The sequence below is a fragment of the Engystomops pustulosus genome, chromosome 5, assembly GCF_040894005.1.
Source record: "Engystomops pustulosus chromosome 5, aEngPut4.maternal, whole genome shotgun sequence".
In the NCBI taxonomy this organism is placed as follows: Eukaryota; Metazoa; Chordata; class Amphibia; order Anura; family Leptodactylidae; genus Engystomops; species Engystomops pustulosus.
In genome coordinates this window covers 101541740-101613828 of record NC_092415.1, presented here as the reverse complement: position 1 = coordinate 101613828, position 72089 = coordinate 101541740, and the positions used below count along the sequence as shown (strand labels likewise).

Genomic DNA, 72089 nt, shown 5'->3' with positions numbered 1-72089 from the left:
CGTATTTTCTTGAAGAGGTGTGCCCATGAATTTTAATCCCCTAGTGATGTTTACACAATCATTTAAACCCTTACAGAACTTTTTTCGTTTATAAGATTATAATTTTTTACTCCCCTCATTCCAAAAGTGTTCACTTTTTTATTTTTATGTTTACAGAGATGTACGGGGGCTTGTTATCTGTGAGCAAATTGTACTTTTTAGTGGAACCATTTAATATTCCATACTATGCACTGGAAAGCTGAAAAAAATCCAAATGCGGTGAAACTTTGGGTTGATACGACCACAGCAATACCAAATTTATATAGGTATGAATAGATTTATATTTAGTAGAAATATTTGCCATTCTGCCAAATTCTGAGGCCAATAACTTTTTCATACATTGGTGTACAGACCTATGCAAGGTGTCATTTTTTGCCGTACAAGCTGGCGTATTAACTTATAATAATTTGGAACATATATGACAGTTTCAGCACTTTTTATTCAAATATTCATGGATGGAAAAAAGGGAGAAAAGGGAAAAAAACTGACGATTTGGACATTTGGGGCACTGTTTTCTGTTACGGTGTTCATGGCCGGAAATAATCTTTCTCAGATTCAGAAATTTATATATTCTCTAGGGAAAGGGGGGCTGTATTGCAGTATATAGAGCAATTTTACTTATGATCATAATAGTATGTAATAGTACATCCTGATGAGAGATGGATTAAGCCCTTACTTTACACTTTTACTCAGTTTTTTTGATGTTTTAGCTCCTATAACTCAGTGTAAAATTCCAGAGTGTCGGGCTGGGACGCTAGAAACAGACACTTCATGATCCCTCTGTGCTGTGAGATGCCGTGTGCTGACAATTTGCTTAGATCATCAGGGTACAGGCTTATATACACATTCATTTAGCTTTTGAACATTCACTAGTGTCTGCCACATAGATAAATAGAGATGAAAAAAATCAGAGATGAGAGATGATAATATCCATGAGATGGATATAACACACAATGACACACTCCAGCTCTGCAACATCTCTGCCAAACACAGAGAATCAGCTCTGCTTAACCTCCTTCTTATCTTATCTGTAGCTTGTAGAGTAAGTAAGTGTACATGGGTGTCTGTGTGTGAGCTTGTCTTGTAATGCTGAGGGGAGGAGCAGAGAACACTTTGCATCCTCCAGACAGGAGAAGCCTCTGACCGGCTCTGCACCAAAAGCCACTGTGTTTGTGCCATGGTTTTTGTAACTAGGACAAGTCTAGCAAGAACGATGGTATCCTCCAGTGCCGAATATATACACTGCTGGAGCAGAAGTACAATGGTGAATATCACTGCGACAGATGAGCCCATATTTTTCATTTGGAAGCTTGTCTTGCAGCAAATGCAAGGAAGATGTTGCAAGGCTACAAGCTATCAAAAACCTTGAGAGAAATATGCTGCTTACCAAGCACGCAATAAGCAGGGTAGAAGTGGAGGTTGGAGAAGAAAGCCAGGAAGACCAAGTATGTAGCTGGGTTACTATAGCTAGAGGAGATAGAAAGGGGTCCAAGAAAAGAAAGGCCACTCTTGCTTTTAAACACCCAAGCAAATCTGCAAATTTTTGTGAGGATGCAAGGAAGTCAGTGTCAGAAATTGTAGCCTTATTGGATATTGCTCTCCCTAACAGCAGGGCAGCTACCGGTAGTAGTAGGGGGATGGTAATACAGATAAGTAGAGATGAGCGAGTATACTCGTCCGAGCTTGATGCTCGTTCGAGTATTAAGGTACTAGAAACGGCTCGTTGCTCAGACGAGTATTTCCCCTGCTCGAGATCGAGCATTTAATTAAAAAAAACACAGTGAAGAACAATGAAGAATAGAATAAAAACAGTGAACACAGTGAACACAGTATCATTTAAGTGAAAAACACAGTGAAGAATAGATTACAGATGTTCGGCACATCTGCTTATTTGTCGGAAGATACGTGCGAAACAGTGCGAACAAAATAGTATGTGAAGAACACATTGAAGAACACATTGAAGAACGCGGTGAGCAGGACAGAGGCATGGGGGAACAGGACAGAGACATGGGGGAACAGGACAGAGAACCAGGGAGCAGGACAGAGACACCGGGGAGCAGGACAGAGACATTGGGGAGCAGGACAGAGACACCGGGGAGCAGGACAGAGACATCGGGGAGCAGAACAGAGACATCGGGGAGCAGCGCAGAAACATTGGGGAGCAGCGCAGAAACATCGGGGAGCAGCGCAGAAGCATCGGGGAGCAGCGTAGAGGCATCGGCGAGCAGCGCAGAGGCATCGGGGAGCAGCGCAGAGAGATCGGGGAGACTTCAGTGGAAGAAGAGGAACGGATCCCGGGAAAGTGTATCTCCCGACAAGTAAGCAGATGTGCCGAACATCTGCAATCTATTCTTCACTGTGTTTTTCACTGCGCTTTTCACTTAAATAATCCTGTGTTCACTGTTTTTATTCTATTCTTCACTGTTCTACACATCTGCTAACTTGTCGGGAGATAATATACGCGCGGAACAGTGAAGAATAGATTGCAGATGTTTGCATACATCTGCTAACTTATCAGAAGACATTCTTTTTCAATTAAAGGAAACCTACCACTTGAAGTGGCAGGTTTCAGAAGAAAACACCGAGCACCAGCTCAGGCTGAGCTGGTGCCGGTGCTTATTTTTGTCAGTGTTTTAAACCGCGGTATCGCGGTTTAAAACACTTTTTAAACTGTATAGCCGGCGCAGGGAGGTACGCGCTCGGCGCTTACTGTGCGCGCGGCTACATAGGAAGTGAAGGAGAGCCGCGCGCATGGTATACGCCGAGCGCGTACCTCCCTGCACCGGCTATACAGTTTAAAAAGTGTTTTAAACCGCGATACCGTGGTTTAAAACACTAACAAAAGTAAGCACCGGCACCAGCTCAGCCTGAGCTGGTGCTCGGTGTTTTCTTCTGAAACCTGCCACTTCAAGTGGTAGGTTTCCTTTAAATAACACATTTTATTCCCGAACCATGGTCCCTTTGAAAAATGCTTGAGTCTCCCATTGACTTCAATGGGGCTCGTTATTCGAGACGAGCACTCGAGCATCTGGAAAAGTTCAACTCGAATAACGAGCACTCGAGCATTTTAGTGCTCGCTCATCTCTTCAGATAAGCCAAGACAGTTATTGGTTATACGATGAGACCCCAACATTAGTGGAACATATATCTGTAGTTGGTGTAGCTGAGACATTTCTCAATGCATCACATGAATGGGATTTTAGTCTTCAAGGTATTATACTTTCTCAGAAAAACAGGGTAATAGGTTGTGTGAGTTTGCACCAGTATTTACTAAGAGGCTAAACCCCCCCCCCCCCCCCAATGTCTGTTTAATGCATCGTGACCAGGAGCCATAGATCGGTCGGATCACATGCCCCCATATGGTCATGTGCATGAGGCCTGAATGAGACTGTAGTCTTTGAAGAGTGTTAGGAGGCTGATATTTTATGGGTATGAAAGCTGTGAAGGTTGTACACCCTCCCTATATCTTTGAGTAAATAAAGGGTCTGCTATATAAAGAGATGGAGCAGGCTGCTCAGGAGGGGTCTGTAGAGAAATCCAAGACTTTACCTTCGCAAATATTTGTTGGGGTGATGATTGTAATTAATCTGTGCTTTGTTGGATCTCGTGATTTCTAACAATTTGGAAATTGTCCAGAATGTCAGTGTCTAGGAATCCCTTGAGAACAGTGATCATAACATAATTATTTCTCTCCTAAACTATAAAATGCAAATACAGACTGCAAAAGAAAAAACATCAGATGACAATGGTCTGTGCTCAACACAGATCCCATAGGTGCCCCTGAATTTTCAATCCCCCCCTTTGTTATCTTATAGGAAATCTAACAATTTTAGAGACAGATTATTTAGGGCTGAGGTGGGACCTTTAAAGCCTGTGACTCAGACTGGATTATGGGGCAACAAACACACTAGGAGTTATCTGTGCCGTACGTTTGTGAATTGTTCACACATGACTAAGGGAGAAACCTTTACTAATAATGGATAGTCTAGGACAGTGATGGCGAACCTTTTAGAGATCGAGTGCCCAAAATGAGACCCAAAAACCATTAGCTTTTCCAAAGTGCCAACACGGCAATTAAGGCAGTAACAACCTTATTGCTACCAGAATCTTTGAGCTCCAATCCGACACCTTTTCACTCTTCGGACAGGACCAAGCAGTACAGGATGGTTCATTTTAAAATAGCAGGGCACTACCTGGACTGCCTGAGACTGCAGGAAGATGCCATGTCTGGCAAACTCTGTGCCTGGGCAACAGCCCGTGTGCCCACAGAGATGCCTCCGAGTGCCACCTCTGGCACCAGTGCCATAGGTTCGCCACCACTGGTCTAGGAGAATAAAACACTATTTAGACTGTAACAGTGAATTTGTTAATTATTTGAGATGCCCGTGTGGGTTGACCTATGTTGGTGAAACGACTCTTGATTTTAAGGCTTGCTTCACACAACATAGGTACACCATACGCAAAAAGGAAAGAGGAAAGATCTGTCAAGACATTTTTCTGAAATGGGGCACACAGAAGCCCAACTGAAATTCACCTTGATTGACCATATTCCTCCACCACGACGAGGTGGAATTCTAGAAAATAAGTTTCATAAGAGACAGTTAAAATGGATTTATGAACTTAACACGTTGAGACCAAATAGTTTCAACGTAGAATACAACCTTAGCAGTGTCTTCTATTGGGTCACTTCAACCATACCATAGATTACATGGTCTTCTGCAGTTTTGACATTTCATTTATTCATGAAATTATTCTTATAAGAAAACATCTTCAAGATTGATTAATTATCTTCTTCTTGTTTTATAGATTTCACTTATACTCACCACAGAAACACCCAGTACCCTGATTTAATTGATTTACCAGCTGTTTTTGTCTATGTCACTAGTCATATGACTTATGGGCAACACAATGATGCATTTTGTTGATATAGTTAATATATGAATTTGACATGGACATATATGTACTTGCACTTTACAATCACTCTTGAATCATGTAAGATTCTTAGGGATTATTTGAAGCACTTTATTATGATATGATGATAACTTTTTTGATGGGTATATAAATGGATATATAAATGTGTATGTTAACATTGACTCATTGATTGAGAAAGGTGCACATCACATGAAACGTTGCCTGTTTGTGAATAAACCTCACCCTTTTTCTATTTGGATTTGGAGTGCTGCTTCGTTGTTTTACCATGTGGATATCTATCAAGCCCATTTTACCTGGACTATGAAGTTGGTTTCACCCCCCTATTTTTTAGGGTGTCTGACACTGTGCTGCTTTGGTTCTTTGCTTTTTATTTCTCTCCTAAACTATAAAATACAAATACAGACTGAAAAAGAAAAAGATGAAAGGTAATCTATCATCAAACTCAAGCTTGATAAACAAGAGACAGTTACTCATAGACCCAGGAACTGTGAATCTTCTTGTATATGTTATCCATGGCCTTCTTCCTTCTAAAAATGAACTGGAGAGGGTAGAACGAAGAGCCACAAAAATGATAAGGGGTATAGAGGGTCTCAGTTATGAGGAAAGATTAAAAGTATTAATTAGTCTTGAAAAGAGGCGACGAAAGGGGGTCGTGATTAATTTACATAAATATAGAAATGGTCCATAAAAAAATTATGGTGGAAAGCTGTTTTAATCAAATCAAAAGACAAGGGGATACTTGTCTCTGGAGAAAACAAGGTTTAATTTCCAGAGGAGACAATGGGGCACATTCACTAAGAACAGTGCAGTCTGTACTATGTGCAGTTTATCTGCGTAGGGTGCAATGTGCACCAGATTCATGATTTGTGTCTCACATTCTTCTTGAATCTGCTCTGCACTGCTCCAACAATGTGCACCATTTTTTGGGGGGTGCAACACATTTCTGTCAGACTTTGCATGATAAATGTGGTGCAAGGTCCAACTGCATACTAGAACGCCCCCTTCACTGCAGAAATTGTGCCGCAGTGGGTATAGTGCAGCGTGCTCTACAATTGTGTTGAGTGCACTGGGACTGTGTCTCAGACACTTCTTAAATACCTGTGCAAGCAGTTTTCACTGAAAAGAACATGCAAAGTCCGACAAAAACTGGTGCACAGCCCTTGTGGGCTTTTTTTTTAATGTATGTAAATGTTAATATGTTGAATAACTTGCCTCAGGCGCTGGTCATAGTAGGGGGAGTAGCTTCAAGAATAGTCTACATGCCTTTTTACATCAAAATAGCATTGGTGGTTATGTTATTGCATAGAATTCTTTTAGTTTTCATCCCTTCCTCATCCAATTCCTTGCCTTTCCTTCCTTGGTAGAACTGGAAGGACACATGTCTTTTTTCAACCGTGCTATCTATGTAGCTATGTAAAAGAAGTAAAATCCAAGTCAGCACAATCTTATAGACTCCTAATAAGGAGGGGTGCAGCGCCCCCAAAGGTTCTGGCTTGATCCTCTTGTAGATAAATAAAGTAAAAAGCAGGCAGCACTCCATGGTTCAAATTTCAAAATTAAAGGTGAACTTTATTGAACAAGTGGCGACGTTTCGGTGTGTGACACCTTCATCAAGGCTTGATGAAGGTGTCACACACCGAAACGTCGCCACTTGTTCAATAAAGTTCACCTTTTATTTTGAAATTTGAACCATGGAGTGCTGCCCGCTTTTTACTTTATTTATGTAGCTATGTAACCTTGGATATGGCTTACATTACTTCCACTGTGTTTTAGCAGGAAAAGGGTTTCAGTCTCTGCAGTGATCCTGTGGATAGGAATTCCTATAGGATCATCCAAATGTACCTGAATATCCATACACTACAATTATGCCATTTGCAGGAGGGGATTCATATTTGTATTATATAAATTATTAGACAATTGGTTCTAATGAGACGACTATTTTGTCTGCATTAGGGCAACTTCAATGGGGCTCATTTACTAAGCTGCGTATTGCACTTTAGTTGGGCTGTTCGTCTTTTTTGGGTATTGCATGGGCTTGACAGGTATTTAACAGGTGTCTGTGTTGCGATGGCTTGCATGCGACACAAATTGGGGGCCGTGTGGTCAGACGATCCAACTGATTCGCACTGAGCGCGGGATTTAAGTTTCAAATTGTGTCGCAATCCAATGCACTTACATAGTAGTATATAGACAAACCAAAATATCAAGTAAAACATACAATAGCTGGCTTAACTGTCTGTTGTTCATAAATGCAGCCAGGTCATATGCTACAACCCTATCTGTTCAGACAAGACAGATCTGGAAAAACACCTCCTCATGAGCTCATGTCTGAATTTCTCTAGTTGGGCTACAGACCAAAAGTGACTAATAACCAAATAAGAAAAGCAGCAGCCATCAACAGAGACCGTTTACTCACATATAAGGAAACCCAACCGGAGTCCCCTAGTAGTCACTTAAAGCCTACAACTGGAGATTCTACATCATATTGCCAAGGAACTCCAACCGATTCTGCATAAAGATACAACACTAAAAGAAATATCCTTAGTCCCCCTCTCCTGTCCTTCCGGCAACCACCAAACCTGAAACAACTGGTTGTCTGGAGTGCCCTGAGGCCTCCATCAGAAAATGGTACCTCACCCTGCCTGCAAAGCAGGTGTGAAATGTGCAAGCAGGTGACCATGTACCTGTACCTCAATCACAGCAGGTACATCAGATCAAGGGGACGATATCCTGCAGGTCTTCTAATGTGGTCTACCTTATTATGTGTCAGCAGTTTCCAACCACAGGCCTTTATGTTGGGAAAACATGCCAGAGACTCCATCAGCGTATGAACTCGTACAGATCTAATATTACAAAGAGAAGAGAACTAGTACTGTATTCTCGATAGCTCCCCATCAAATATACTCAGTTAGCCTCAAAAAGGTATCACCTGATTTCTTCACTCTTCTTCTGCAGCTCATAAAAAAGTCAACAGGAGACATGCGGTTGTCTTTGGAATCAATTAAGACTTCCAAGTGTGTAGTAAGACATTGTTCAGACAGAATGAAAACTAATAACAGAATCACAGTAAGCAATGCATCTTCTGCTGTACTTTAAGGGCAGAATACTGTGCTGAAGCCTAAACAAGCACAGATGCTACATATATATTCTTTTTAAATAATCAAAGGAGGTAGTTGACATAAAAAACATTTTTTATTGTTCTTATAATTATTATTACATTATCCTATACACAATGTCAACCACTATTTTCTTGATAACTGATAGTTTAAATTTCTCAGTCTCAAATTTCTCAGTCAGAAATGAAAATTCTTAAGCAACAAAAATAAAAAAGTTATAAAGAAAAGAAATAAAACTAAGCATTGAGGAGAAAGGGAAAGATTGATTACTGTGTAATCAGCTCTACACAGAAGATGAAGAGAAACTTCTTTTGCTAGTGTCTTGCAAACCTGTATTTCAGTCTGGGGATCAAGATATTTTAGCATTACAAGGCAAAAGCAACAGACACACTGTAATTCTGTGAGATAACAGTTAATTGAATATGTCAGTTAATAGTAGAGGAATGTCAAATGAATTGTGATTGGTCTAAGTACAAGGCAGAAGTCTTCTTTTATGGTTAGTTTAAAGGAAGAGAGTTCACCATGGGAGCAGTTTCAGCCTAGACTCCCTTTTATCTATCATATAAATTAAGGGATAAAAGATGTCTTGTTAGAGATGGTTGTTCATAAACTAAAATCTAAATAAAATCTTGACAATTCTATAATGGTTTATGGAGTCTCACTGCTTTTAATTTGGTGTCCAATTTGTTTGTACATTTTTTTGTAAATACATTTGCTGGTGTTAAACAATAAATATGCAATAGCTTTGAGGTTTTCTATTTTGTAGCAACTATTGACAGACACAGATTTAAGGTAGCCTTAGACATCAGATAGTTGGTTGATGTTCTGGAATCATAAACCTGGGCATTGGGATCTGTGAACTTGCCATTCCTATTTTATACATTTAGGACCCCCCGTGAAGGTAATCTGAAATATTTAGTAGGTTTGTAATTTCTCTGATATCCATTTTTAGACACATAATATAAAATAAACATAATGCAAGGTTGAATCTACGACATCCATATGATGGGTAATGTGTGGTATTGCCAGCCAGCCATGTAATACTATGTTCTGCTAAGAAACTTAAATACCTTAATTATGTGTATGCCAGGAACAAAGTAAGCTAAAATGAAATCATAAAGAACATTATTATTCACCTTTAGAGTGTTGAGACACTAAACAACCATAAATAATAATCTTGAATCTACCCCCTCTGTAAAGGCATTCAAGCATATGATAATGGCTCCATAATTAATGCTTGCCAATAATGCACTGAATGTAAGCAATTTTAAAAAGTCATCTCTTTGGTCAATGCCCTTCTTTTGTCCAATAGAGGTTGACCTTGAGTGTGGGCGTAGAGAAAGAACAGTTATATTTTATAAGTGTTTCAATCCATACCCTATGACCTCAGCATTCATAGTATCAGCATTCGTAGTAACATTCCAATTTTCATTTGTGTTTTTGAAGCCAAAACTGCGGAATGGGTTGTAGAGAAGTGAACACATAACATAATATTTAAATAGTACTGGTTTTTGCTTGAAAATTTTGTTTACAAAATTCTGAACTAGTAAATTCATTCTTTTACTAAACAACAATGAGCCAATTATGACAGGAAAAGCCTAAAGTTGTAAAAAACAAACCCTTTATCATTATTCATGCTATCTAAAAAGGCATTTACTCTATAGTCATCAGCTCCATTCAGCAGCACCTACGTTTTTTAGCATAGCAATCTCTAATGTCCCATTATGTATGCATGGCTTACTGGATGTCCTTGGGCTGCTTGAGTAGCTAATTATTTTAATGATTCTACACCACTCCCTTCAGAATGATAAACTAGTGCCAGCTGAACTAGCAATGATGCTTGAGTGCTGCTCTCCTATGAACTTCACATCCGTAAACCAGGGAAGTTGAAAATAAAGCACTGAAGTATATTTAGCTTTACTTAGTAAGCAATGCAAGTAGAAAGCATGGCTCTTTGGGACTATTATATGCATCAGAGAAAATGCTTAATTTTAGAATGTTGCAATTGACAGTTGTAATGTTTTTTGGACTTTTGTATAAAAAGTCTGATCAACATTACGAAAATGTTAAGCATTCATGTTAACAGTATTATCTTTAAAGTGAATTCACTCGAAGTTTATACAGATATAATAAAAAACCCCAAGAGCTACATTTCAGATAAGGCCTAGTTAACATGTTAAATGTTCAAGTTCAAGTGCAATAAAAACAACTGAACAAATATAACTTGCTTGAAAGGCTTGTCAGGAGAAAGTGTCTTCTTCCTTAAAGGAACATCACAGCACTTCTTAAGATTTATCCAAGATTTGCATCCAAGGAAACAAAAAGATTTTTGTAACAATGTCCTATGCACACACTAGACCAGATTGTAAATGTTTGGTCAAAAAGCAAAGACAGAAAATCATAACAAACTGTGTAGAAGAGTTGTAAAGGGGATTTGGATTTGTCATGGGAGCTGAGCACCTTGCAGTTGCAGATCTTCTTTAATCAATGAAACAAAAAAGATGAGCGGGCACTACCTATATAATATTATGCATAATAATATCCATGCATCCCAATCAGCAATATGTAACCACAACAAAAGACAAAGGTGGATGTGTATACAGGATATAACAATAACAAAGTTTATTAATTCATAAAGTAACTATACATAAAGGACAATCAAAAGATTAAAAACACTTAAAAAATACATCCAACGGATGTATACAGCTACCAAGGGCAAGTGATGCCCAAATACTCCCTATCCCAAGTTGGTCAATCTAATATCCGCACACAGGTACTATACTCAATAATAATTCATGTATAAACAATCAGTAAACAAGGTACATAAAGTGGCCTGTACAGATAAGGTGCATGAATGAAGTTGTCCCTGAACCTGGTCATACAATACCAAAGGTGGTCCCACAGTAGGAGAGTGACAGGTTAATGTGAACCGGTTGCAGGGGCAGCCAAAAGGGGGAGGAGGGAGTAAGGCAGACCCCACGCGTATCGACCCCACACGTATCGGGGTCCCGGGTTCGAAACCCACACCTGTGCAGTGCTGCGTAATCTGTGTACGCCACACAAACAAAGAATTATTATTATTATTATAGAAACATAAAACGCTATATGAAGATGACTGCCGACGAATATTAGCAGTAAGCACTACTCTTTAAATAAGAAACGGCATGAGTTGATTGCATTGTGTGAAAACAACTCAAATACATAATTTTGGGAACGTCATTGGGCAGATTGTCCCATAGAGTATAAAGAGCACATATAATCGGCGAGATAACCCTACTCAATTTATGTCGGCGCTTTATAGGGTGGCAAAGGGATGGGTATTTAGAAGCAGAAAGAACCCAAATGAGTAAGAGGTAAATTTTGTGACAGTTCTCTCACCTAAGGCCTCTCCACTAGAGTAGTGTAGAGAAACCATACCGGTACACGACGTCCCAAGAACCTGAATCCCGCCATGGACCCAAGGCGAGGATCCTCCCAGAGGGTTTGAAATATATATATACAAAATGTACACTATGAGGCTGGGGCTCAAGACAACGTCAATGCTCACGTCTATACTTCGCCCCAAACATGCTCATGTTGGAGATAAGACTGCATGCCAAAAAATTGGCTAATCAACATTTATTCTAAATAATTTTGAAGATGTATTGGTGTTTTACACGGGGAATGTAGAGGAGAAGCGAAGGGGGCTCAAATAATATAGATGATTTACGAAAATATACAAAACATTGCAGCACATGGAATGAATACATAGGTAAGTGGAATATATATACACACTGAGGATTCTGGAAAATCCAATCGTGTATCTGGTGGAGGTCCCGATCAGATTCTTTTTATCATAGCGGATGAATGGAAGGTGAGTCAACCTCGTCAGGTCGGGTGAAGACAACAAAGATTGCGTGGTGCTGCACCTTCTCTCTTATGAGCTGTCCTTAACGGTCCTAGATGGATCCAGCAAACATCCACTGTTCAATAATCCAGTAGAATAAAAACTCTTTTGTGACTGGAGCTCAAAAACGAGGACGCAAATCCTCGCAAGGATTGGCGTCCTCGTGGAGTTATTTGTGATATGCGCATTTTTTATCTACATATGTGAGTAGAACTGGAAATAAAAGTTTTAAAAGTTTGAAACTGTCTACACTATGTCTGGATATGTCTCTTATATACAGTGAGTGGAGGAGACTAGGACAGGAGTGAAAATATTGACGGTTTCTGGTCTGAATGGTGACTTATCCCTGAAAGTGATCCCTTGTGTTTGGTGCACAAATACGGAGGAAACGTGCATGGATCGTCTTTTTTCGTTTTTGAGCTCTGGTCACAAAAGAGTTTTTATTCTACGGGTGAAGACAAACTTGAGTGTTAGCGAAAAATCCTCATAAGGCATAGTTCTAAGATACGTGTAAAATTCTGCAAGTGAAGAGCACAACCCATTAATATTATATATTGATAATGTCTTAAAGGATAAGGTCCTGCCGCAGGGGTAAGAAAGTGGAAAAAGTGACCCACACCTAAATGAGTGTCAACAAGGAGAGAAGCTCTCGTGTGGTGATACATGGATAGGGGGTGAGCCAACCCTAATTAAGGTGATCAGAAATGGAGTGAATACATGCATACCCAGTGAAGTGACAATTAGGGGGGACTGAAAAAAGAAGAAGAAGAAAATAACCTGTAGGGGTCCCCAAACGTGCTGATAAATCCATGTGTATACTTACCCAATGTGAGAAGGCCGGGGAATACATAAGCGTGATAAGGATGGGGTGAAAATCCATCTTGGAACTGAGAGACCATGAGCAGGACTAAAAGAAAAGAAGGATAAAACATTGGGAGTGACATAATGAGACATAATGAGCACGTATCTCACGGTCTTCATTTAGACCCTTAGGTGCTTGGCTATCCAAAGTGTGGATCCAGCGACTCTCTGCACGTATGAGGGCTGGGGTGATGTCCCCTCCTCGAGGGTTGGAGCGTATCCAGTCCAAGACCACTATTTGAGTGCCCCCCGTCTTACCCTGATGGTGCCTTCTGTAGTGGTCCGCCACTTTGAAAAGGGGTTTGTCTTGTAAGAAATGAGCAGTAGCATTTGTTATTGTAGAAAAATGTTGTTGTGTCCTCCTGTGCAGTTCTTGTGAAGTTTGTCCTACATAGATCTTATTGCAGGGACAAATGAGAGCATAAATCACGTTTCAAGTCCGGCAATTGATAAAGTTTTTCAAAGTAAAGGTTTGCAGATTCAATGGGTTAATGAAAGTTTTCCTGGGTTGCACAACCAAGGAGATCGAACAGGTGCCGCAGGGGAAAGACACCTTTATTCTCTCTCCCACGCCTACACGGCGTGTTGGTCGCTCGAAGTGGCTGCGGGTGAGTATATCCTTCAGATTCTTTGCACGTCGGGCCGTAAGAGGAGGGTGTGCAGGTACAAACATTCTAAGACATTCGTCGCTTTGCAGGATGTTGCAATTCGCAGCCAGTAATGAACGAATGTCAGACAACTGACTGCAGAAGGATGTCACCAGTCTAGGATGGTCTGAGCTCTGTTTCGGCTTTGGAGACAACAGATCTCTTCGGTCAGCATCACGTGCTCTAAGGTAAGCTTTTGATAAGATTTTTTTAGGGTAGCCCCTATTCTTAAATCTTTGTGTAAGTTCACAAGCATGATTCCTGAAGTCCGTGTCCAGAGTGCAGTTGCGCTTTAGCCTCAAAAACTGACCCACCGGAATGCCACGTCGAGTATGGTCTGGATGGAAACTCTGAAAATGGAGTAAACTATTGGTGGCCGTCTCCTTTCGAAATAGAGATGTTACAATGCGATTGTTCTTTAATGATATTCGAAGGTCCAAAAATTCAACCGAGGAGTGGGAGGCATTAGAGGTGAGTATGATGTTTAACGGGTTCTTGTTGAGTTCCTGGACTCCTGACATAGCAAGGGGGTCCTGACCAAAATAAAACAATATCATCAATATATTGAAACCAACCCTTCACATGTTTTAAAAAAAGTGGGTGGGTGTAGGCACCCTCTCCCACGACCCCAAAAAGAGGTTGCGTAAGAGGGCGCACCTCTAGCCCCCATAGCTGTTCCGGACACTTGCCTGTAGTGTGTTCAATCAAAGATGAAATAGTTGTGTTGCAGGACAAAATCCAGCAGATCCAGGAGGAATGAATCATGTCGACGTTCGCCAGAGGACTCCTCATTCAAAAAGTATGCCACCGCTGATGTTCCTAAATGATGAGCGATATTGGTGTACAGGGCCTCTACGTCAAGAGTCACCATGAACGTGTCTGCGTCCACCGTAAGATGTTCCCGTTTGGTCACCAGGTCGATAGAATCCCTGACAAAAGATGACAATTTCAAAATCATAGGCTGCAAATAGAAATCAATATAGATGCATGGTTTTTCCAAAAGTCCCCAAAGTCACCCGCCACAATAGATCTGCCAGGTGGACGGGTGGGGGACTTGTGGATTTTCGGGAGCATATAAAAGGTGGGCACCACTGGATGTTTAGTAATAACGGAGGTATGCTCCTTGGCGGAAATTATCCCATATTGCAGTGGATAGTTGGCGTCTAGCCTCCTCCACATATTGTTCCATCGGCCATAAAACTATGTTGCCCCCTTTATCCGCTTCTTTAATTACGAAGCGGTCATTCTTTTTTAATCGTAGGATAGCATAATTTTCTTCTCTAGTGAGGTTATGGGACCGCATATTTTTAATTTGAAGTGATCGGATGTCCCTTACTATGCTATCAAAAAACAATTGGATAACTGGTACCAATGTAAATTTGGGGGTGTTTTGTGAGGGCAAGCGGCCAGGGAACTTACGTCTTCCCAGTGGTGAAGTAGATTCATTCTTGAGGAGAAGGTCCATTAAATCTTGAAATACTCTTTGGTCTTCCGCGTTGGGGTTGTCCATCAGGCCTGGTTGTTGGTACTGTTGGTACAGTTGTCTGCAATACAGATAGACATCTTTAAGTAGTTCGAACTTATCGAGACGACTGGTGGGAGAAAAAGTAAGACCCTTACTTAATACCGATAATTCAGCCTGATCCAATTGATGGTCAGATAAGTTGATGATTTGAAATTCTCCACCGCCATCCCGGACTGGTGTTGTTATCTCAGTATGTCCTAGTTCTTGTTCTGCCTGATACCCCTCTTGTGTGTGGGGGACCAATCCCTGTGCCGGGGTGCCCTTTTCTTGTTGTTTTTGCGCGTTCCATGCCTCCCCCGTCTGGTCTGCCTTCTGACTCGCTGACTTCTGAGGATAAAAAATAATCACTACTGCTAGTATTCTGTGACGGAGTGTGCCTGGGCTTAGATGGAGCCATGTGTCTGTTGTTGCCCTTGTGTATCCATTTGTAGGCCTTCGACTTATCAAAGTCCTTTTTATCCCTCAACATTTTTCTTTTTTACCTTGAATGACCTCCTTCCCTAATTTGTCTATAATGTCCTTCAATTTGTGCTGAAAAGGTTGGACCAGAGTCTCCTGCTCAAAACCTACCAGTTTAACCTCCAGGGCAGAAATTTGTGATTTAATTTGCGAAATGCGTTCTCTGTCATGAGTTAGCAATAAATGCATTAAGATATTCGAACATTGGAGTAGGTCCTTCTCCCAAACATCACGAAAAGTAGAGTCCACCTCCCAAGAGGGGAACTTTTGTATCCTAAGCCCCCTAGGTGCTATATTCAGTCTAAGATATTCCTCTAAACTTTTAGCATTCCACCATGTGCGTGTCAAAGACTTATGTAAGTCTATTAATTCCTCCGATATATTCTTATATCTCCAACAGAGATGCCAGCAGCGCTGTCAAACACTGAGCCAGACTGCGAGAGCCACAGATTCTCACGTGTCTGTAACTCCATGATCCCAACAAGGTGATAAGTTAAGGTACGTACAGCAATTTCAGATAAATATCATATACCAAAAAGGTGTGCAGCGGGCACTACCTATATAATATTATGCATAATAATATCCACGCATCCCAATCAGCAATATGTAACCACAACAAAAGACAAAGGTGGATGCGTATACAGGATATAACAATAACAAAGTTTATTAATTCATAAAGTAACTATACATACAGGACAATCAAAAGATTAAAAACACTTAAAAAATACATCCAACGGATGTATACAGCTACCAAAGGCAAGTGATGCCCAAATACTCCCTATCCCAAGTTGGTCAATGTAATATCCCCACACAGGTACAATATCCAATAATAATTCATGTATAAACAGTCAGTAAACAAGGTACATAAAGTGGCCTGTGCAGATAAGGTGCATGAATGAAGTTGTCCCTCAACCTTCATATAGTGTTTTATGTTTGTATAATAATAATAATAATTCTTTGTTTGTGTGGCGCACACAGATTACGCAGCGCTGCACAGGCGTGGGTTAGGAACCCGGGACCCACGGTGTTGTAAGGCAGAGGTGCTATTCACTCAGCCACCATGCCGCTCTTTCTTATATGTAGTGCTCAACTTAGAAGGCTCATAATGCGGCGTACCATATGGAGTATTGACTATACAGTATATATCTGGAATTCGTCTAGGTATGAGAAGGCAGCATAAATACAAATAATAACTTGAGGCTTCACGTTCTCTTCCTCTTATTATAATTCGGCGTTTTATATATATCGATACCAGCAGGGGATATATATACTCAGCGCTAGCGCATAATGATAGAAGCCTTCAGATCGACTTTATTTTGAAGCACCTCACTTGTATTTCTTTTTATTTACGGCATAATCGGGATTCCCGAGTATATGACAGAAGGGTTATGACTATATCTCATTAAACCGGATTCCGATCATGTGACCTGTCATGTTACCTGTCATATGGCCTGCCCTGTGTCCTGTCATGTGACATGCGCGGCAGTTACCGCCCACACGCCGCCCCCTTGGAAGCATATTGACGTCCCAGGTAACTTGTTGCATCCAATCATGGACCTTACATCTAGAGGTGTGGCCTCCCGGAGGGGTATTTAAACAGGACCATCACATTATACACACACTTACCCCTGAGGAAGTCACCAGTTCGGGTGACGATACGCGTGGGGTCTGCCTTACTCCCTCCTCCCCCTTTTGGCTGCCCCTGCAACCGGTTCACATTAACCTGTCACTCTCCTACTCTGGGACCACCTTTGGTATTGTATGTCCAGGTTCAGGGACAACTTCATTCATGCACCTTATCTGCACAGGCCACTTTATGTACCTTGTTTACTGATTGTTTATACATGAATTATTATTGAGTATTGTAACTGTGTATTTGGGAATCACTTGCCCTTGGGAGCTGTATACATCCGTTGGATGTATTTTTTAAGTGTTTTTAATCTTTTGATTGTCCTGTATGTATAGTTACTTAATGAATTAATAAACTTTGTTATTGTTATATCCTGTATACACATCCACCTTTGCCTTTTGTTGTGGTTACAGATGTTTTTTAATCTTTATTAAACATCAATTGGACGATATAAAATGTTTACAAAAAGTCTCTCCTACTGAATATACAAGCCTAATATAAATCCATACAAATATAGAATAGTTATCCATGTTCACCTTCCCACCCATCTTAAAGTTCCAGGCAGGAAAAAAGAAAAAAATATTACCTACAAGCTCCTAAATTTGCATGTTGCAGTTTAGTTCTCCTGGATAATCAGGGCAGCCATATTTATTTGGCTTCTTATGTCTACTGTTCAACTTTCATCTGTAGATCTATCCTTTTCTTCCATTCCAGTGGTACCAGCGGAACAAATGCTGACATGTCGAATTTGTGATAACGTATTGACGTTGTGAATGAATGCCCCACTCCTAACGCTTCATGTCTGCCTGTGTGCTGCTCAGCTGATCTGTACTCACATCCTCCTGCGCTCAATGTCTGGAGTGCACTGAAGCATGACGGAGAAGTGTTCCTGGTGCCTGGCTCCTGATGTCCATCTGATGTGACAGAGTTGTAAAGGAAATGCCCTACTCCTACTGCTATGTGTCTGCTTGTGTACTATCCACCTGATCTGTCCTATGAGTATTGTCCTGCACAGAATTTTTGAAAGTCAGTGAAGCACCACAAACAGGTATTCAGCCCATCGGCTGACTTTTTTCCAGCTGAGTTAGATGGACTGTGGAGACTTCTGTGCCGTCGTTGTATGGAAGGTGTTGTGAAATCCCAAGTGACCTGACCTTGCAGGTTTTATGTTTACCCGGAAGCTCGCCTTGTGTGGAGGTGCTTAATTGAAGCTGAAATGTTGTTGGGAAGATTGGTGAGTAGATAAGCAGCAGTCTCTATTAAAAAAACTCAATAGCTTCCTTTAACTGAGATCTGAAACTGTTCTACTACTAAAACTCTTACAAGAAAGCATGAGACTAGCACAATAGGTTGAAGACTAGGAATCTCCTCTCTGGTGTATTTAGACCCTTCACGTTGAACGTCAATACTTTTACTGTAGCCATAGTATTTTGGTATCTGTGTGATTAAGAATGGAATGACTAATGAAGAGAATTAGGTTTACAGGACTGCGGAGCTCTCCAACAAGAATGGTATCTGACCTGTAGGGAAAACAATCATAAACATCACAGTGACAACAACTTGAACACATGTTTCACAGAGAATACCTGCTAGGTAGCAGGATATCTCTGATAGTAAGAACATTGAAACTGAATAACAAAACAGCCTTTCATAACTGAGGCTCATCGCCCAATAGATTGTTCAGCGATTAAGTTAAGCGGGTGACAATGTAATGGAGTGTGCTAGAAGATCTGTACGTTTTATGTGGGATACTTCTTCCCGCTTGGGGATTTTTCTCTTTTATCGTAGTGGCCCAGAGTTCAAAATTCAGGAGCATCGATAGGTCTAGATATTGCTCTGGGACCACTGACCAAGAAGCTATATCCAAGGGTTCAATGTCCAGGACTTTCCAGACAAGAGGTAAACCTTCTGGATGTATCATTGTGCATCTTCTAGCTGCTCTCTAAGACGTGAGTCCAAATGGAAATGGACACCGAAAGAAGATGTTATGCACCTCTGGTCGAGAGTGGAGGAGGATTGTGTCGAGGTAGTTCAGCAAGCTGCAGACAACATCCCCCGGGGGTTCATCTTCTTTAGGGAGCGGTCAGAGTACTCTGTGAATGTGTTCAATTCTTATGAAATGTGTTCTGTCCTAGCAGAGATGTAAAGATCTTTATGGCTGCCTAGGGTGTTCATCATATGTAATCAACTCTGGTATCACCTTGGATCCTATGTTATTCAATCTGCATCTATTCTCCTGGTCTTTCAGGAGTATATAGGCATTATTGACTGCCCGGAGCAATACCTTATAGCCCATCTCTAAAGCGGAGCTGAAATTGATTACAGTCTCCTGGTTAGCTCCTAGCTCCTTTACTCACTGCACCATGTGGTACAGTTCAGATTTTTATGTAGGCTAGTTCTTTCATAATGGGGAAAATAGCCTTCATAAGTTTTTTTTTTCAAGAAGGATCTCATTGTGGGTACCTGTGTGTCTTGTGAAGGGTTCCCAGCTGTGAGGAGGCTGTTTGATTCTGAGTCCTCCACCACATCCATGTAATGGAGCTTGTAGCAAATCTTTTCTGGGGGTGCCGAGAAGCTCCCCAGACTTATCTCTTTTCGCCAGGTAAGAATTTAAATTGATCAGGCCTATTGACTAAGCCATGAGAGCTCACACTGCAGTCAGTCTCCACCTAATGGATGCAGGGAGCCGCAGTAAACTGTATATATGCCCCACCTCCTCACTGACACTACCAACCCAACCCAGTCATATCTGCATATGCGGAGTTCTATTACTATCATTGGACTCACATCAGGTGAGTTACTTATAAGTCTACAAACTGTTTTATTTTAACATCGCATCTATGGAATGGAACCATTTAGCGATAAGGGCAATGCTTTTTAATTATAGTTTTTTAATGAAGTATTTCTTTTGAGTGGGTTAATTTACATGGCAGACTTTAGACTTATGTCATAAGAAAATCCCGGGTTTGTAACTATTATAATTTAACCTTTTCCTTCTACTCCAGGGGTGTTAGTATAATGATTGGCAAAAGAGTAAATTATAGGGAAATGTTTATTTGTAATGTTACATAAATTGGATGGTCTTGGTAGGTTTTTATCTCCTTCCGTTATCACCCCTGGACCTTCTCTCCAGCATCAACAATATGTTTCTGCCATATGGGGACTTACCAGTATTAGTAATGGAGAATTTCGTTGTAGATAGTTGTAGATAAGGTGTTGGATGACTCAGGATCTACCACTATGTTTGGTAAAATGTTTAAAGAACTTGGTTGTAGGGATATATGGAGGGAGAAAAAACCTCAGGAAAAACCTCAGGAGGCTTGTACCTAGCTTTATTGATAATCATTGGTCCCATTACAGCAAAATATGTTTAAACTCCAATTATCACTGGGGCCAAAAGTTTTTTGTCTGGATCTACAATTATAAAATATACAGTTTCGACTTACATACAAATTCAACTTAAGAACAAACCTCCGGACCCTATTTTGTATGTAACCTGGGGACTGTATATGAGCGATATTACAGAAGTATTGGTGACTCTTACTGTTCTAGTTGTCCCTGTTCTGAGTTCTGCCCTCATTTTACCAAAGCTGTTTTAACAATGAAAGCTGAGTTATAATTGGTTGCTATCAGCAACAGGAAACTGTTCGGTGGTGTGATATAGTGGCAAGAGAGCCAGCCTATAATAGCGGCCATGCCCCCTCAAGTCCGGCAAGATACCCCAAGAGTCTTAGGCCTGTATTTTTTAAGCATATACAATTGATTGTTTGTAAATTGCCTGTTGAACTAAATTTTGATGCTTCTTTCCATCTATTTTTTTTTTAAATTTTATTCCAGTCAATGCTTTATTAGCTTGATGAAAATCCTGCAGAGATTAATTACATCTGGAAATTGTTAAAAAAAAGGGGCTTTGGGGGCCACGAAATAATGCCCATATGTCTACTTCCAGCAGCTCATGATTTTGAAAGATATTATGGAGCCTGCCACATATGTTTTTTAGGCAAACAGACTTGTATACACTGGTAATACTGTTAATGGTAATGCTTGCCAATTTTTGATTTTCGATTTCCATTTACAGCACCACAAATAACTTAACAGGGTCAGAAGTTGCTGGTCTATCTTCCAAAGCTGTGGTGTTGAAGAAGGCACTTAACAGGAAGCACAGTTACCTGCTGTGTACACTCCCTCCTCTTGAACAAACTTCCCACAATCACAAACATCCATAGCCCACACCAAAGCTTCTGCAGCCACTGCAGATCCCTTGAATAGTCGGCTGCTGGATTATTAGTTGCAAATATGGCAGGAGAAAGCGCCTGAGTGCTTATTAATAAGTCTGCTTCCCCATCTGGCCACATGTGGCCACATCTGGTCACATGTGTCAGGATGCATTTGGAGAGTCTTAATGGTACCAAAACAGAGGGGAACCCAAAAAATGACAAATTGTTAGCAAGGTATAATATGTGGTGTAGTGTAATACATGTGGTGAAATGAGCATTTTGAACATACAGGTAGTTTCCAAATATGATGTGCAAGGGAGTCCAAGATGGAAATTGCAATTATTTCTGCTAAAGTTCAGTGCCCATTGTGTGATGCCTGTTATGTGGTGCCCATTATGTGATGCCTGTTATGTGGTGCCCATTATATGACGCCCAGTTTGTGCCACTGTGAAATGTCAGCTCCCTGAGTAGGAAGTCATGTTTCCTGATGTGAGAGAGGCCAGAAAATCCAGCAGGGCTCCGGAAAGATAAAGCACTTAGAATATAAATAAATAATAATAATAAATTAAGAACTTGGAAAATTATAATGGATGTGCTAACAAATCCAGAGGCTTGGAGGGGAAATAGAAAATCTAAATAAAAAAACATAAATGACCCTAGTTTACAAACTACATCCTGCAATGCAATCACCGAGGGGTATAGTAGGCAATTTGACCTAACAGTTGTTACAATATTTCCTTTTAACTAAATGAATTTGCAACAAAGGTTGGGTGTGAATTGTGAAGGCATTGCATATGAGGAGGCGGAATATACCAGGGGACCAACTAAAATGTTGTCACTCTGGAGTTGTCGCAGGTCTCTTCATAGTATGTAGTGTCCATCCTAACTCCTCTTTTGCAACAGGCTCTTTTCTGAGTCCTTCCTTTAGAAGCAGCGGATTTCCCCGGGAAAATGCTGTCCTGGCAAAACCGGGGGACATCTAATCTTCGGGGTACAGGGGCCCTGTCCTTCTTGTCCAAATATTAGTTTCCTAATATCTGCCTCTTGAAAATGGAGAAATGAAAAGGCAGGACCTGCACATTGGAACAGCTCATAACAGTTGTACAGCATCATCTGTACAATATACATGGCCAGCGCTTTTGCACCATTAGTTTTCATTAGGGTGCTGTGTGGTGTCAGAAACGGGAATGCTGGGATAAAAGTTATCCACATACAAGTGGTAACCCTTACCCAGCAGTGGGTGAACAGTTCAGTCAACTGGAGCTATCTGAGAGATAGCATGATGCCACTGGACATGGCCCCTACCACTGATGATTGGTGCAGTCATAAACAGCAACAATTATCGCCGAGTGCTGCTCTTATTCACCCCAGCGATGCCCATTGTGACGATTATTGCTGCTATTGGCCGGTCCAGATCGACCAGCCAATAGCGGCGCACAGGAACAGAGGGGGGCAGTGAAACCCCTCTGGACCACAAGGCAAAATTGGTGGCTGTCAGGAACAGCTGACACCTTGCCCCGATCACCGTGTCTACAGACACTGACGTTGTAAGTAAAATCGATGCTATTGACTGGTCTGATCATGAACTGGGGGGGAGGGGGCGACGAAACCCCTCTGGTCCATGGGGCAGGATGGATGGCCTTCAGGAACAGCCGCCATCTTGACCCAATCATTCAGTCTGAACCGTGTTGGTGAGTAACTTCCCGCTGCACAGTTCTATTACAGGGCTTGTCAGGAAAGGGTTTATAGGTTATACAAATACCTACTAAAACCTGGAGCCGCCCTGACACTAAGCATGCTGCACATGCTCAATGTATTACATCCGGGTCCTGCTAGGAAGCAGGAACCTGACTCCCGGGATCGATTGCGCAGCCCCGGGGCACTGGCAGTCCACGGGGCTGCCAGCAGAGAATCAGCCCCTCCCCCCCCCGCCCCCGGTAAGTGGTGCAGGGGCGTCCAATCCATGTCAAAAGCCCTTTACATGCCGCGGTCATGTTTGACTGTGGCGTGTAAGGGTTAACACACTCAATCGGAGGAACCTCCAGTCGCGGGTGATGCAATATGCAACGGACACCCAGTCTGTACGGTGGCGGCTCAGAACGTGTGCCAGCACCTGTCACGCGCCGTGTTAGTACGAGGCCATCGTTAAGTCACTTCCTGTGGCACCATACTACAACACCGCATGTCGGGAAGGGGTTAACAATCATACAATGAGATTTTCTGGATTTTTTTTGTAAATCAAATCAACAATCTCTCAGATATAGTGGAACTTTGGATTACATGGATAATTTATATGAGGAATGTGCTTGCAATGCAAAGTGCTCTTATATCAAAGCTAGAATTCCTCCAGAAATACCTTGGATTACAAGCAAAATTCTTTTTCATAAACAAAATTATAAAAGCAAGATTTCCTATAAAAAATAATTGCTTTAGAGATGTTGTTTGACATGTTGTCACAGTGGTAAAAATAGGTTAATAATAATAATAATCTTTATTATATAGCGCCATCAAATTCTGTAGCGCTTTACAAATGACAGGGGACATATACAAATGTAATATTACATTACAAAGTACAAAAACAGGAGTGAGGACCCTGCTCGCAAGAGCTTACATTTTATGAGGATGAATGGGGTGACACAAGATGTAAAAGAGCTTGCATATTGGTCCAGGCATTCTTTATAAGGAAAATAATTTAATAAATAAAGATTTTGCAGCTTGCACCGACCATCAGCCGCCATCTTGTTCACGTGCAGAAGTTCAAAGCTGGGTATCATCAGCATAGAGATGATACTGGAAACCAAATCAGCTGATGGTTTGTCCGATGGGGGCAGTATAGAGGGAAAAGAGAAGAGGACCTAAAGTTCCAGAAAAGGAGACACTGAAGGAGCGAACAGAGAGATAGGAAGAAAACCAAGAGAGTGCAGTGTCCTTTAGGCCAATGGAGTGAAGCATCCTAAGGAGGAGCTGGTGGTCCACAGTATCGAACCCTCCCGATAGATCCAGGAGAATAGTCACCTTTGGATTTAGCAATGAGGAGATTATTGAAGACTTTAGTAAGAGCAGTTTCAGTGGAGTGCATAGTACAAAAACGAGATCAAGGAGGGAGTTAGCGGGTTAGTCAAGAATAGTCAAAATTAGTTTGCAGCCAGATCTTGTTGCAGTGAACACAGCAGCTTAGTGTAGCAAATAACCTATTTAAGAGTAATCCAACAACAAATGGATAAGTGCATTTCATTTTTTTTCCTGATATTCATTTGTGTGGGTTTAATTGCAACCAATTAGATCTGAAGGTATTTTACTTGCATAATCTGTATATTGTGTGTGAGGCATTCACCTTGCTCATCTAGACAGTACAGGCAGTGGCATAACTACCGCCGCAGCAGCCGTAGCAGCTGCTCCGGGGCCCATGAGGCCCAAGAGGGCCCCTCCCTCTGTGTTCTGGCTACCGCCCACCTCTCTCCTGGCCCACCCACCACTCCTGGATCGCCCAGTCCCTGAAACCGCCCGTCCGCTAGCCACCTCCCTTCCCCGTCCGCCGGAACAGGTGACCGCGGCCCGCCTACCCCCTGCACAGTTGATGACCACGCCCCCCGCCCCAGCGAATGCACCCCCCTCTCCCTCCCGCCCCAGCGAACTCACCCCCGTCTCCCTCCTGCCCCAGCAAACGCACCCCCTCACCCTCCGGCGAACGCACCCTCCTCGCCCTCCCGCCTGGTGAATGCACCCCCCCCCTCCCCCGCCCGAACGCACAACCATACCCCCCCTCCTGCCCGAACAACCACCGGAACACCCGCCTGACGCCACGGCCGGGTGGTCACCTACACATCCTAAAAGGTAAGTAAATACATATGTATTTATCAGTCTGTATATGTATACTCTGTGTATATGTATATACTATGTATATTGTATGTATATGTATATTCCGTGTATGTGTATATACTGTGTATATTGTATATATATATATATATGTATATTCTGTGTATGTGTATATACTGTGTATATTGTATTTATATATGTATATTCTGTGTATGTGTATATACTGTGTATATTGTATATATATATATGTATATTCTGTGTATATGTATATACTGTGTATATTGTGTATATATGTATATTCTGTGTATGTGTATATACTGTATATATATCTATATATGCATAGATGCAAATGCTGTATTTATTGTGTGTATATATATATATATATGTGTGTGTATGTGTGTTTTTGTATATGCTGTGCATATAGTATGTATATATATGCTCTATATACTGAATGTGTGCGTGCATATGCTGTATATACTGTATGTGTGTATATTCTGTATGTATATGCAGTATATGTGTATTTGGTCATTTTATACTGCATGTATGTGTATATATGGTTAGTGTATATACTGTGAGAGTTTGTATACACTCTGTATTAGTGCATAAATGTGTGTATACTTGTATGTATATGGGTGCAACTATACACGTGTAGAACTTTATGTGTGTGTATATAAGTATATAAAGGTGTGTATATATCAGTGTATAAATTTGTGCAATTGTATAAATAAGTCAGTGTAGGGGTACATTCACAAGAACGTATGAAGGATGTATATCTGGCTGCAATATGCTGAGCCGTGGCCGCAATATCTCTGAGCCGTGGCCGCAACAGAGATAGAGCGTGCTCTATCTATGGCCATAAGAATGACCATGTGGCTCTCTATGGAGAGGGTAGGGGTGAGCCACGATCACCTCTCCAGCGCGTCTGATGTGTGCCTGCCAGGCTATAGCGTTTATGTGAATGCAGCCTACATATGTCTATTTTTTTAAGGGGAAGGGGGGGGGGCATGCAGAAATCTGCTATGGGGCTCAGCCTCTCCTAGTTACGCCACTGAGTACAGGCACAGGTGTTACCTAATTAATAGTGGGGTGTGGCTATCTTATTAGCAGCCTTTATATACTTCTGTGGTCAGTTTGTTTGGTGGTTTGCAACCAGATCTTGTTGCAGTGAACACAGCAGGGTATTGTGGCAAATAACCTCTTTAATAGCAATCAGAAAAGCAAGTCTCCGAGCTTTTTGGCGAGTGTATATTGATCCTAAGTGTGTGCAGTGTCCAAAGTGGGATTTAGGATTAAGATTAGAGATGAGCAAGCACTAAAATGCTCGGGTACTCGTTATTCGAGTCGAACTTTTCTCGATGCTCGAGTGCTCGTCTCAAATAACGAGCCCCATTGAAGTCAATGGGAGACTCGAGCATTTTTCAAGGGGACCAAGGCTCTGCACAGGGAAGCTTGGCCAAACACCTGGGAACCTCAGAAAAGGATGGAAACACCACGGAAATGGACAGGAAACAGCAGGGGCAGCATGAATGGATGCCTCTGAGGCTGCTTAATCGCACCATTATGCCAAAATTATGGGCAACAGCATGGCCATGACAGAGTGACAGAATGAAGCTAGATAGCATCTAAAACATCCAATAATTGACCCTGACACTATAGGGGACGGCATGCAGAGGCAGCGGCAGCAGTGGCAGGCTAGAGAGTCTCATGGCGACATACCCTAAATGGACTCAGGCTTCAAACCAATGGGTGGCAGAGAGGAACCAAAGGAGGTGAGCAAGAAGCGCTGAAATTATTTCCTCTGTGAACAAAAGGTTGACGGTATATTTAGTCGATAACACAGCATGGTGGCGACATAGTGACCAAGTTCCATAACGTATCTGGTGAAACACCCGAAAAATGAGCCTGACACAGCTCGTTTGATAAGGGGACGACATTTGGAGGCAGCCATGGAGAGGACTTCCATGATTAAGAGCGACAGTATGGGGCATCCATATTGCGCTTCTATGATTGCAACTGCAGGTCTCCAGCATGGCGGCGACAGACGCGCCGAGTTCCACTATGTATGTGGTGAAACACCTGAAAATTCTGCCTGACACAGCTCGTTTGATAAGGGGACCAGGTATGGAGGCAGTGAACTAGTAGTAGATTAAAGGTGCTGCAGTTAAAACTATGTTAGTTGGATCTTGGGATGGAGCTGGCGCTCCGCTGCCAGGCGAGCTTTCGCCAATCCAAGCCCCTGTCTCTAGGCTACTCCCCAAACAGCACTTCTAAGAACCTTTTGTATAAGATCAAGTGTAGTAGCGTTCTTATAAGTTTGGGATATGGCGGGTGAGGGGAATATAAACAGATGCGCAAGAAGCGCTGAAATAATATCGGTTAATCATAAAAGTTTGCCAGTATATTTTGTGGATAACACAGCAGGGTGGCGACAAAGTTAACAACTTTGATGTGGAATGCCCTGTAATAGCTCTTGGGCGGTGTGCCTTTTATCGCCTAGGCTCAGCAGTTTGAGCACCGCCTGCTGTCGCTTAACGACGGCACTGCTGCTGTGCCTAGAGCTACCGACTGACTACTGACTGTCCATTTCCTCCTCCTCCAACTCCTCCAACTCCTCTTCTTCTGCCCATACACGCTGAACAGTGAAGGTCTGAGCAATGCTCCCCTCTTGTGTCTCGCCAACATTCTCCTCCTCTTCCTCCTCATCCTCCTCCACCTCCTCCGATATGCACTGAGAAACAGACCTGAGGGTGCTTTGGCTATCAACAAGGGAATCTTCTTCCCCCGTCTCTTGTGACGAGCGCAAAGCTTCCGACTTCATGCTGATCAGAGAGTTTTTCAACAGGCCAAGCAGCGGGATGGTGAGGCTGATGATGGCGGCATCGCCACTGACCATCTGTGTTGACTCCTCAAAGTTACTCAGCACCTGACAGATATCAGACATCCACGTCCACTCCTCATTGTAGACTTGAGGAAGCTGACTGACCTGACTACCAGTTCTGGTGGAAGTTGACATCTGGCAGTCTACAATCGCTCTGCGCTGCTGGTAAACTCTGGATAACATGGTTAATGTTGAATTCCACCTCGTGGGCACGTCGCACAACAGTCGGTGAGCGGGCAGTTGGAGGCGGCGCTGCGCTGCCCTGAGAGTTGCAGCATCTGTGCTGGACTTCCTGAAATGCGCACAGATGCGGCGCACCTTCGTGAGCAAATCTGACAGATTGGGGTATGTCTTGAGGAAACGCTGAACTATCAGATTTAACACATGGGCCAGGCATGGCACATATGTCAGTCTGCCGAGTTGCAGAGCCGCCACCAGGTTACGGCCGTTGTCACACACAACCATGCCTGGCTTCAGGTTCAGCGGTGCCAGCCACAGATCAGTCTGCGCCGTGATGCCCTGTAATAGTTCTTGGGCGGTGTGCCTTTTATCGCCTAGGCTCAGCAGTTTGAGCACCGCCTGCTGTCGCTTAGCGACGGCACTGCTGCTGTGCCTAGAGCTAGCGACTGATGGCGCCATGCCCACGGATGGTAGTTCGGAGGAGGAGGTGGAGGAGGGGTGGGAGGAGGAGGAGGCATAGTAGGCCTTTGAGACCTGGACCGAGGTAGGCCCCGCAATCCTCGGCAGTATATGACCAGCCCCAGGGTCAGACTCGGTCCCAGCCTGCACCAAGTTAACCCAATGTGCCGTCAGCGATATATAGTGGCCCTGCCCGGCAGCACTCGTCCACGTGTCCGTGGTCAGGTGGACCTTGTCAGAAACGGCGTTGGTCAGGGCACGGATTATGTTGTCTGACACGTGCTGGTGCAGGGCTGGGACGGCACCTCGGGAAAAGTAGTGGCGGCTGGGGACCGAATACCGAGGGGCGGCCGCCGCCATGAGGTTGTGAAAGGCCTCGGTCTCTACTAGCCTATAGGGCAGCATCTCCAGGCTAAGCAATCTGGAGATGTGGACATTAAGGGCTTGGGCGTGCGGGTGGGTTGCACTATATTTTCTTTTCCGCTCCAGCGTCTGGGGTATGGAGAGCTGAACGCTGGTGGATGCTGTGGAGGATCGTGGAGGCGACGATGGGGTTTTTGTGCCAGGGTCCTGGGCAGGGGGCTGACTATCAGCTGACACAGGGGAAGGAGCAGTGGTGTGCACGGCCGGAGGTGAACGGGCTTGGTGCCACTGATTCGGGTGTTTAGCATTCATATGCCTGCGCATACTGGGGGTAGTTAAGCTAGTAGTGGTGGAACCCCTGCTGATCCTGGTTTGGCAAAGGTTGCACACCACAGTCCGTCGGTCATCCGGTGTTTCCTTAAAAAACCTCCAGACTTCTGAAAATCTAGCCCTCGCCGCGGGAGCCCTCGCCACGGGAGCGTCACTACGTGACACATTTGGCGCTGATGCACCTGCTCTGGCCCTGCCTCTCCGTCTGGCCCCACCACTGCCTCTTCCAACCTGTTCTGCTATAGGACTCTCCTCCGTCTCAGAAGCACTGTGTTCACCCGGCCTCTCAACCCAGCTTGGGTCTGTCACCTCATCATCCTCCAATCCCTCAGTCTGCTCCCCCCTCGGACTTCCTGCCCTGACAACAATTTCACCACTGTCTGACAACCGTGTCTCCTCATCGTCGGACACCTCTTTACACACTTCTTCCACTACGTCAAGAAGGTCATCATCACCCACAGACTGCGACTGGTGGAAAACCTGGGCATCGGAAAATTGCTCAGCAGCAACCGGACAAGTGGTTTGTGACTGTGGGAAGGGTCCAGAAAACAGTTCCTCAGAGTATGCCGGTTCAAATGCCAAATTTTCCTGGGAGGGGGCAGACTGGGGGGGAGGAGGCTGAGGTGCAGGAGCTGGAGGAGTGCCGATTTCGGTGACATGGGTGGACTGCGTGGAAGACTGACTGGTGGACAAATTGCTCGAAGCATTGTCGGCAATCCACGACATCACCTGTTCGCACTGTTCTGGCCTCAACAGTGCTCTACCACGAGTCCCAGTAACTTCAGACATGATGAACCTAGGGAGTGTAGCTCTGCGGCGTTCCCCTGCTCCCTCATCAGCAGGTGGTGTCTCACCCCACCCAGGACCACGGCCTCTGACCCCTGCAGTAGATGGACGCCCACGTCCCCGCCCTCGTCCTCGTCCTCTGCCCCTAGCCCTCGGGTTAAACATTTTGAAAATGAAAGTTATATAACTTTAATTTTGTTTTTAACTTTTTTTTGTTTTTTTTTTGTGTTTTTTAGTTTTTTTTTGTGTTTTTTAGTTTTTAAAACCAAAAAATGCTATCCTATTGCTATGGCTATTTTCTAGCCAAGTATGAAAGCACACTGATGAGATGACGCTGAGTTATGAAAAAATAAACGTAAAATAAAAAGGAAATGGCAGACTGTGCCTAATTGAAATCCAACCCCTAATAAATTTTCCCACTTCGGTCTTTGCGATGGATATGTGCGTCACTAAGCGCTAAACACAGCGGTCGCAAGTCTCACTCCAAATTCCTCACAATTGGCTAGTATATGCACTGCAGCAAGGACAGCCACCAGCAGATCAACCAGAAATAAAATATATATAACGCTATTGTAGGCGTAAGTAAGCCGTTTGGATTCTCCTTTGGCTATTTTCTAGCCAAGTATGAAAGCACACTAATGAGATGACGCTGAGTTATGAAAAAATAAACGTAAAATAAAAAGGAAATGGCAGACTGTGCCTAATTGAAATCCAACCCCTAATAAATTTTCCCACTTCGGTCTTTGCGATGGATATGTGCGTCACTAAGCGCTAAACACAGCGGTCGCAAGTCTCACTCCAAATTCCTCACAATTGGCTAGTATATGCACTGCAGCAAGGACAGCCACCAGCAGATCAACCAGAAATAAAATATATATAACGCTATTGTAGGCGTAAGTAAGCCGTTTGGATTCTCCTTTGGCTATTTTCTAGCCAAGTATAAAAGCACACTGAGATGACGCTGAGTTATGAAAAAATAAACGTAAAATAAAAAGAAACTGGCAGACTGTGCCTAATTGAAATCCAACCCCTAATAAATTTTCCCACTTTGGTGTTTGAGGTGGATATGTGTGTCACTAAGAGCTAAACACAACGGTAGCAAGTCCCCCTGCAAATTCCTCACAATATGGTACTAGCTGCACTACTAGTGCCAGCAAGCCCAGCCACAAGCAAACAAACAAAAAAAAAGTATAACGTTATTGTAGCCCTAAGAAGGGCTGTTGGGTTCTTGTTGAATCACTCCTGCCTAACAGTAATCTACTAGCACCCTAACGCTGTCCCTGACCAGCAGCAGCTCTCTCCCTAGCGGCATCCAGACACAGAATGATCCGAGCAGCGCGGGCAGCGGCTAGTCTATCCCAGGGTCACCTGATCTGGTGAGCCAACCACTGCTATCGACGTGTAAGAGTACCACGTCATGCTGGGTGGAGTGCAGAGTCTCCTGGCTTGTGATTGGCTCTGTTTCTGGCCGCCAAAAAGCAAAACGGCGGGAGCTGCCATTTTCTCGAGCGGGCGAAGTATTCGTCCGAGCAACGAGCAGTTTCGAGTACGCTAATGCTCGAACGAGCATCAAGCTCGGACGAGTATGTTCGCTCATCTCTAATTGCGTGTTTGAAATCTTCTTTGGTTCTTGGAACCTGTGTAACGAGAATAAATGCATACTTTGCACACTAATTATCATGCTGATAGATGTATCTCCCTATGGGCTGACCCGGTCAGCATCACGAGAGAAACATAAAGAAAAATATGAAATAAGAAATAAGAAAATCAACGAAAACCAACTTAAACAACCTAATAGACCATTTTGGGTATTTTACCCACCTCTCTCACAGGTGGTGGAAGAGTTGTTCTATCTCTTTACTACTTAGGGAAGGAAAATTTGGGCTTGCACATACATATGCTTTAAATTGAAAACCCTGGGCTCTCTGGAGATAATTTAGGGAATAATGCAATCCATGGATCCCACATTTTACTAAATAGTCTGGGAGATCCTTTTTTATACGCTATCAATTTTTCAAAACAACAATGCTCTGCCATTATTTCCGTCACCTCTTGGATGCTGGGGGATTTTGTTTCTTTCCACTTCCTTGCTATTAACAGTTTAGCAGTCATTAGAATGTGATTGACCAATTTGCGGCTATTGCCAGGAACCCTTTTAATTCCCACTCCCACCAGAGCCAGAGCTTCATCCTTATTCAACTGAGTTTTGGACACCTTCGAACAAAGTTCGAATACCTTGGACCAAAAGGTACCTAATTTGGGGCATTCCCAGAATATGTGGGACAGAGTGCCTCTTTTCCCGCATTCTCTCCAACAATTCCCTGAAGTGCCTGGAAATTTTTTTTCTAACTTACTGGGGGTGAGATACCACCTTGTCATTAGCTTACAATGAACCTCCATTAAGTTGGCTGAGTGTGAGGCTTTAGAGGCCCAGTAGATTGCTGATTTCCATTCTTCTTGAGTCTATATATCTTCCTCCCCAAGCCTTTAGTTGTTGTATGATAAAGGTTTTATGGTACAACCATATGTTGGGGACTCCCAATCCTCCTTCTAATTTGGGGGTGTATAAAATAGTTTGTGATACTCTGGGTTTCTGCCCCCTCCAAATAAATTTCAGCATTTGTTTTTGAAATTGCAATATTAACTTCTTTGGAATGGGGACTGTTAAGGCTCTTAGGACATATAGGATTTTTGGGAGAGTTAACATTTTATATAGTGTCATCCTACCCATCCAGGATGGTTCAATCCTGTTTAATGCGTCCAAATCTTTCTGGATCTCATTTAACAAGGGAGTTAAATTTAATTTGGCTATGTTATTTAATGGATAGCAAATTTTTACTCCCAAGTATGGGATCGCCTCCTTCTGAATATTATCTTTCACCTCAAAAATATATGATAAGACCACATTACATCACATAAGGTGAAACAATTAAAATACAAAATACACTAGTGACACTAGATAACAGATATACACATGATAGAAATACATGCATATAGGGTACTACAGAAGGGGTTCCAATGTGGTGGTAATGTTGATTGTGGTGAAACAGTGGTGTGCTGTTAATTGTTTGGCAGAAGAGACACTGTCATTTGCCAAGTACCAGCACTTAAGCTGCCAGGTGCTGGCTACAACTGGATCCATTGTACAGTCTTCATCCTGACTTTGATAAGGCACTAGTTGTGATAATTTATATTCAGGTGCTCCGATGATGCCATAAATGGTGCTCTTGGCTGGCAGGATACAGTTCTGGTGCTCTGTTGTATCAAGTCAGCAACAAGGACACCCTGCTGCTGAAGATTGGCTGGGTACGTAAAGGGGGTACTGAAAGTGCTGGTGCCACAGGGCAAGGGGTGGGGTGGGGTGGTTGGTTGGTTGCCAATGCACAGGCAGTCAACTGCATTGATGCCATTGTTGACAGTTCTTTCAATTATGTGCACCTTCACATCCACCAGATTTAGATAAGGTTAATCAGAGGACAGCGTTGAATGGAGTGACTTTACAGGAAAGAGTCCTTTTGTTCGCTTCTTGTTCAATTCTGGTCTAATTCTTTGGGCACTTATAAATGCACTTAAAGCAGTGGCGTAACTAGAGATCACTGGTCCTGGGACAAAAACCCTAATGGGGCCCCCATCAACACTAACAGTGACTATTGTTACTACTACAACCTAAAAGTTATATGAGGTATTGTTACGTCCTAAAAGTCCAGATCTATAAAAATATAATAAGTGGTTATTCCTAGCGTTAAACCCTAGAACGGGAAATAGCAGCAAATGTCTGAAACATTATTTTTTTTTTGCCATTTTGCAACGTATAAAAAATGTAATAAAATGTGATGAAAAAGCATATACAGTCCCCTAAATGGTAGCAAAAAAACCATTAGCTTGACCTAACACAGTTCCGTAAACCTAAGTATGAAAAAGTTATTAGTGCCAGAAGATAATGAAACAAAGATATTTTCTTTTCGTACATAAGGTTCTGCAACACCCTCGCCGATGCAAGGCGGAGGAGTGGTTGCGACTACGTCCCACAGCATGTCACTACATCACACTACATAGTCTTTATAGGACACAGGGGAACACTGCAGTAGTAGATCCTGCCTGCCAAGGCAGGAGTTAAGTGTTTTGTCTGATGTAAGATGTGTCAGCCAATCACCTTTGTTATACTTTGTCTCTGTGAGCTAAGATGTAAGCTGAGATGTAATTGGAGGAGCAGCCACCACCTGACCTGGGGAGTTACAACACCCTGTCAGGAAACTTCCAGAAGCAGTTAGTCTCTCCCTGGAGGGAGAAGAGACCAGTTCTAGCCAGACCTAGGAGTCTGCAGAAGCAGACTGGAGTAACCCCAGTCTAAACTCTATACAGCTAGCATACCAGACCAGAGCAGGAAGAGCCTAGCCCCTGCCTGAAGAGTGGAGCTAATAGCTAAGAGTTAGTGAGGAAAGGGGTTTTCATCCTACCTTTAAGGGTGATACCTGAAGCACTCCAGGACAAGCTGAAGCTTCCTATTAGAACACAGCTACCTCCCAGCCTGCCACTGCATCCAGGCTGGCGATCTACCTCCTGTGGCTCCCTCCAACTGCATCTCAGCACTCCACCATTCTGTTAAAGGCACGTTGCTGCGGTTCCTGTCGGTTCCAATAAAGAACTGTAAGTTGTTTTTGTTCAACCTCTGCCTCCGTCTGGTCCCTGCTACTATGGCTGTCACCACCACGGGCACCCTGTCCACCACACAGAGACCCATACTCTATACACCAAAGGGTTGCCCCAGGGAGATCCGCTATAGCAGCCTCTCCCTCATCATTTCTTGCCAACACCACCCTGCTGGAGACCTGCCAGGCTGTAGGACAGCCCTCCGGTTCCCCATACCAAGCACCGTGACAATAGCGTGCCTAGGCCGCAACCGCCAGCCACTCAGGTACTGCGGGTCCCGGCTGACTCCAGGCCCCGAGAAAAGGCTAGGCCCCGGTGGGTGATGTTGCAGTTCTATTTATTTTAGTGTACTGAAACACAATAACATCGAAGGAGGAAGTATCCTCTGAAACGTGTAGGAAACTGTGTCCTCTCCGACTTACCGTAGCTTTGGTGACGTCACCACACGAAAATCATCCGGAACCCAGTGTAGAGGTATAGCCACCGGCCGGGGCTTTCCTCCACGGGTCTCGACCAACGCAGACATCAGTGAACCACATCTTTTAAACTCAGCAGTGACTCAGGATATATCCAGCGACTATCGGACCATTTTCCATTGAAGATAGATGAGCATAGTTCATTGCTAATTGGCCAAACAGCCGCAACCACAGGAACCAGGTAACAAATCTCACTGACACCGATACACACTATAGCCTGTATTGACATTCAGCAACATAGAGAGACTCCTTTGTGCACTTTCATCGTTTTAGTGTAATATGGTGAGAGACTTTGGTACTGTAAGATAGTAGTTTTATGCAGTTTACTGGTGCTTCATATGACATATTGGTGTTTCTTGTATACTTATCTGTGGTGCAGGTATTTGAACTATATGTTTATGTTTATACGTGGCCCCTTCGTGGTAACCACTTGGTAGTTTGGGTGCAGGTCACCTTTCTAAAGATTCCAGCGACATTAATAATACTCATTAAAGTGCGTCAATCCAAATATATTTTTATTTATTTCTATACAGGAATTGAATGAGCCATCATTATCTGCAAAAAAAAAAAATTTTGCTCTGAATGAGAGGAAGCAGTTTGATAGATAAACTCTGTCAGGCAGTCATAGAGACAATGAAGTGCTAGAGTTTCAACTTCCATTTCATTGAGGAATTATGCATACAGTGATGCTCACCATTGCTAGCACCCCTTCATTTTTCATAGCCTTTACAATATCTTTAGATACCAAAGTTATATCCTCAGAATTTTTAGATTAGTGTCCCAAAGTAAAACAAAAAATATGATATTTACCTTACATGTTGCAATTTGAATGAAGAAACAAAATAAACAGCATGTGCAGAAATAAATGAAGCCCTCTAATTAATACTTGGTTGCACCACCTTTAGCATTGATGAAAACCTCAAAACATTTCTTGTAGCTATCTACAAACTTCTGGCACTTCTCAACTGGGATTTTCTTCCACTCTTTCTTTGCAGTATATTTAAGCTCTTAAATGTGCTCAGGATTATTTTACCCAAATTTCAGCTCACCCCAATTTCAATTGGATTGAGATCAGAATAATTGGGCTTTTAACCCCTTAACTACCAGGCCCTTTTTGGTTTTTGCATTTTAATTTTTCACTCCCCTCCTTCAAAAATCAATAACTTTTTTATTTTTCCAAGTAAGGAGCTGTATGAGGGCTTGTTGTTTGCATAGCAAATTGCACTTCATAGTGACAATATTTAACCCCCTTCATGCTCCATGCCATAAATGTACAGTGCAGAGGTTTAGGGGGGGGGGGTATGAAGGGGTCTTGTACTTGCACCGATCGTGGGTATTAACCTTTCCGATGTTCATTACAATTACCCAGCGGCTAATTATAATGAATACTATACAAAAATGCCATATACTGCAATACAGTTGTATATGGTAGGAGCGATCAGACCATTTAGGATTAATGTACTCCATGGGGGTCTAAAAAATATTTTTAAAAAAGTTTCAAAAAATTTTCAAAAATAATAAAACAATGAAAAAACGTCAAATCGCCCCATTTCCCTAGAACTGGTGTAAAACGTAATAAAAATAGTAGTAAAAAAAAGTAGTAAAAATCACAAACACAATATGTAACACGGCATCTCAAAATGCCTGATCTATCAAAATCTAAAAACAGTTATTGGCGGCGGTGAAACACATAATGGAAAATATCTTAAAATGCAATAAAAGCGAACCAAAGAATAAAACAGAGGTGTTATTTGGAGTGCAAAGTGAACAGCTTCCCAGTAGACGCAGAAAATAAGCCCTCACATAGCTCTGTACACGGAAAAATGAAAAAGTTTTGGATTTTTGAAGGTGGAGAGTGAGAAATTAGAACCCTCTGTCCTTAAGGGGTTAAAATTCCATGCCATGTACTGGTAAGCAGGCAAAAAATTCCAAATGTAGTGAAATTGGTGAAAAAATGCATTTGCACTGTTTTCTTGTGGGCTTGGATTTTATGGCTTTCACAGAGCCCCCCAAATGACATGTCTAATTTACTCTTTAGGCAATCTAACCTGGGATCGAGGGAGTATGGAGCAGAGCTCCTAGTCCCAAAGAGAACAGTAGAGAAAAAGTGCAAGAGGAGAGAAAAGAGGCGCAGCTATCGTGTAATAACGTCAGGCACAGTGGTGACCGTAAGGGAGTAAATCGGGACTCTCACCTTGGTTCAGATGGTATAGGCATGTAATTGTGTAGCAAGCAGCAGCTGCCACTCCTAGAAGACCACGTTCACCGAGGACTAGGATCCCGGAACGATGTAGAGATAGTGACAATACCCGAGAGACTGGTTAGGAAGGCGCTTATACATATAGCTGACGTGGAGATCCAAGTGAGTAAAGGAATCTCTTTTATTATTAAAAGTAAACGTATACAAAGTGCGACGCGTTTCAGCCCCGGACTGGGGCTTTCATTAGGCATGGTGTACAGTAAACCGTAGCAGTCTTATGTCCTACCATATCATTGAAAACCCCGAAGTACTTGAACGTGATCACGTGACTTACCGGGGGTCAAAGTTCAGGGTTTTTTCATTCAAGTACGGAATCCTTCTAAAATTGGTTCTCTGAGTAAATAATAAGTATTTTAAAAAGCCATTGTTCACAGTTATCATCAATACATACGTAATCCTCATCAATATATACAAAATATAGAAAACACACACGAAAGCACCAAAGTCGCGCAGTCAATAGATAAATGGATAAACAAATACTTGAATAAAACATGAATAAAGAGATACGTACATAAAACCCTGCTGATAAAACATAAGGAGAATCTGGAAGAAATACATAAAACGAGGAAAAGAAAAAGAACACGGTTTCTTACTTGAGCTCGGAGATCAGCTGCAATCAGCTGTGATGACAGCTACGTTACATCCTATGAGTCCGAGTGCTACGGAGAGCAAAGCGGGACAATTAAAAAAGGAAACTCAGGACGGGGGAAAGCTAGGACGTGTGATGTATCGAGAGACGGTAAATCATGTTATTTTTAAGAAAGTAATTGTATCTCTTTCCAATGAAGGGGAATTTTATCTATATTAAAAACGGACTTAAAAAGGATCAAAGGGGAAAGAAGATACAGAGAATAACATCGGGAGGCAGGGGATTGATCTTATATGGATTCAATAACTTTGTTTATTCCATGTGGGTTCAAAGTATGGAGTTTATATATCCAGTATGATTCCCTGCGGTTGAGCATTTTTACTCGATCGGGAACATTCTCTTCTATTTTCTCAATCGGGGTAACTTTGATACAAGAAAAATCGCCTCCATGTGTTAATGTAATATGCCTGGAAAGGCTTTGTTTTAAGAAACCAATTTTGGTTTTGTGTCTGTGCCCATTGATTCTCATTCTTAAGGATTGAATTGTACGGCCAACATACTGTTGGCCGCATGAACAATCGACAAGATGTATAATAAAACTAGACGAGCAGGAGAGATTGTTTTTAATTCTGAATGTCTCTCCGGTGTTCCTGGAGGTGAATGTTTTTACACCATTATTGATTATGTCGAAGCAAAGGCACAATTTGTGTCTACACTTGGTGACTCCAGAGATGTCAGAACTGTCGATATGTGTATCTTTTTTATTTTTGCTTTTTCATCTGCTGGGTGCGATCAGATTTTTGATCATCGTAGCTTTCTCCTACAGCTTCCTGGAATTCCATAGTGTACACTATGCAAAATGACTGAGATATATACCTTTCAGCCAATTCCATAGAATTCGAAAAGACACCATCTTGGCTCCAATCGTCGCTTCCCATGACTTCATCGGGGAGCGGCGATCCGATGCCATGACAGCCTCGGATCACACAAAGATCCGAGGCTATCATGATCTAGGCTATCTATTACAATGTGCGATTTGCACATTGTAATAGATGGTGTGCAAAATCCCCATATACTGCCATACTGCAGTATGGCAGTAAATGATAGGATCAATCAGACAACCTAGGGTTAAAGTACCCTAGGGAGTCTGAAAAATAGTAAAAAAAATAAATAAAAAAGTAAAAAAAAAAATTATGTTAATAAAACATAAAAATACAAATCACCGCCCTTTCTCTAGAACTGATATAAATATAAATAAACAGTAAAAATCATACACACATTAGGTATCACCGTGTCCGAAAATGCCCAATCTATCAAAATTTTCAAACCGTTTTTCACTGCATTTAACCTTGTAACGGAAAATAGCGCCCCAAAGTCACAAATGACATTTTTTTGCCATTTTGAAAAATAGAATAAATTCTATAAAAAGTGATCAAAAGGTAGTACAGTCCTACAAAATAAAAGTATTGACAACATTATCAAAAGTTGCAAAAAATGACACCACCCACAGCTCCATACACCAAGGTATGAAAAAGATATTAGTGCAAGAAGATGGCAAAATGAAGATTTTTTTTTTGTGTACAGGATGTTTTAATTTTTGTAAATGTATGAAAACATTTTAAAACCTATATGAATGAATGAAATAGACCTGTCATTTGGGGTACACAGTGAAAGCTGTAAAAACCAAGCCCACAAGAAATGGAGCAAATGTGTTTTTTCATAATTTTCACTGCATTTAGAATTTTTTAACCCGGTTCCCAGTACATGGCATGAAATATTTAATATTACCACTACGAAGAGATATTTGTTACACAGAAAATAAGCCGTCACACAGCTCTTTACATGGAAAAATAAAAAAGTTATAGATTTTTGAATGTGGGAAGTGAAAAATAAAAACGCAAAAACGAAAAAGGGCCTGGTCCTTAAGGGGTTAAACTGTACAACCTTTTGATCACTTTTTATTGAATTTCTTATACAGGCGGTCCCCTACTTAAGGACACCCGACTTACAGACAACCCATAGTTACAGACAGACCCCTCTGACCTCTGGTGAAGCTTTCTGAATGCTTTACTATAGTCCCAGACTGCAATAATCAGCTGTAAGGTGTCTGTAATGAAGATTTATTGATAATCCTTGGTCCCATTACAGCAAAAAATGTTTAAACTCCAATTGACACTGGGGCCAAAATTTTTTTTGTCTGGATCTACAATTATAAAATATACAGTTTCGACTTACATACAAATTCAACTTAAGAACAAACCTCCAGACCCTATCTTGTACGTAACCCGGGGACTGCCTGTATTTTGTAAAAAGTGACTGTTTTGAGTAACTGTTACTATATTTTGATAGATCATACTACAGTATGGCAGGATATGGGGATTTTACACATCATGCATTGCAATTTGCAAGTCGCACATTGTAAAACAATGTGTGAAAAGAGACAGTCACGGGCCTTTGTGTGACCCAGGGCTGGCATAGAAACCAATTGCTTCTCTCTGATGATGACACAGGGAGCGATGATCTCAGTCAACATGGCAGCGACATCGCCTTTTAATGCCGCTGGCAGCTTTTCCAGCCGTGATCAATGGATTAACAACCAATAGTGGGTGTTACCAGTGGGTGTTTGTTGTAATATGCAGCAAACACTCACTGGCTATGGAGAGGGTTCAGCCCATGAGCCCTCTCCAATAACCCACAGCCGACATAAGACTTACTACTACATCACGTGTCGGTAAGGGGTTAAAACAAGGAAGTCATCATACATTGGCTAATTCAAGTCACATGGACATTGACAATTAATCATAGATTATTAATAGTATGACTGTAGCTAATGCATCGAAGATTTACATATTGCGAGTAATATACATCACATTAATGTGCAACTCTATTTTTTGTTGTGTATAATCTTTTTTTTTTTAATTGAAGATTGGGGCTTAAATGGATGTTGAGGTTTTTTTTATTATGTGCATCATTTTTACTGATTTCACAATAAAAAAGACTATTATGTTTATTTGGACCTCAGTATTTCTTCTGATTGCTCACAGCAGGACTCAGATCATTATTCTAGCATTTTAAGTCTGATTTCTAGAGAATGATTGAATAACAATATATAAGGTGTCCCTTTAAATATTTAGCATTGTAATTATAACTGAACTGGCACATTTAATATGCATGCGCTCTTGCTATTCTGAGTTCATATTGTAAAGAAATTATACTTTTTTAAGTGTAGGAGTTAAAAGGAAATTACTTATGCAGCATGCTCTTTAGTATTGTATTTTACTTGAGTTGTTTGAAACTTGTTGACTTTAATACTTTATACCATTATCATTTTCATCATTATAAAATTCTTTACTTCAACAATTAAAGAGTACTGGAAATATCCTGGGTTATTGAGTAACCATACTGAAGTATGAAAAGGAAGACAAAATACCCAAAAAGGTACAGAACAACACAGTAAGCTAAGCCAGAACAATAATGTTGTCTGAACATTAGAGATGAAAAGAAATCCAGCAGAATGTACCAGTACCATAAGTAAAACGTAACTTTTAATAATTACTGATAAAATAAGTTCACAGTGAACCACAATAGTATACGCATCAACCATCTAGTCAGCAAAAACACATCAGAAAGGGAGCTCGTTCAGACCTCCAATCTGTCTCGTCTGACACGGTCCCCAGTAATACCTCACCATGCCTTAGTTCTTTCTGTATAGCATATGACACGGTGCATCATCTCAAAACCACGGACCAACATTAATCCGGACAGTAAGGAATAATAGGGTGGATCTCACCAGTCTTCGATGCTCCGTCTCCTGGTCGAGCGGTACTGGTCCGGAGGTACAGGACCTATAAAGCCCTACAATCGCTTTGTATGCTGACCCCGCAATATTGCTCCCGCCCTGACAAGGACGGTCCCAGTACTGTCCCTTTCAGACCCTGTTAGTCCCTAATATGTAATCCCTACGCGTTTCGTACGTCGTGTGACGCACTCATCAGGGGAATAAAGTATGGTGAGGTATTACTGGGGACCGTGTCAGACGAGACATATTGGAGGTCTGAACGAGCTCCCTTTCTGATGTGTTTTTGCTGACTAGATGGTTGATGCGTATACTATTGTGGTTCACTGTGAACTTATTTTATCAGTAATTATTAAAAGTTACGTTTTACTTATGGTACTGGTACATTCTGCTGCATTTCTTATCGATTTATGGATGTATTTTTCTTGACTTGAAAAGTGAGTTAGCCAACTAGGCAACCTTTTTCTGTCTTGTTCGGATTTAGAACATTAGAGATGAGAGAACACACTCGTCTGAGCTTGATGCTCGTTCGAGCATTAGCGTACTCGTAACTGCTCTTTGCTTGGACGAATACTTCGCCAGCTTGAGAAAATGGCATCTCCCGCCGTTTTGATTTTTGGCGGCCAGAAACAGAGCCAATCACAAGCCAGGAGACTCTGCACTCCATCCAGCATGACGTGGTACCCTTACACGTCGATAGCAGTGGTTGCCTGGCCTGATCAGGTGACCCTGGAATAGAGTAGCCCCTGCCCGCGCTGCTCGGATCATTCTCTGTCTGGATGCCGTTAGGGAGAGAGTTGCTGCTGCTGCAGGGATAGCGTTAGGGTGTTATATTAGCTTACTGTTAGGCAGGAGTGAGTCTACAAGAACCCAACAGCCCTTGTTAGGGCTAGAATAGCGTTATATATATATTTTTTTGTTTGCTTGTGGCTGGGCTTGCTGGCACTAGTAGTGCAGCTAGTACCATATAGTAGGAAATTTGCAGGGAGACTTGCGAACGTTATATTTAGCTCTTAGTGACACACATATCCATCTCAAACACCTAAGTGGGACAATTTATTAGGGGTTTGATTGAATTAGGCACAGTCTGCTTTTTATTTTCTTTTTCTTTTAGAAACTAGCCATAGCAAAAGAGTAGCATTGTTTTCTTAAAAAAACAAAAGCACAAAAAAACTAAAAAAATTTACAGTTTACACTTTAATTTCTAAAATATTGAACCCGAGGGCTAGGGGTAGAGGACGAGGGCATGGGCGTCCCACTACTGCAGGGGTCAGAGGCCGTGGTCATGGGCAGGGTGAGACACCACCTGCTGCTGAGGGAGCAGGGGAACGCCGCAGAGCTACACTCCCTAGGTTCATGTCTCAAGTTACTGGAACCCATGGTAGAGCACTGTTGAGGCCAGAACAGTGCCAACAGGTGATGTCGTGGATTGCGGACAATGCTTCTAGCCATTTGTCCACCAGTCAGTCTTCCACGCAGTCCACCCATGTAACCGAAATCAGCACTCCTCCACCTCATCCTCATTCCCCCCAGTCTGCCCCCTCCCAGGAAAATTTGGCATTTGAAGCGGCATACTCTGAGGAACTGTTTTCTGGACCCTTCCCAGAGTCACAAACCAATTGTCCGGTTGCTGCTGAGCTCTTTTTCGATGCCCAGGTTTTCCACCGGTCGCAGTCTGTGGGGGATGATGACATTGTTGACGTAGTGGAAGAAGTGTGTAAAGAGGTGTCGGATAAGAGGAGACACGGTTGTCAGACAGTGGTGAAGTTGTTGTAAGGGCAGGAAGTCCGAGGTGGGAGCAGACTGAGGGATCGGAGGATGATGAGGTGACAGACCCAAGCTTGGTTGATAGGCCGGGTGAACACAGTGCTTCTGAGACGGAGGCGAGTCCTCAACGAGAACAGGTTGGAAGAGGCAGTGGTGGGGCCAGACGGAGAGGCAGGGCCAGAGATGGTGCATCAGCGCCAAATGTTTCACATAGTGAAGCTCCCGTGGCGAGGGCTAGATTTTCGGAAGTCTGGAGGTTCTTTAAAGAAACACCGGATTACGACGGACTGTGGTCTGCAACCTGTGCCACACCAGGATCAGCAGGGGTTCCACCACTACCAGCTTAACCACCACCAGTATGCGCAGGCATATGAATGCTAAACACCCCACTCAATGGAACCACTGCTCCTTCCCCTGTGTCACCTGCTGCCTCTGCTAGTCAGCCCCCGGTCCAGGACCCTGGCCCAAACACCTCCCGTGCGAAAACCACACCTTTGCCTCCACGATCCTCCACAGCATCCACCAATGTCTCCATGCGCAGCGTTCAGCTCTCCATACCCCAGACGCTGGAGGGCAAGAGGAAGTACAGTGCAACCCACCCACACGCCCAAGCCCTCAACATCCACATCTCCAAACTTCTTAGCCTGGAGATGCTGCCCTATAGGCTGGTAGAGACCGAGGCCTTTTGCAACCTCATGGCGGCGGCCGCCCCTCGGTATTCGGTCCCCAGCCGCCACTACTTTTCCCGATGTGCCGTCCCAGCCCTGCACCAGCACATGTCAGACAACATCATCCGTGCCCTGACCAACGCCATTTCTGACAAGGTCCACCTGACCACGGACACGTGAATGAGTGCTGCCGGGCAGGGCCACTATGTGTTGCTGACAGCACATTGGGTTAACTTGGTGGAGGCTGGGACCGAGTCTGACCCTGGGGCTGCTCATATACTGCCGACGCCTAGGATTGCGGGGCCTACCTCGGTCCAGGTCTCTTTAAGGCCTACTATTCCACCTCCTCCTCCCACCCCTCCCCTACCTCCTCCTCCGAATTACCATCCGTGGGCATGGCGCTATCAGTCGGTAGCTCTCGGCAGCAGTGTGGTCGCTAAGCGACAGCAGGCGGTGTTCAAACTGCTGAGCCTAGGCGATAAAAGGACCACCGCCCAAGAGCTATTACAGGGCATCATGGCGCAGACTGATCTGTGGCAGGCACCGCTGAACCTGAAGCCAGGCATGGTTGTGTGTGACAATGGCCGTAACCTGGTGGCGGCTCTGCAACTCGGCAGACTGACACAGGTGCCATGCCTGGCCCATCTCATAGTTCAGCGGTTCCTCAAGACATACCCCAATCTGTCTCATTTGCTCACGAAGGTGCGCATTTCATCTGTGCGCAGTTCAAGAAGTCCAGCACAGATGCTGCCACTCTCAGGGCAGCGCAGCGCAGCCTCCAACTGCCCGCTCACCGACTGTTGCCCACGAGGTGGAATTCAACATTAACCATGTTATCCAGAGTTTACCAGCAGCGCAGAGCGATTGTAGACTGCCAGATGTCAACTTCCACCAGAACTGGTAGTCAGGTCAGCTTCCTCAAGTCTACAATGAGGAGTGGACGTGGATGTCTGATATTTGACAGGTGCTGAGTAACTTTGAGGAGTCAACACAGATGGTCAGCGGCGTTGCCGCAATCATCAGCCTCGCCATCCCGCTGCTTGGCCTGTTGAAAAACTCTCTGGTCAGCATGAAGTCAGAAGCTTTGCGCTCGTCACAAGAGACGGGGGAAGAAGATTCCCTTGTTGATAGCCAAAGCACCCTCAGGTCTGTTTCTCAGCGCATATCGGAGGAGGTGGAGGATGATGAGGAGGAAGAGGAGGAGAATGTTGACGAGACAGAAGAGGGGAGCATTGCTCAGTCCTTCACTGTTCAGCGTGTATGGGCAGAAGAAGAGGAGTTGGAGGAGTTGGAGGAGGAGGAAATGGACAGTCAGGCCAGTGAGGGGAGTGAATTCTTGCGCGTTGGGACTCTGGCGCATATGGCAGATTTCATGCTAGGCTGCCTATCCTGTGACCCTCGCGTTCAAAGAATTTATTCCAGCACCGATTACAGGGTATTCACTCTCCTGGACCCACGGTATAAGCAAAATCTTTCCACTCTCATCTCTGGAGAAGAAAGGAGTGTGAGAATGCATGAATACCAGCAGGCCCTGGTGCACAAGCTGAAACAATATTTCCCTTCTGACGGCAGAGGGTGTACTTTTGCGGGACAAGTAGTGAGGGAGAGTAGGCGAGCAGGCAGCTTGTCCAACACTGGCAGGGGTACGCTTTACAAGGCCTTTGCCAGTTTTATATCAGCCAAGCAAGACACTGTCACCTGTCCCCAGTCTCGGCAGAGTAGGGCTGATCTTTAGAGAAAGATGGTGAGGGAGTACGTAGCTGACCATACCATCGTCCTAAATGATCACACAGCTCCCTACAACTACTGGGTTTCAAAGCTGGACATGTGGCACGAACTGGCGCTGTACGCATTGGAGGTTCTTGCCTGCCCTGCCGCTAGCGTGTTGTCCGAGTGGGTTTTCAGTGCAGCTGGTGGCATCATCACCGATAAGCATACACGCCTGTCGACTGACAGCGCTGACAGGCTGCCGCTTATCAAGATGAATAAAGACTGGATTTCTCAGGATTTCCATTCTCCACCAGGTGAAAGAAGCTTAACCTGAATAATGTATTCACTCCTCATTTTCCTCCTTCTCCTCCTCTTTGTACACTAAAGCAGAGGAAACTGGCTATTTTTTGCTAGGGCCAACTGGCTCTAGCTATAGTACTCTATGTATTTAATTTTTCTGGAGGGCCACCTACCCGGTCCTCTGTTTTAAGCAATTTTTGGGAGTGCCACATACAGGCACTCAATCTATTTAATTTTTCTGGAGGACCACCTACCTGCTCCTCTGGTTTGAAAACTTTTTTGGACTGCCACATACAGGTACTATCCAAATTAAATTGTCTCCATAGCAGCCTTCACATGTCGTCTTTTTAGCTGGCTCCACACGTTGTCTCCATTGCTACCTCCACACGTCATCGCCATAGCTGTCTCCAAAAGTCGTCCATATAGCTGCCTCCATACATTGTCTCCTTATCAAACGAACTGTGTCAGGCAGAATTTTGGGTTGTTTTCATGGCTTCCACATCAAACTTGTTAACTTTGTCGCCACCCTGCTGTGTAATCCACAAAATATACTGGCAAACTTTTATCATTTACCAATATTATTTCAGCGCTTCTTGCGCATCTGTTTACATTCCCCTCACACGCCATATCCCAAACTTATAAGAACGCTACTACACTTGGTCTTATACAAAAGGTTCTTAGAAGTGCTGTTTGGGGAGTAGCCTAGAGACAGGGGCTTGGATTGGCGAAAGCTTGCCTGGCAGCGGAGCGCCAGCTCCATCCCAAGATCCAACTAACATAGTTTTAACTGCAGCACCTTTAATCTACTACTAGTTCACTGCCTCCATACATGGTCCCCTTATCAAACGAGATGTGTCAGGCAGAATTTTCAGGTGTGTCCCCAGATACATAGTGGAACTCTGCGCGTCTGTCGCCGCCATGCTGGAGACCTGCAGTTGCAATCATAGAAGCGCAATATGGATGTCCCATACTGTCGCTCTTAATCATGGAAGTCCTCTCCATGGCTGCCTCCAAATGTCGTCCCCTTATCAAACGAGCTGTGTCAGGCTCATTTTTCGGGTGTTTCACCAGATACGTTATGGAACTTGGTCACTATGTCGCCACCATGCTGTGTTATCGACTAAATATACCGTCAACCTTTTGTTCACAGAGGAAATAATTTCAGCGCTTCTTGCTCACCTCCTTTGGTTCCTCTCTGCCACCCATTGGTTTGAAGCCTGAGTCCATTTAGGGTATGTCGCCATGCCACTCTCTAGCCTGCCGCTGCTGCCGCTGCCTCTGCATGCCGTCCGCTATAGTGTCAGTGTCAATTATTGGATGTTTTAGATGCTATCTAGCCTCATTCGGTCACTCTGTCATCGCCATGCTGTTGCCCATAATTTTGGCATAATGGTGCGATTAAGCAGCCTCAGAGGCATCCATGCATGCTGCCCCTGCTGTTTCCTGTCCATTTCCGTGGTGTTTCCATCCTTTTCTGAGGTTTCCAGGTGTTTTGGCATGCTTCCCTGTGCAGACCCTTGGTCCCCTTGAAAAATGCTAGAGTCTCCCATTGACTTCAATGGGGTTTGTTATTCGAGACAAGCACTCGAGCATCGGAAAAGTTTGTCTCGAATAACGAGCACCCGAGCATTTTAGTGCTCGCTCATCTCTACTGAACATATTTTCATATGTATTGGCAGTATTTATTACATATGATTTTAAAAATTACATTAGCCTAAATAGCTTGTTAGTCCATAGAAACTTGCATGTACTAGGCGTAATACATAAACGTGGCAAAAAAAATAGAAAAATCATAGCTCTATAAAGTTTTGCCTGATTTTAATTTACCACAAATAATTATTTTTGAAGAGTGCAAAACCATGGGGAATGGGAGATGCTGAAATGCTATTTGCACATACCCCGTAAATATAAACCTCATGACAGTGGTCAAAGGCTATATCTCCTGAACCCTGGCACCTAGAAACTCATGTCTTGAGTCATATTAAACAGTAGAATATCTCCTCTAATATGATTTTATAATTAATATGATTGTGTATGGATGATTCACAGAACCAGAGATATATACGCTCTTAAAGTTGTGGTAAAAAATTTAGATTTTTATATACAGCTTTCTATTTCTGAGATTTCCAACATTAACTTTAGGAGTGGATATTTCTGCTTCTTTGAAGTATCCTTACATAATCCATATAGTATATTAAAAGGGCATTATTCAGTTTAATATGTGTTATGTTACTAGATGCTAGGGTTCAAGAGATATCAGAAAGCATAAGTAGCTCCAAGAAACACTTAGCTTACAGTTTGCAGAATTTAAAATGTAAATGCACCCTCTGCATTTGTAGCTGAACTTGAGGAAAGGATAAAAATGAATGATGCTGTACACATTCATAACACATTTTGGTAAAAGATAATTCAGTTTTACTACTTATTAACCCCTTAAGGACGGAGGGTTTTTCGGCTCATTTCTCGCTCTCCAACTTCAAAAATCCATAACTTTTTCATTTTTCCATGTACAGACCTGTGTGAGGGCTTATTTTGTGCGTAACAAATTTTAACTTCCCGTAATGTTATTTATTTTAACATGCCGTGTACTGCGAAGCTGAAAAAAAATTCCAAATGTGGAAAAATTGAAAAAAAACCGCACATGCGTCACGTTCTTGTGGGCTCAGTTTTTACGACTTTCACTCTTTGCTCCAAATAACACGCCTACTTTATTTTTTGGTTTGGTGCGATCTCGGTGATACCAAATTTATATAGGTTTTATTGTGTTTTAATACATTTTCAAAAATTAAACGAATGTGTATAAAAAAGAAAAGAAATTTTTTGCCATCTTCTGACGCTAATAACTTTTTCATACTTTAGCGCACGGAGATGTGTGAGGGGTCATTTTTTGCAAAATGAAGCGACGTTTTCATTGCTACCATTTTGAGGTCTGTGCGACATTTTGATCATTTTTTAGTTCATTTTTTATGTTATGTAAAAAGGTGTAAAAGTCGCATTTCGGACATTTGGGCGCCATTTCCCGCCTCGGAGGTCACCGCCGCCTGTAACCGTTTTTATATTTTGATAGATCGGGCATTTTGGGACGCGGAGATACCTAATATGTTTGTGATTTTTACTGTTTATTATGTTTTATATCAGTTCTAGGGAAAGGGGGGTGATTAGAATTTTTAATATTTTATTAATTTTTTTTATTTTTTAAACTTTTTTTTTTCTTTTTTTTTTCACTATCTTTTAGACCATCTAGGGTACATTAACCCTAGATGGTCAGATCGCTGCTACCATATACTGCAATACTTCTGTATTGCAATATATGGAATTTTTGCAGCACATTCATTACAATGAGCCACTGGCTCATTGTAACGAATCTGCAGATGCCAGATAGCCTTGTGTCAAAAGAAGACACGAGGCTACCATGGCAACCGATTGCCGCCCCCCGATGACATTCGGGGGCGTGGCGATCGAAAAAAAGATGGCGGCGCCCGCGCGCCGCCATCTTTTAAATGACGCCGGCGACTTTGCCGGCGGCAACGGGGGGGTTAATAGCCGCAATCGGTGCTAGCACCGACTGCGGTTATTAGCGGTGGGGGTTTTATGCATTATGCAAAACCCCCCACCTTTGTATGAAGAGGACTCAGCCCGTGAGCCCTCTTCATATATCCCTTATACCTCTGCGCCGTAGAGCTACGGTGCAGAGCGTTAAGGGGTTAAAAAAAAACTTTAATAGGAAAAATGACAAAAAGCTTATTTGTAATAACTTTTTCATACTTCGGTATACAGAGCTGTGTTAGGTGTAATTTTTTGCAAAATGAGCCAATGTTTTTATTGCTCCCATTTTGAACTCTGGGCAACATTTGGTCACTTGTTATTCTGTTTTAATGTGATGTAAAATGGTGTAAAAGTCGTGTTTCGGACATTTGGGTGCTATTTCCCGTTAGGTGGTTCACCACCGGCTATAACAGTTTTTTTACATTTGATAGATCGGGCATTTTGGGATGTGGGATTGTGTCTGTGATTTTTACTGTTTATTACATTTTATATCAGTTCTAGAGAAAGGGGGTGTTTTGAACTTTTAGGTTTTTTTAAACTTTTTTTTACTACTTTTAGACTTTCTAGGGTGATTGAAAAATTGATACATATTAACCATCAGTTTTCAATTAGGTTTGATGAATTGCAGACCAAAAACTGCAAGCGTGAACCCACTCTAAATTTAGACACTTGTCTTTACACCCATTTTATATGAACAAAATCTGCTGTCTAGAGATGAAATTCCCTTCAACTCAATTCGACAAATTTTTCGAAAAAATCTGATTTGACCCAAATCGAAACATGACGATTTAGGTTAAAAAACAGGTATTTCCTAGCTGCAGAGAGACTGTAGGGTGTTGTAGAACATTGTGCCATGCTTAAATATGCATAGTGTTTTAGTATGACACGCACATGACAGCCTCTGCTCTTAGAATCGCTTCACTCTTCAATTCCATGGGCACTTACAGAGGTCAACTTCACCAAATGAGCGAAGCAGGAACGCAGCCTGGCAAGGTAATGTCTGTGCCAGCTCGAAGGACTAAGCTGAGGACCAGTATCCCACTATAACATCAAAGAGTGCACTCTTTTTACACTGACATCAGATGATTCCATAGATTTCATCTGAAGCTGTTCTGTTAAAAGCGGATACATGTAGAAACCCCCCAAAAGAATGCAGAGGGTGTTGGCATTAATTTTGCATTGTCATTGTCAACAATCATTGTCAATTTGCCCTTAATTTCATCTATCAGTGTCCACTTTCAATTAGCCATAATCCATCATCAGTTAAGTCAGAAACAAACAGTGGATCCAAAATAGAGTTGACCTGTAAATGGGATATTTGCATGTCCTCTGTGTTCTGTATCCACTCCTGCTTTTGGCTAACAATCCTCAGACTTTTCATTCCTTCTGACAGATGAAATGAAGGGGAAAACCAAACATAGTGGCAACGTCATAGAGTGGTGGAGGGTGAAAACAGCATTATGGAAATCACAGGGTGTTCCAGGGAGAAAGCAGTCAGTTGGCAGCAGCAGGAGTAGCAGCAGGAGTGGCACAATGCCAAATTATGGAGGTGGAGAAAACAAGGTAGGCCACAGAGTGGCACAATGACAGAGCGTGGAGGTGGTGGCAGCAGAAGCAGGAGGCGACAGAATGGCACAATGACAGTGTGGAGTTGGCAGCAACCTGGTAAGCCACAGAGTGGCACAATGACAGTGTGGAGGTGGCGGCAACATGGTAGGCCACAGGGTGGCAGAATGACTGAGTGTGAAGTTGGCAGCACCAGGAGGTCAGAAAGTGTAACAAGGGAAGAGTGGAGGTGGCGGCCACATGGTAGGCCACAGAGTGGCAGAATGAAAGAGAGTGGAGGTGGCAGCAGCAGCATGAGGTTGAAGAGTGGAAAGATGACAAATTCTGGAGCTGGCAGCAACAGTGGAGGCCTCATTGTGACACAATGACAAAGTTTGAAATGAATTTGAAGTTGAAATTTTCAATTTTAATTTGAATATTAGAGATGCCAAATGCATCATATATTACAGTTTTCCTGAAAATATTATGTCTTTGCCAAAAAAGAAATGCAAAGGTGGCAGCAGCAGCATGAGGTCAGAGGTGTGGAGGTGGCGGAATCATGGTAGGCCACAGAGTGGCACAATGATAGAGTGTGGAGGTGGCATCAGCAGAAGCAGCAGCAGGAGCCCACAGTTGGCAGCAACATGGAAACATGGAAAGCCACAATGGCACAATGATAGATAGCAGAGGTGGCGGTGGCAGAAGCAGCAGCAGGAGCCCACAGAGTGGCACAATGACAAATTGTGGAGGTGGCAGCAACCTGGTAGGCCACAGAGTGGCACAATTATAGAGTGTGGAGGTGGCGTCAGCAGCAGCAGGTGCCCACAGAGTTGCACAATGATACATTCTGGAGGTGGCAGCATCCTGGTGGTCCACAGAGTAGCACAATTAAACAGTGTGGAGGCAGCAGCAACATGGAAAGCCACATAGTGGCACAATTATAGAGTCTGGAGGTAGTGGCAACCTTGTAAGCCACAGAGTGGCACAACGACAGATTGTGTAGGTGGCGGACAATTTCAATCCCTGAGAAAGATGGTAGAAGGCAGCAGATGTGTGGCATCAGGCAGGTTGTCAGCATCATAATAGTGGCTGAGGCTAATAGTGGCTAAGGCAGGTAGTTAGAATCCAAACTCATTTTTCAACTTTTGTGGGAGACGTCATGGCTGATCTAATCTGATGCAGAAGGCATTGGTGAGTTGAAATCCTGGCCAATCCAAGCCTGATTCATCTTTCAGGTCAGTCTGTCCACATTACGGGTGGACAAGCGGGTTCTCCTTGGGGTAACGATGGCCCCTGCCGCACTGAACACCCAATCTGATGCCACACTACTGGCCGTGCAGGACGGCTTCTCTACTGCAAACTCCTCAAGTTGCGGCCACACATCAAGTTTGGCTGCCCAATAGTCTAGGGGATCCTCTGCTAAGGGTGAATAAATGCTGTCCAATTAGGCCACCAACTGACGGTGCAGGGTCTGCTCCATGTCCTGCTGCTGCTGCTGATGGCGGCTACCCTCCTCACTAGGAGGGTGAATGAAGTTGTTCATTAAGGACTCCAGACTTAAGCTGCTGCTAATGGAGCTGCTACTGCTCCTACCCCCCCATCTCCCCACAGCAGCCGTGGCAATAGTACATGAGCGATCACTGCCAGGAATCCCTTGGTCAGATCTGACAGAGGATGGACAATGGTACACAAAGGCAGCAGCCAACTGTATTTTCAGTATTTCTCTATAGTACGCCAGTTGTTCCTCCCTCTCAGCAGCTGGAAAAAAGTCACCCATTTTTGACCGGTAGCGAGAGTCCAAGAGGGTGGAGAGCCAAATCTCATCCCTATGCCGGATGTTGACTATTCGGCTGTCACTAGTTAGGCAAAGCAGCATGCTGTGGGCCATCTGCTCAAGTCACTATGATAGACTCCCGATGCTTCTGGATCATCTGCCTCATCTTCTACCTTCTCTACCTCTATGCTCCTCCTCTAATCACACTGATTTCACCAGACTCTGCTTGTGCTCAAATGTCCTCCTCCTCCTTTAGTTCAGCCCCCACTGGACTCATGTGGCCATAAGACTTAGTCTCCACTTCCCCAGTGCCCTAACCAAAAAATTTTGCTGCATGAGTTCCAGGACATGAAGCAGTGGAAGGACGATGTTCATCCCGCAGTCCTGACGACAGACAGATAACGTGGCCTCTTCAAAGGACCTGAGCAAACGGCAGGTGACACGCATGAGCTGCCAGTGCCTGACATCAATGTTACACAGGGGAGTAATATGGTCCGCTAGAATCATCAAAAAATCATTAATGTTTTTCCTCTGTTCACACAAGCGGTCTAACATATAGAGACTGGAATTCCAATGGGTGGAAACATCGCATATCGGACTATGTTGGGGGAGGCCGTTCTGATGCTGCAACTCGAGGAGGGTGTGTTTGGCTTTGTAAGAATGGCTGAAGTGGAAGTGCATGCACAGTATCCTGGCCATTTTTAGAATGTGTTGCAGACGGGTGGAAGACTTAAGGAACCTGTTGACAACCATATTGAACACATGCACCATGCAGGGAGCATGAGCCATCCCTCCTCGGTGCAGCGCGGACACCATTTTCCTCCCATTGTCTGTCACCATGGTTACGATTTTCAGTTGTTGCGGAGAAAGCCACAGATTTTTTTTTTTTTGTATGAAGCGGAGCAGTTCCTCCCCTGTGTGACTTCGTTCGCTAAGGCAAACCAGGTATAGAACTGCGTGACGCCGCTGTGCCCTGCACATGTGGTATGATGGAGCAGCACTAAGACTTGTGGAGGCTGAGGTGATGGGAGGAAGCGGATACTGGCGCAGGAGCAGCAGTTTGACAATGTGGAGGAAGAAGTGGCGTCTCATGTTCAAGTTGTTGGTATGGCTGGGCGGGAAGAACATTCACCCAGTGGGCCATAAAGGATATGTACTGGTCCTGACCCTAGTTACAGCTCCTCACATCCGAGCTGCAATGCACCTTGGAAGAAACTGATAAGCTCAAGCACTGACCCACCATCTGTTTTACATATATGTGAAGGGATGGCTTTGCCTTTTTAGAAAAAAAATTGCAGCTTGGAACTCTCCACCTCAAATCAGGATAAGCTATTAGTTCTCTGAAGGGTGCAGAGTCCACGACTTGGAAAAGGAGGGACTGCAATACCAACAACATGGACAAGAGTATAGTCAGCTTCTACGCCTTAGGATGGCTGGATGAATAATGTTGTCTCCTTGTAATTGTCTCTTTCAATTACTGCTGGCACCATGCATAGCGAGGAGCAGGAGCATCTGGACCGGGAGATGATGTCAAACAGCTCCCTTTGGCAGAGGTGCTGGAGCCTTGACTGGCTGAAATGGCATGTGTGCTACTAGGTGCTTGCTGCTGTTGCTGTGGCGGCAGGATGGACCTCCACATCTTTTCCACGTTTCTGCCAGGGCATTGAATGGTGACACTGTTGATGCAGGGCCATGGTGCCAATGTTAGCTCCCTGGCCACGCTTCACTTTCTGCCCGCAGATTCTAAATATATACACGTTTGGCTCCCATGGAGTCTTAACATAGAATTGCAACACTGCCGAGGTGGTGATTTTACTGCCAACACTCTATTCTGAGTGACTACTAGCGCGCTGCCTCGCTGACCCCCTGTACCACTGCTTATTTGGATCTCCGAAGTAGGGTTTGTACCCTGCGGCCATTTGGCTCCCGTCCTCACACTACTGCCACCCTGCTGACTCACGGTCACAGTAGCAACTTGCTGCCTTCTCCGCTGCCTGACACGCAAGCTGACACTCTCTTCGCTCGACGATGATGAATCCCTTGCTACACCCAGCTCTCAAGTGCGTTCGGCTACATCATTGTCAATTTGAGTTTCCCTGTCACTGCTATTCTCCTCAACGGTGTCAGTATGCACAGCCTTCCTACTGCATGAAGCAGTGGATGTCTGCCCCACCTCTTCACTGCCAAGCAGCTGCTGACCGTCCTCAAACACTTCGTCCTCACTGTATAGTGGCGCTGAGCCAAGACCACCTAGGAGTTCTCTGGCTGAGGGAAATGAACAAGACAGAGGCTGGTCGAGGACAGGTTAGGGCCACTCACCTGCTCCTGGGCCATGCCAACTAATTGTTGTATCTGACGAACCCACGGACTCCTGGTTGGGGTTGTCAGATATTATATTTGAGGAATTGGATGACAACGGCAGTTCTGGTCTCACAGAGTCACCCCTGCTGTGACGTCCCCTTACTTTGCTGAGACTTGTCCCTGCTCCACTTGCCACCTCTCTGTCTGATATAGTGGTCAATCAACTACATGGATTTGACACGTATTTTTTGCTCTGAACTTTAGCATCAAAAAACTATTGTAATTTAGATTGTATTGTATTTAACAATTGTATCGTTATACAGATGCCCCAAAACTCACACAATGGGAGAGGAGCAGAAATCACTAAAGCAGCTGTGTGGATATGAAACAGATTTCTTCCTAGTCCCTTCAGTAACAGAAAAGAACTGCTATTTGGGGAATATAGATCCTCCTAAAAGCACTCCCTTGGAGAAGGACAGAAATCACTACAGCAGCTGTGTGGATATGAAACAGATTTCTTCCTAGTTGCTTCATTAACAAAAAAGAACTGCTATTATGGGTATTCAGATCCCCCTAAACGCACACCCTGGGATTGGAGCAGAAATCGCTACAGCACAGTACAGTAAAAGCAGCTAGATGCTACAGACAGCACATGCAGTGTGAAATACCGAGATTGCAAATGGCTAACAGTTAAATAGGGCTTTGTGACATCACATAAGCCTGCCGGTTGCTGATTGGCATACAGGTTTGCAGATGTCATCAAGGGTGTTCCTTTTTCCTTCCCAGAATTCGTATTAAATTCCACTTTGTTCAAATTGATTCACTTATCTCTACTGCTGTCATTTTGAACAACATAATTGATCCAATTTCTTCACAGGAAATTCTCCCTGTAAAAGTAAAATTACTTGAAAGGCATGTTGTATATTTGTGAATTCTGTTGGTGTATATTAATGCTTCATTTACTCTGAATGGTATGAGTGAAATACTTCATTATAATAAATTGTCATACAAGTGGATTTTACGTAACTTTGTAATCTAGAGGCTTCTTTCTATCTTATTTCCAAAATCTTAGAGTTTATTATTTATTAAGTCAGATTCGCTATTTCAGAAATACTAGCTGACTGAAATCATGAATAAAACTTTTCAAAAGGTCTGAACTTTTCGTTTCCTGTCCCTAGGTCTCATTAAAGTTTCATGAGTAACTTGGAAGCAAGGGCTTACTTTTGCCCTTGCTCTTATATTTCCTCCTTATTTGTAATATTGGCAGTAGATCAGTGAAAATAACACCTTTCAGTTTGTGAACTATTTTAAAAATAGAAAATGTTTGAATTAATCCAACATTGACATAGAAAGTCTGTGATAATGATTAAGGGCAACATGGGCCCTGGGCTGTATGAATGGTATGGGCCTCTTATTTACCAGAATTTTATGAAATAATATGCTATAGTGATCAGCAATGCCTTTTTGGCTTAGAAAATGATGCAAATCAGAAATATTGTTTTTCATCACCCTCCTAACATTACTTTTACGCCAGTTTTATAACGTCAAAGTGCACTACAATTGATAGCGGTCCCTTAATGGAGTGAACTGTAGAGAGGAAGTGCACCTAATTAATGACAAGATTTGCTTGTCTATTAGGCACACAATGTGCTGCGATGGAGAAGGTATCAAGATGTGAGAAACACCAGTCTTGATATATATCCCTCCATGAATATTGAAGCACTGTACAGCATTCAAGCATAGTGTAGAACAATTTTGCTGGGGTCTATTATGTGAGTGGTCCCACTTCTGCCATGGTTTTAGTAAACTACTACAGTATCATACAAGTACATCCAATATATACATACACCTAACTACTGTATATACACAAACAAACACACATGCTTAAGCTATCATATATATTTTAATTACTACAACATAAATATGCAAATGCATATACTAACATGCTCACACACAACATTCAGCTCATTGGGAGACCAAAGACAGTTCACAGAGACACTTGTAGATCCAAACTGGAGTGTCTTCCAGTCTTTATTAGGAGATTAGTTACAGGCCGAGTATATACAGGCTTATCACCTGAAACAAAAACAAAATACAACCAAATAACCAGCCCGTCTGGATGCTAGCTAACATAGTAGCTTTTCTCTCTAGCTACTAAACTAGCTGATCTAGCTACTAAACAGGAGATTAACATAAAGGTAGTCTGTGCCTTCAGGCTTGCTTTACTAAGCACAACCTCTGCTTATGGTCAGAGAGACCCCTCCTATAGTGCAGCTAGGGTTTATAAAGACCTGGCTCATATGCAGGCTAACGAGCTGCACTATGGTTGGCAGCAGCATGAGTAGGCCGCAGAGTGGCACAATGACAAATTATGGAGGTGGTGGAAACAAGGTAGGCCACAGTGTGGCACAATTACAGAGTATGGAGGTGGGATCTGCAGCATGAGGTCAGAGAGTGGCACAATGACAAATTCTGGTGTTGGCAGCAACATGTAGGCCACAGTGCGGCACAATGACAAAATGTGGAGATGGCAGCAGCAGCAGGAGGTCAGAAAGTGGAAAAATCACAAATTCTGGAGGTGGCAGCAACATGGTAGGCCACAGAGTGGCCCAATGACAAAGTGTGGAGGTGACAGCAGCAGCAGGAGGTCAGAAAGTGGCACAATCACAGTGTGTGTAGGTGGGCAGCAGCAGTAGAAGCAGCATGACCCAGTGAGTGGCACAATGACAAATTCTGGTGATAGCAGCAACATTGTAGGCCACAGTTTAGCACAATGACAGAGTGTGGAGGTGCCGGCAGCAGCAACAGCTGGAGTTCAGATAGTGGCACAATAACAGAGTGTGGAGGTAGGTGACAAATTGACACGGATTTCTTGATATCTACTTTAGCAACAAAAAATAATTGAAATTTGGTGTATACAGATCCCCAAAACACCCTGTACTTCGAGCAAAAATCACTCCATCAGTTACTGAGAACAAGCAACTGAATGCTAGTGCAGCACATGCTGTGTGAAATGACGGGATTGCAAATGGCCGTCTGTTTTCATAGGGCTGTGACATCACATATGCCTGCCGGTCGCTGATTGGCTTACATGTCTGCACATGTGATCAAGGGTGTTCCTTTCTTCTCCCCAGATTTCTCTGCCCCATGTAACAAGTTGTGCTCGCAGCCATTTTGCTGATAAATGGGGGGGGGGATTGTTCCCACAAATCATGGTAAACTATGGATACGTGCAGAACCGAAATTTTCCTAAAATTCTAAACAAATTCCACTTCGTTAGAATCCATTTGCCCATCTTTAATGGCGAACCCTTTACTAAGCATAGGTGAAAAACCTAGCTGGAACATAGATGCCATTGGTGGCCTTACAACACACATATACTAACACTCAGCCTGTAGCTCTGGATGGCTGTCCAAAATGGATCTATGAGGATTCATCATTGTATGCTGCTCACTTACTATATACCTTTAACATAAAAGGAAGTCAGTGCTCCACTATTTACATAGTTCTTCATTTGAGTTTTAAGATGATAATGGAAAACTAAATGACATAACGCTCTGTGGTGTTGAGCCCTATTCATACTTATTTGTATTTGCTGCAAATAGTAGGAGCAATCAAAACTTTTAGGAATTAAGATCCCTAGGGGGTCTAATAATGCAGTAAAAAACAGTTAAAAACATAAATAAAAATAAAGAAGAAGTGGCATTTTGTGTGCACAATGAAAGCATTTAAAAACAGAGCCCACAGAATTGTCAATTTTTTGTCAATTTCTCAGCTTTTTCCCCAGTATGGAATATTGAATATCATCACTACAAACTGCAATTTGTTACACAGAAAACAAGCCTGCGTGCGCCAGTATATAGTGAAATAATAAACAAAAGCATAGAAAAATGCTTCGGTGTAAGGGGTTAGTAGGGTAAAATCTGGTGACTTTTCCTTTAAGAGCACATATGATCCACATATTGTTGTTTTTCGGGTGTGGCAGCCCTCCAAAGATTTCATCCTGTGGCTAATTCCTTTCAGCGTACAAGGCATGATTAGATTTAGCTACTGTATGTCTTAATACCTTAATTCAAAAACCTTGAATTTAAAAAACAAACTGCATTGCCATATTATGTTTGCCATATATCAAGTTTTAACAGAAAAATATACAAGTAATGTAGAAATATGAAGCTGCCTCTACAGGGCTCCAAAAGATGCAAACATTTTCAAGAATCATCACGAGAAACACTTGCTTAAAAAACAGTGCAAAGTGCACTATGTGCAGTTTGCCTGTGTAGTGTGCAGAGGGTGCCAAATTCAGGATTTCTGGTGCACGTTCTTAATGAATCTGGTGCCCTTTGCACTGCTCCGACAGAGCGCACAACTTTTTTGGTGGGTGCACCTTTAACATGGGGCTTGCAAAACATTTCTCTTTGACTTCGCATGATAAATGTGGTGCACGGTCCGACTAAGCACAAAAAACCATTTCAGTGCAGTATAGTGCAGGTGCGACACAAATGTGCCTTATACACTTCTTCAATACATGTGCAATCAGTTTGCACTGAAAAAAATGTGCAAAATCAGACAGAAAAATGGTGCAGGGGCTTTAATAAATCTTGGCATTTGTCTCAAGCAACACAGTACTGTTCATGACGATTACAGGTATAAGACCGGTGAAATCAGTTAGAGGCAATATAATACACCTGGGTCAAGAGCAGGTACCATAACATTGGACAAAACCAAATAACCAAACAATGAACAAAGAGCACTGGTAAAGTCATCTGCTCCCAAGAATAGTAAAAGGGAAATATGGGGTGAGAAAAACTTCACTGACTGGAGGATACTGACTGGAGGCTGTTTAGAGTAGTTCCTCTAAGCTTCCAAAATCTTTAGGAAAACACCCCATGTATCCTGATTCCAATGAACTGAATCTTCTAAGCAGCATAGTTCCTCAACTTTAGAGCTCCAGTGGTTGGAGACAGGGGTTAGGCTGTATTAGAAGTCAGGTATTACGAGTTTAGCTGCCATTAAAAGTTGGGTTCGCAAATCATTCTAATTGGGCGAGAAGCCCAGGGTAAGCCAGCCACAGGAGGATGACCCAGGAGTCATAGGGAACATTGCTAGAACAGATTGTATTAATCTCCTGCAGTACTTCAACCCAGAATTAGATGACAAGTCCACCAAATATGGAAAATAGTTCAGTCATCAGTGGAGATGAGATTTTATACCACATAGCGAGAAATTTAAATAAATTTTCATGCACCCTGACACATGTGAAAAAACCCATAGCATTGTGTAAAGTCTGCTTCGTTTCTGCATCTGTTCGCGACTCTTCCCAACAAGTGAGCTACAAGAGTTTGGTAAGGGATGTGTCAGAGGGAAGTTTGTCATGCATCTTAGTTAGATCACCTTTAGAAGGGGTGGATGAGGAGATTAGGTATTCCAATCTGGTGTAAGGCTGGTAGGGTTGCTATAGGGGGAGTGTGGTGAAATATAAAAAATATACATGCACAAGGGGAGGTCACATGCCAGATTTTGTCTTGTTTTTCAGTGTCTCAATATCCCTAAATTTTCCCCTAGAAATAGCGTGAATAACTAAATAAAACTTTAGAAAGCATATAGCGTCCGAAAGGCAGGGGCGAATTCCGTCCTCACGGTAGTGGATAAAAGGACTATACTCACAGCACTTCTCCGATCCAATAGAATGGTTTTTATTTGAACATATAAAATCAATATAAAATATTAGACAACGCGTTTCGCGTCCTACTGCATGGACGCTTCCTCAGGTCTAAGTTACACTTGCTAGCCCAGCAATATAAATACCCATCTGACAGGAAATGATGTCAATTGATGGTCTGACGTATAAACAATTCATATTTCATCACAAATAGCTAATTTCTATCTTATATGATACAAAACTAAAAGATATTTACACCCCTTTACTCAAAGGAGAGAATCTTCTAAGAGCTAGTTAGTTCATAGGACTCTCGGTCCCGGAAACGATGTTTGGAACACTGGTGGAACGCACCTAGGCGGTAGTGACGTCTCATTCACATGACTAGTCACGTGATCGACCTCTACTCCATTAACTCATAACTCATTGTACAGGATACTATTAGTGTGTATTCAACAAACAACGGAACCGAGCATCGCTAAATCAGGTCCGTAAGAAATCGGGTCTAAAGGTAAGTATAAAAGTTAAGCGTAAAATTAAGATTAAAAGATTATATGATGGTTTCAGAAACTTCATTCATACCTTCAGGATTTAGGGTCTGCAACTTAAAAATCCAGTATACCTCCCTACGACATAGGGTCTGGAATCTATTATTGACGCTTTCGGGAATATGATCTATGGGCATGATACTGAGTAAATTTTCGTTTTTCTGATGTCTGAGCAAAAAGTGTTTAGAAAGACCATGCTTAAGGAAGCCTTTTTTTATGTTATTTCTGTGTCCAGTGACCCGATCATGTAATTCCTGTGTGGTCCTCCCTATGTATTGGAGGCCACAGGGGCACTCCGCTAAATAGATCACGTAACTTGACTTGCAGGTCATAGTTGTTTTTATTGGGTATGACTGCTATGTGACATTCGATTTAAAAGAAATGGCTTCATTTTTTATGATGGAACAACACAAACACAGCTTATGGCTGCATTTCTTAACCATTGGAGAGTCCTTTCCTAACACTTTAGTATTCATGCCTCCTAATGCTTTGTGTTGTTTTATTTGGCTCGGAGCCAGAATATTTTTAAGGGTCGAGGCCCGTCGGTAGGTAATTTTAGGTCTGGGAGGAAGAATGGTATTGAGGATTTTGTCTTTTTGTAAAATAGGCCAGTGTTTGTTTAATATTTCTGTGATTTCCCTAAACTTATCATTGTAACGAGTCACAAAATTAAGGGAATGATCGTTAGTTTGTGCCTCCTTATGTTCAGATTCTAATCTGTTTTTTGTAAGACAGTCCTCTTGTGTTAGAATACTGGTCTTTTTATACGCTCGCTTTAGAATGTACTTAGGATACCCTTTTTCAAGGAATCTTTCCTTTAGAATTCTAGACTGTTGTTCAAAAACATGTGGGTCCGTGCAATTTTTTCTGACTCTCTTATACTGGCTAAACGGTATGTTCTTTTTCCACTTGCTGAAATGTAGACTATCGTAATTTAAATAACTGTTTGTATCCACTTTTTTGAAAAAAGTGGATGTGTGAATGGATTGATCTTTAATATATAGATATATATAGATTAAGATCTAAAAATGTGATGGTATCATTCTGGTGTTCGGCGGAAAAAGATATCCCCCAGTTGTTTGTGCAGAGATATTTGGAAAAGGCAATGGCCTCTTCAGGGGACCCAGTCCATATAAGGATGAGATCTTCTATATACTGACGGTAAAAATGTATGTATTGTCTGTATGGGTGGTCGTATAATATATATTTGGTCTCAAAAGCCCCCATGAACAAATTTGCATAGGCTGGTGCTAGTTTGGTACTCATCGCTGTTCCACAGGTCTGATGAAACAGGATGGAATTGTAGGAAAAAAAGTTGTTCTCTAGTACCAGCGATAGGAGTTCTAATAGTAGAGATTTGAAGCTGTCAGAAAGAGATGTATCATCATTGAGGTATGATTCAATACATTTTATACCTATCTCATGTTTAATGTTAGAATATAAAGATGTAACGTCCAATATTGCTTTTATTTTCTTGTTAAGTGTCGGAAGGGGATTTGTACAAATTTTCCTATAATAGTTGGGATCTGATACAACATGGCAAGATTCTTGTTCATAATAAGCATGGGTTAGAACTACAAGTCCTCCGCCTTTATTGGCTGAACGGAACACAATGTCCCTGTTTGCTGCCAGTTTTTTGAGGGCCAGGGTTTCTCCCTTAGTGAGATTTTTATTTTTCATATTCCGCGGACACACTTTTGTAGGACTTCCCGACGTTTTTGGGTTTTGCCCCATTCTCTTTGCTCAGATGAGTTTGACTATGGGTAAATTATTTTGACGTGAGGATCTTTTTAGAGTATTGTGCCATGTGGAAGTTGAATGGACAACTCTAACTCAATTCCTGCAAAAAAAAAAACTAAAACTACTGCAAAAAAAAACCAAACAAACTATACTTTATTGACTTTGCATACCATTATGGGGTGCGGAAAACATCACAGGGAGCATGGCGGAGCAGACTCATTCAATAGACAGTTTGTGGAAAAAATGTATGCTTCCACAAAGAAATAGCAATCAGGCAGAAGGCAGGCCAGAGTGTCATGGTAACTTATCAGGTCCTGCTGGGTCATTTTGCGGAAATTGTTTCAAAAGGACTTCTCTTATAGTTCAGATTAAAGGAAACCTACCATTTGATTTGATGCATTATGAAGCAAACATACCTTTAGAATGCTGTAACTACACTAAATCTTGGTTAATCCCTGAGCTGAGTAGTTTTGCTGAAAAAACAAATATAACATTCAGAACCTTGGGAAAGCTGGGTCAACATGGCTCCCTAGATCAACATATTAGACACTGTTTGTAATTACAAATGGAGGTTAGTCAAGCATGACTAATCAACCTGAGCTGGATCACTCATATACAGCAACTGGGGGGTGGTGCAGCAATTGATTATTCTGTCTGGCAGCGCTGAAAGAGCCATAGAAGGGACAGAGCTTCTGTAATGTAATATCTGTTTTATCAGCAAAACCTTTTAGCACAGGGATTAACCAATAAATGACTCTGCATCAGTTATGCTACAGCATTCTCAAGGTATATTTGCTTCATAATGCATCAAATCAAATGGTAGGTTTCCTTTAGCCCCTTAACGCTCTGCGCCGTAGCTCTACGGCGCAGAGGTATAAGGGGTTTATGAAGGGGGCTCATGGGCTGAGTCCTCTTCATACAGAGGTGGGGGTTGTTGCATATTGCAGCAAACCCCCACCGCTAATAACCGCGGTCGGTGCTTGCACCAATCGCGGCTATTAACCCTTTCAACACCGCCGGCAAAGTCGCCGGCGGCACGCGGGAGCCGCCATCTTTATTACGATTGCCGCTCCCCCGAACGTCATCGGGGGGGCGGCAATCGGTTGCCATGGTAGCCTCGGGTCTTCGTTTGACCCGAGACTATCTGGCATCTGCAGATTCGTTACAATGAGCCAGTGGCTCATTGTAATGAATGTGCTGCAAAAATGCCATATATTGCAATACAGAAGTATTGCAGTATATGGTAGGAGCGATCTGACTATCTAGGGTTAATGTACCCTAGATGGTCTAAAAAATAGTGAAAAAAAAAAAGAAAAAAAAAAGTTGAAAAAATAAAAAAAATTTATAAAATATTAAAAATTCAAATCACCCCCCTTTCCCTAGAACGGATATAAAACATAATAAACATTAAAAATCACAAACATATTAGGTATCGCCGCATCCCAAAATGCCAGATCTATCAAAATATTAAAACGGTTACGGGTCGCGGTGACCTCCGAGGCGGAAAATGGCACCCAAATGTCCGAAATGCGACTTTTACACCTTTTTACATAACATAAAAAATTAACTAAAAAATGATCAAAATGTCGCACAGACCTCAAAATGGTAGCAATGAAAACGTTGCCTCATTTCGCAAAAAATTACCCCTCACACATCTCCGTGCGCGAAAGTATGAAAATGTTATTAGCGTCAGAAGATGTCAAAAATTTTTTATTTTTTTTGTACACATTCGTTTAATTTTTGAAAATGTATTAAAACTAGAGATGAGCGAGCACTAAAATGCTCGGGTACTCGTTATTCGAGACGAACTTTTCCCGATGCTCGAGTGCTCGTTTCGAGTAACGAGCCCCATTGAAGTCAATGGGAGACTCGAGCATTTTTCAAGGGGACCAAGGCTCTGCACAGGGAAGCTTGGCCAAACACCTGGGAACCTCAGAAAAGGATGGAAACACCACGGAAATGGACAGGAAACAGCAGGGGCAGCATGCATGGATGCCTCTGAGGCTGCTTAATCGCACCATTATGCCAAAATTATGGGCAACAGCATGGCCATGACAGAGTGACCGAATGAGGCTAGATAGCATCTAAAACATCCAATAATTGACCCTGACACTATAGGGGACGGCATGCAGAGGCAGCGGCAGCAGCGGCAGGCTAGAGAGTGGCATGGCAACATACCCTAAATGGACTCAAACCAATGGGTGGCAGAGAGGAACCAAAGGAGGTGAGCAAGAAGCGCTCAAATAATATCGGTACATGATAAAAGTTTGCCAGTATATTTTGTGGATTACACAGCAGGGTGGCGACAAAGTTAACATGGAAGCCATGAAAACAATCCAAAATTCTGCCTGACACAGCTCGTTTGATAAGGGGACCATGTATGGAGGCAGTGAACTAGTAGTAGATTAAAGGTGCTGCAGTTAAAACTATGTTAGTTGGATCTTGGCATGGAGCTGGCGCTCCGCTGCCAGGCGAGCTTTTGCCAATCCAAGCCCCTGTCTCTAGGCTACTCCCCAAACAGCACTTCTAAGAACCTTTTGTATAAGATCAAGTGTGGTAGCGTTCTTATAAGTTTGGGATATGGCGGGTGAGGGGAATGTAAACATCTGCGCAAGAAGCGCTGAAATAATATCCGTAAATGAAAAAAGTTTTCCAGTATATTTTGTGGCTTACACAGCACGGTGGCGACAAAGTTAACAAGTTTGATGCGGAATGCCCTGTAATAGCTCTTGGGCGGTGTGCCTTTTATCACCTAGGCTCAGCAGTTTGAGCACCGCCTGCTGTCGCTTAGCGACGGCACTGCTGCTGTGCCTAGAGCTACCGACTGATGGCGCCATGCCCACGGATGGTAATTCGGAGGAGGAGGAGGAGGTGGAGGAGGGGTGGGAGGAGGAGGAGGCATAGTAGGCCTGAAACACCTGGACCGAGGTAGGCCCCGCAATCCTCTGCGTCGGCAGTATATGACCAGCCCCAGGGTCAGACTCGGTCCCAGCCTGCACCAAGTTAAGTGTAGTAGCGTTCTTATAAGTTTGGAATATGGCGGGTGAGGGGAATGTAAACAGATGCGCAAGAAGCGCTGAAATAATATCCGTAAATGGTAAAAGTTTGCCAGTATATTTTGAGGATTACACAGCAGGGTGGCGACAAAGTTAACAAGTTTGTTGTGGAAGCCATGAAAACAACCCAAAATTCTGCCTGACACAGCACGTTTGATAAGGCGGCAATGTATGGAGGCAGTGAACTAGTAGTAGATTAAAGGTGCTGCAGTTAAAACTATGTTAGTTGGTTCTTGGCATGGAGCTGGCGCTCCGCTGCCAGACGAGCTTTCGCCAATCCAAGACCCTGTCTCTAGGCTACTCCCCAAACAGCACTTCTAAGAACCTTTTGTATAAGATCAAGTGTAGTAGCGTTCTTATAAGTTTAGGATATGGCAGGTGAGGGGAATGTAAACAGATGCGCAAGAAGCGCTGAAATAATATCCGTAAATGGTAAAAGTTTGCCAGTGTATTTTGTGGATAACACAGCAGGGTGGCGACAAAGTTAACAACTTTGATGTGGAATCCATGAAAACAACCCAAATTTCGGCCTGACACACCTCGTTTGATAAAGGGACGATGTATGGAGGCAGCTATATGGACGACTTTTGGAGGTAGCAATGGAGACAACGTGTGGAGGCTGCTATGGAGACAATTCAATTTGGATAGTGCCTGTATGTGGCAGTCCAAAAAAGTTTTCAAACCAGAGGAGCAGGTAGGTGGCCCTCCAGAAAAATGGAATAGATTGAGTGCCTGTATGTGGCAGTCCAAAAAAGTTTTCAAACCAGAGGAGCAGGTAGGTGGCCCTCCAGAAAAATTGAATAGATTGAGTGCCTGTATGTGGCAGTCCAAAAAAGTTTTCAAACCAGAGGAGCAGGTAGGTGGCCCTCCATAAAAATGGAATAGATTGAGTGCCTGTATGTGGCAGTCCAAAAAAGTTTTCAAACCAGAGGAGCAGGTAGGTGGCCCTCCAGAAAAATGGAATAGATTGAGTGCCTGTATGTGGCAGTCCAAAAAAGTTTTCAAACCAGAGGAGCAGGTAGGTGGCCCTCCAGAAAAATGGAATAGATTGAGTGCCTGTATGTGGCACTCCCAAAAATTGTTTAAAACAGAGGACCGGGTCGGTGGCCCTCCATAAAAATTAAATGCATAAAGTACTATAGCTAGAGCCAGTGGGCCCTGTATAAAAATAGCCAGTTTCCTCTGCTTTACTGTACAAAGAGGAGGAGAAGGAGGAAAATGAGGAGGAGGAGGAGGAGGAGTGGATAAATTATTCAGGTTGAGCTTCCTTCACCTGGTGGAGATTGGAAATTAGGAGAAATCCAGGCTTTATTCATCTTGATAAGCGTCAGCCTGTCAGCGCTGTCAGTCGACAGGCGTGTACGCTTATCGGTGATGATGCCACCAGCTGCACTGAAAACCCGCTCGGACAAGACGCTAGCGGCAGGGCAGGCAAGAACCTCCAAGGCGTACAGCGCCAGTTCGTGCCACATGTCCAGCTTTGAAACCCAGTAGTTGTAGGGAGCTGTGTGATCATTTAGGACGATGGTATGGTCAGCTACGTACTCCCTCACCATCTTTCTGTAAAGATCAGCCCTACTCTGTCGAGACTGGGGACAGGTGACAGTGTCTTGCTGGGGTGACATAAAGCTGGCAAAAGCCTTGTAAAGCGTACCCTTGCCAGTGCTGGACAAGCTGCCTGCTCGCCTACTCTCCCTCGCTACTTGTCCCGCAGAACTACGCACTCTGCCGCTAGCGCTGTCAGAAGGGAAATACTGTTTCAGCTTGTGCACCAGGGCCTGCTGGTATTCATGCATTCTCACACTCCTTTCCTCTCCAGGGATGAGAGTGGAAAGATTTTGCTTGTACCGTGGGTCCAGGAAAGTGAACACCCAGTAATCGGTGCTGGAATAAATTCTTTGAACGCGAGGGTCACGGGATAGGCAGCCTAGCATGAAATCTGCCATATGCGCCAGAGTACCAACGCGTAAGAATTCACTCCCCTCACTGGCCTGACTGTCCATTTCCTCCTCCTCCAACTCCTCCAACTCCTCTTCTTCTGCCCATACACGCTCAACAGTGAAGGACTCAACAATGGTCCCCTCTTGTGTCTCGCCAACATTCTCCTCCTCTTCCTCCTCATCCTCCTCCACCTCCTCCGATATGCGCTGAGAAACAGACCTAAGGGTGCTTTGGCTATCAACAAGGGAATCTTCTTCCCCCGTCTTTTGTGAGGAGCGCATAGCTTCCGACTTCATGCTGACCAGAGAGTTTTTCAACAGGCCAAGCAGCGGGATGGTGAGGCTGATGATGGCGGCATCGCCACTGACCATCTGTGTTGACTCCTCAAAGTTACTCAGCACCTGACAGATATCAGACATCCACGTCCACTCCTCATTGTAGACTTGAGGAAGCTGACTGACCTGACTACCAGTTCTGGTGGAAGTTGACATCTGGCAGTCTACAATCGCTCGGCGCTGCTGGTAAACTCTGGATAACATGGTCAGTGTTGAATTCCACCTCGTGGGCACGTCGCACAACAGTCGGTGAGCGGGCAGTTGGAGGCGGCGCTGCGCTGCCCTGAGAGTGGCAGCATCTGTGCTGGACTTCCTGAAATGCGCACAGATGCGGCGCACCTTCGTGAGCAAATCAGACAGATTGGGGTATGTCTTGAGGAAACGCTGAACTATCAGATTTAACACATTGGCCAGGCATGGCACATGTGTCAGTCTGCCGAGTTGCAGAGCCGCCACCAGGTTACGGCCGTTGTCACACACAACCATGCCTGGCTTCAGGTTCAGCGGTGCAAGCCACAGATCAGTCTGCGCCGTGATGCCCTGTAATAGTTCTTGGGCGGTGTGCCTTTTATCGCCTAGGCTCAGCAGTTTGAGCACCGCCTGCTGTTGCTTAGCGACGGCACTGCTGCTGTGCCTAGAGCTACTGACTGATGGCGCCATGCCCACGGATGGTCGTTCGGAGGAGGAGGTGGAGGAGGGGTGGGAGGAGGAGGAGGCATAGTAGGCCTGAAACACCTGGACCGAGGTAGGCCCCGCAATCCTCGGCGTCGGCAGTATATGACCAGCCGCAGGGTCAGACTCGGTCCCAGCCTCCACCAAGTTAACCCAATGTGCCGTCAGCGATATATAGTGGCCCTGCCCGGCAGCACTCGCCCACGTGTCCGTGGTCAGGTGGACCTTGTCAGAAACGGCGTTGGTCAGGGCACGGATTATGTTGTCTGACACGTGCTGGTGCAGGGCTGGGACGGCACATCGGGAAAAGTAGTGGCGGCTGGGGACCGAATACCGAGGGGCGGCCGCCGCCATGAGGCTGCGAAAGGCCTCGGTCTCTACTAGCCTATAGGGCAGCATCTCCAGGCTTAGCAATCTGGAGATGTGCACATTAAGGGCTTGGGCGTGCGGGTGGGTTGCACTATATTTGCGTTTCCGCTCCAGCGTCTGGGGTATGGAGAGCTGAACGCTGGTGGATGCTGTGGAGGATCGTGGAGGCGACGATGGGGTTTTTGTGGCAGGGTCCTGGGCAGGGGGCTGACTATCAGCTGACACAGGGGAAGGAGCAGTGGTGTGCACGGCCGGAGGTGAAAGCGCTTGTTGCCACTGAGTGGGGTGTTTAGCATTCATATGCCTGCGCATACTGGTGGTAGTTAAGCTAGTAGTGGTGGAACCCCTGCTGATCCTGGTTTGGCAAATGTGGCACACCACAGTCCGTCGGTCATCCGGTGTTTCCTTAAAGAACCTCCAGACTTCTGAAAATCTAGCCCTCGCCGCAGGAGCCCTCGCCACGGGAGCTTCACTAGTTGACACATTTGGCGCTGATGCACCAGCTCTGGCCCTGCCTCTCCGTCTGGCCCCACCACTGCCTCTTCCAACCTGTTCTGGTCGAGGACTCTCCTCCGTCTCAGAAGCACTGTGTTCACCCGGCCTCTCAACCCAGCTTGGGTCTGTCACCTCATCATCCTCCGATCCCTCAGTCTGCTCCCCCCTCGGACTTCCTGCCCTGACAACAACTTCCCCACTGTCTGACAACCGTGTCTCCTCATCGTCGGACACCTCTTTACACACTTCTTCCACTACGTCAACAAGGTCATCATCACCCACAGACTGCGACTGGTGGAAAACCTGGGCATCGGAAAATTGCTCATCAGCAACCGGACAAGTGGTTTGTGACTGTGGGAAGGGTCCAGAAAACAGTTCCTCAGAGTATGCCGGTTCAAATGGCAAATTTTGCTGGGAGGGGGCAGACTGGGGGGGAGGAGGCTGAGGTGCAGGAGCTGGAGGAGTGCCGATTTCGGTGACATGGGTGGACTGCGTGGAAGACTGACTGGTGGACAAATTGCTCGAAGCATTGTCGGCAATCCACGACATCACCTGTTCGCACTGTTCTGGCCTCAACAGTGCTCTTCTACCACGAGTCCCAGTAACTTCAGACATGAACCTAGGGAGTGTAGCTCTGCGGCGTTCCCCTGCTCCCTCATCAGCAGGTGGTGTCTCACCCCGCCCAGGACCACGGCCTCTGACCCCTGCAGTAGTTGGACGCCCACGTCCCAGCCCTCGTCCTCTACCCCTAGCCCTCGGGTTAAACATTTTGAAAATGAGAGTTATAACTTTAATTTTTTTTTTACCTTTTTTTTGTGTTTTTTTTTTTGTGTGTTTTTTTTTGTTTTTAAAACCAAACGATGCTATCCTATTGCTATGGCTATTTTCTAGCCAAGTATGAAAGCACACTGCTATGCCAGATGAGATGACGCTGAGTTATGAAAAAAATAAACGTAAAATAAAAAAGGAAATGGCAGACTGTGCCTAATTGAAATCCAACCCCGGGCCCTAATAAATTTTCCCACTTCGGTCTTTGCGATGGATATGTGCGTCACTAAGCGCAAAACACAGTGGTCGCAAGTCTCACTCCAAATTGCTCACAATTTGCTAGTAGATGCACTGCAACAACTACAGCCACCAGCAGATCAACCAGAAATCAAATATATATAACGCTACTGTAGGCGTAAGTAAGCCGTTTGGATTCTCCTATGGCTATTTTCTAGCCAAGTATTAAAGCACACTACTATGCCAGATGAGATGACGCTGAGTTATGAAAAAAATAAACGTAAAATAAAAAAGGAAATGGCAGACTGTGCCTAATTGAAATCCAACCCCGGGCCCTAATAAATTTTCCCACTTCGGTCTTTGCGATGGATATGTGCGTCACTAAGCGCAAAACACAGTGGTCGCAAGTCTCACTCCAAATTGCTCACAATTTGCTAGTAGATGCACTGCAACAACTACAGCCACCAGCAGATCAACCAGAAATCAAATATATATAACGCTACTGTAGGCGTAAGTAAGCCGTTTGGATTCTCCTATGGCTATTTTCTAGCCAAGTATTAAAGCACACTACTATGCCAGATGAGATGACGCTGAGTTATGAAAAAAATAAACGTAAAATAAAAAAGGAAATGGCAGACTGTGCCTAATTGAAATCAAACCCCTAATAAATTTTCCCACTTTGGTGTTTGAGGTGGATATGTGTGTCACTAAGAGCTAAACACAACGGTAGCAAGTCCCCCTGCTAATTCCTCACAATATGGTACTA

General features: G+C 43.5%; 1 long non-coding RNA gene across 1 annotated transcript; it reads left to right on the top strand.

The window, feature by feature from the left end:
* The first annotated feature begins 15883 nt into the window (after positions 1-15883).
* LOC140134091 (uncharacterized) lies at positions 15884-55918 on the top strand. Its single transcript, XR_011856081.1, has 3 exons — positions 15884-15963; positions 17810-18329; positions 55830-55918. It is a non-coding gene; the product is annotated as an uncharacterized lncRNA (long non-coding RNA).
* The last annotated feature ends 16171 nt before the right edge of the window (positions 55919-72089 follow it).